The 72,089-nt window shown below is 45.7% G+C and overlaps 1 protein-coding gene and 1 long non-coding RNA gene across 2 annotated transcripts in view; one reads left to right on the top strand and one right to left on the bottom strand.

Annotated features, from left to right (window-relative positions):
• Positions 1-1,975, top strand: part of LOC139056053 (uncharacterized) — an 8,061-nt gene extending 6,086 nt beyond the window's left edge. Inside the window, exon 4 of the long non-coding RNA XR_011512114.1 lies at positions 1,610-1,975. This is a non-coding gene — a long non-coding RNA (uncharacterized lncRNA). The remainder of the gene's footprint in view (positions 1-1,609) is intronic.
• Positions 1,976-31,636: 29,661 nt separating this feature from the next.
• Positions 31,637-65,780, bottom strand: LOC139056052 (nose resistant to fluoxetine protein 6-like). Its single transcript, XM_070533872.1, has 11 exons — positions 65,702-65,780; positions 61,305-61,396; positions 52,773-52,866; positions 49,865-49,951; positions 48,093-48,258; positions 45,586-45,668; positions 44,708-44,830; positions 43,621-43,741; positions 40,898-41,087; positions 35,223-35,365; positions 31,637-32,772 (listed from the first exon to the last, which is right to left on the bottom strand). Exons 3-11 carry the CDS (start codon positions 52,820-52,822, stop codon positions 32,539-32,541), a joined length of 1,197 nt encoding a protein of 398 aa, XP_070389973.1. The 5' UTR covers positions 52,823-52,866; positions 61,305-61,396; positions 65,702-65,780; the 3' UTR covers positions 31,637-32,538.
• Positions 65,781-72,089: the final 6,309 nt, after the last annotated feature.

Raw genomic sequence — 72,089 nt, 5'->3', positions numbered from 1 at the left:
ATCTTTTGTGGTGTGCACATACTCAAAACTTTCGACTTGAATAGTGTCCTATTCAATTTAGTCCTTGAATGGTCACTATTTGTAAATGTGAGTATTATTCTAATATTTCGAAACACCAATAAAACATGAGATTTGCGCCAAAGTACGGTAAATTTTCACCTCCAATAACATAGTATAGACGTAAAACGTAAGAACTTGTAAGAATAGCAGACCAGGCTACGTTACTAAAGTAGCTGTACTTTAGAGGCTGTACAGCAATCATTCATGCTTACTGAAAAGTCCTGTGCATGTGAAGAAACTTTTTGCTGATCCATTTGTGCTTTTAGTAAACAGCTCTTCATAACATAACAATGACAGAAACTTGCTAACTTTAAGAATACTAGTATGTGAACCTCATCTTACATTAATTGTGATATCAGCTGTTCATTATTCAGAAGCTATCCAATATTTGATTTACTTCTGGCATTATTCGGTTCAGTCTCAAAAATCACTTTTCGCGCATCCTTAATATTGTTATTGCAGATTTAAGTTCTTCAGAGCGACTTTCCGAGAAAATAAACTGGTAAATAATTTTTTAAAATAACAATAAAGTGGCAATACCATTTCAGTATTTGCAGTTTTACATGTTTTATTTTTTTATGCAGGATAAAGCAGCATAATTTTTTCTGTAATGAAACTTACGAAAACTTGTGGCAGCACTCCCAAATTAGTGCAATGACAGACACCAAGGAGCTAAGTGAAAAATCAGTTTGGGAGAAGGAGTGACAGCACTATAAGAATATTTTCTAGAAGTCTCAGAAGGTTGCAGCACCTCCAGTGGGAGGCTAGGCAACACTTTGTTCTGAAAAGGCAAATTTTTTCAGAACGTTCCATCACAGCGACAGATGTATGGCAGTGAACCCTAAAAGGGTTAAAGAAGTCAGTCCTATGGCATATGACTCTTAAAAGACAGCATTTCTTCGTATCTGTCACATTCTGCATGTGTCATGCTAAGCAGTTTGGCGCACAACTACACGGAATCCTCATTATAACAGTAATTCAGTCGTTGAGGCAGAAAACATACTTCGCTGTAAGCAGTGTCTTCTTTAATGTAGAAAGTCCTAAGTCATTGTAAGGCGAGAAGTACGTTCCGATTGCATGTGAACTCAGGAAACCTAACATCAAATGAAGCTACACTCAATTCTAGTGACATGACACTATTGTATTTGGAGCATGGAAAAGCACAGTGAAGTGCTGCACATTTTAATTATGAAACTTACAAGAAATAATTTTAGTTGTCAGTTCAGGTTTATTTATGAATGACATGAATTTTTTTCACCATTTTGTTTCTCAGCAAGCAAAGTTCACATCTTTGACATTGAAGATATTCATAAAGTTATATTGCTACAGTGTTTTGTTCCTCTTTGCCCTTTCCTGCATTTGACACTTAGTGGAGTCCTGTGCCACACTAAATAAATTTAAATGGTCATGCTGTAAAGCTGTACCCATGGAAAATTGGAATAAAGCAACAAATACATAAATCAATTTCATTGTAACAAGGGCATATTGCATGCCATTCTTTTGCATGTGGAAGTTGCTTTTTAAAACTTGTTCTGGCTTGTTTTTGCAGGCTTCACGTGTCGCAAATTTCCTGGTACCAACATGCCCTATGTAAAGAACTCTGGCCTCGCTTCTCGCATGGGACCCTGCCCATGAAGCAACTGCCCTTGCCCCTTCACCTCTGAAGAGCCCAAGTTGGACAGCTCAAACCAAAACACAAGTGTTGTGCTTTTGTAACTCTCGACATTTTTATGTTTTATGTTAGTCTCCTGAAGGGCCCAATTTGGATTTCTCAAATGAGCATACAAATGTTGTGCCTTCCTATGCCTTGACATTTTTATGTTAATTTTATTTATGTTAATTATGCTAGTCTCCTGAGAAGCCCACATTGGATTGCTCAATCCAGAATACAAGTGCTGTGCTTTGTTATAGTTCATTACATTTTTATGTTAGTTTTTGATATGGTTCCAGTAAGGATAGTGTTTCCTTATTAATATATTTTTTAAGTAGCTTAAGTCATTTCATGCCAAACCACCCAACAATTTTCTCAAGAACTGTTCCATTATGGCAAACCATTTCAAGTTTGCTTGATTTTGAGTAGGTACAACGAGAAAATTTTTGAGAAAATTTGCTTTCATACATACCCTTAAGTGATTCCAGGGCAACCAACCAGCGTTTTTTTGGCCATCACAGATATAGTTGAAGCTCCGAACTCTTGCTCCCCATTTATTTTCCTTCACAAAAATTTTTTTGAATTTTGCCAAAAATTTATTGTTCTTGCCCAGCTAAGCTAGAAGCCAGATACACGTTTCTTCTGAAAGGGAAATTGTATGATCCAGATATTCAGGTGGTGTTCATGTCAAGAGACTGAAGTGGTGTGACTGCCAAAATTTGCAAAGTTTGAATTTTCTTCTAACGTAGGGAAATACAGAAGGCACAAAATGAATATAAAATCAGACTGGTTGACTTGGGATAGCAGCAAAATATTTCAAGCCTTGGAGGTTCAGTTGATCAGCTAAAAAAACTAACGTTGAAATTTTTTGCAGGCTTCGTGTTGAAGGTAAAAAATTAGCTTTGGTGGTTGGCACAAAAGTATGTCACCCATCATTACACAGCCGTACATGTCTGCTATGCATGTGACAAGTAACAAAAAGTGATTATTCTTTAAGTGCGATAAGGTATTTTTTATAATGTTCCTTTGTGGATCACACATACAGCATAAATATAGCATAAATATATGAAGCCATGTCATCTAGCAAGGAAAGGTTGTTAATATAGTAGCCACAAGAACTACTCAACAAACTGACTTGCCTTTTTTATCATTACGAAGGCAGGTGACGTCAAGTGCTGCTGCTGCAGTCTCAGCTCGTATTTTTTTAACATTAAACGCAAAAAGTGGTCGCCAATGGTGTCTGATCACATCAGACTTAACATGGCACATATGACTTTTATAGATGAGCATGTTCCAGCTCTGAAACAGTGGTAGCAAACAACACCACAAGAATTTGTTCATACTCATGCAGGTTTTCAGTCTTAATTATGAAGGTGTTTTCTACTTGCATCATCATTGGGCTTCAGGGAGCAGGGCTCAAAGTGTCCTGCTCCCTCTATGTTGCATTGCAATGCGACATGCCCTTTAGGATGCTTTGTATGAACAATATCAGTGCTCTTTATAGATTTACTGTCTACATAATAGCTGATATTTCTTTTTCGAAACTGCATGAAACATATCTTTTAGCACTGCAGGATTCCCTCACATATTTATTACGTACGAGGTCTGTTAGAAAAGTATTCAACCTTCTTTTGCGAACACCTGATGAATATGAAACAAGCGCGTTTTCATCAGCCGCCCTTGAACCTTTGTGCGCATGCATGAATTTTTTCCCACCCGCCAATAGCGTGAATTGCTGGGACGCAGCGTTTGAATGAGGTAGTACAGTGCTCTCGTCGGTTTTTTATTGCAAGGAAAATGGCAGAGCGACTGGAGCAGTGCTACTGCATCAAATTTTGACAGAAACTGGGCGACAGCCAAGTGGAAACCATCTGGAAGATTCAGAGTGCTTTCGGTGACTGTGCTATGAGCAGCACACAGATTAAGGAGTGGTACAACCAGTTTAAAGACGGCCACACATCGGTGGAGAGCGAGCCACGCTCCAGTCGGCCATCAACATGCCGAAATGACCAGGTCATTGCCGAAGTGAACCCCGTGGTGATGCGGGACCGTCGTGTAACTATCCAAGAAATTGCGGAAGAGGTGGGCATCAGCACATTTTATCCACATTCCATTATCACCGAAGATTTGGCCATGAAGAGAGTTGCGCCAAAATTCGTTCACAAGCTGCTCATGGTGGAGCAAAAGCAACTTCATGTTGAAGTCTCACAGACATGCTGGATTCCACAAACAGTGACCCCAACTTCATGAACACCATAATCACTTGTGACAAGTCTTGGGTGTATGTTTACGACCTGGAAACCAAATCCCAGTCGTTACAGTGGAAGCATTCCACGTCGCCAACCAAAGACCGCTAAGTGTGCAGCAACGTCAAAGTGTTGCTGACTGCTTTCTTTGACTTCCGCAGTGTGGTACACCACGGATACACACCACAGGGTCAAACAATCACTAAAGACTACTACAGGGATGTCCTCCATGGCCTATGTGATGCTGTATGGAGCAAGATACCGAAGTTGTCAACAGGAAATTGGCACATCCATCACAACAATGCTTTTCTCGCGCTTGATTCAGACTTTTTTGGCGAAAAACCAGACTCCTGTAGTTCGACATGCTCCTTGCTCTCCAGATATGGCGGCCTGCAACTTCTGGCTGTTTCCCAAAATCAAGGGGCCATTGAAACAAGCGTGATTTCAGACAAGAGAAGACATTATGGCTGCAACGACAGCTGAGCTAAAGTCCATTCGGAAAGAGGCCTTCTCGGAATGCTTCTAACAATGGCAGCACCGCTGGGAGAAGTGGCTGGATTCCCAAGGAGACTACTTTGAGGGTGATTAGGTTTCCAACACTTCAGTTAGGCCAGTTTTTTTTCTTCAGCCAAAGGTCGGATACTCTTCTAACAGACCTCGTATTGATATTTTATGTGCAATGGCTGTATGGTTTACCTGGCCCACACCAAACACAAGCCTCGTTGCGTTAGAGCATGTGTCCCTTAGCAATAAAATGCAGACCCTAACACCGCTTCTCTGTCATCTGTGCATACGAAGCCAGCTTTGTCGTCTGCATTCCCGGCCAGCAAGCTGTGCGCACATCAGAGAAAAGTTGGTGCTGACAAAATTTCAAAAAAGAATTTCTCGCATTTAAAAATGCCTTTTTTAACTTCACACATGCATAGCAGACATGTAGAGCCATCCAATAATGTATCACATTTTTTCGCCAACTACGAAGGCTGTTGTTTCCTTGAACATGAAGCTTCTTGCAAAAGATTAGAATTTTTTTTTTTACAGGCGATCAGCTGAACCTTCAGAGCTTCATATATTTTTCTGCTATACTATGTCACCTGGGCTACCATTCTGTATTTAATTTCTGTCCTGTGAATTTTTTCGTACGAAAAAAAAAAACTAACGGATTGCAATTTGACTCATTTTTGCCGGTGCCAAAAGCAATTGAAGTATTCAAATATTTGAAAAATTGGCTATTTTGGCAGTTGCATCACTTCACCGTATTTCCACGCACACCATTTGAAGGCCTCGATCAATACAATGTGCATTTGAAAAAAAAGTATTTGAAGCATTTGAAAAAAAAAAGAAAAGCTAGAGGACATTTGATGCCTCTAGCTCATCTGAACAGGAAAACTAAACTGTCACCTAAAATGCTACAAAATATCTTGCAAAAATAAATAAAAGTGGGTAACGAGTTTGAACTCTAGTAAACATATGGCAATGTTTCAGATATATGTGCGGTCTCAAAAAAATGCTTGTCGATTCGGCATGGAATTGCATACCTGCAAGTCCATCTGTGCCATTTCCAGAGTTCAGTAAGAACGGCATTTTACATAACTTTGTAAAAATGGTTTATTGCTATCTAAAATACATGAGTAAAATTAATAGGTATAAGTCGGCTTAAATTTAATATGCAACGAAACATCTCCAGTAATGGCAATGATGTGCCTTTCATGTTTGCATAAAACCATATCTTCTGAATTCTTTCGTTATTTTTTGTGGCAGCAAATAAAATTGAAATGGAACTCGCACAAGGAGTAACTTTGCTGTATTCCAGCACATCACTAATACCTGTCTTTGTTTCATATGAAAATCTGAAGCAGTTAATATGAATAAGTCGCTTGATATGGAATTACCTGTGCAGGAACGTTATCATGGCAGAAAACACAACTGGATCATGCAACAGCAATGCGGCATAATAAACTGCTCCCATAGGCATCACTTATTTTGATTGCCATGTTTCAAAAGTATGTAAGGTTTACTGAAATTGGCACACACCATTCAACCAACAAATAAGGATTGTACAGTGATCCTTTTTTAGTTTTACAGATATTTAAGTTGTCTGCCAGGTAGCATAATTCTTGTTCTTGAGCTGGATTATTCAGAGGTGGACATTACTAGCACAAGAAATGGAAACATTAAACTGATTGTCATAAATTTATTAATTCACTTATAGCATCACAGCACATATTTCAGTTTGCAAATTGTAGCCAGTGAGTTTGCAAGACATTCACTTGAAATTAATTTCCAGGATGACAGCAGTTTCGATATTTTTCCATAAATGTGAGAGAAATACATGGGCATTCCGGTTACTTTTGTGCTTCGATGCATAGCAGTGCATTTCTACAGCCAGTTTGATGGCATGTGTCTCGTTACTAGTGTCATTCTGGAAATTCATTCTAAGTGCATACACCTTGTAAAATTACCGGCTACAATGTGTAAAAATTTTATTAGGAACTGAGTTTTTGTTAATCAGCTGATTATGGTGTCTTGTTTCTCATGCAAGTAATGTTTGGCACTCTGTATCTAGAATTATGTTAGCTGCAACAGTCAGTCTTCAATAAGTTCCATGAAACTTAAAGATAACCACCCTGCATATCAGGTCTCAGTTGAGTGCTGTGGGCACAAGCAAATTGTTCCATGGTTATAGTACCACTGGCTACCTAATAGAGAAAGCAAGTACCTTTTTTGAGTTTTCTTATTTACAGTCATGTCAGTCTGCTTGTACATTTATTTATTTAGGCATTTATTTTTTAAAATTTATTTCTTTTGGGAAATGTGTTTTACTTGAGAGCCACACTGACTACATCTTCAGTATTCAATTTTGTTATGGTGTCAAGCTGCAGGAAGTTTGTACTGTGCGATAGTTTTTAAGAAGTTTCTGATCTCAAACTACAAATGGTTGTACATTTACACAGATGTTTACAAATAAACAGTTCACCTAGAAAAATGGTTTTTGTCTGCATCAGTTCAGCACTCTTGATTTTTCGGAGGACCGTGCACTCTGACAATTGAAAAAAGTGGCATAACAGTACTGCTAGCAGTTTTACAATATGGTTTATTACAGGCAATCTAGGAGCATGCTTTTGAGCCCAGGGTGACAGAGGTCTGCGGTACAAAATGCCTGTATTTAAATTTTATCCTTATCCTCTCACAGCAGACATACCACCGTGACATCAAAGGTAATTATATGCAACATAGCTCAGCAGTATTTTAAGGTAAGTGCAGGTTTAAACTGCTAAATACCCAGTGGGGCATAAAGGGCTTTCAACGTAATTTGTGTTGATGTTCAACAGATCTGCAACAATGCTTCCATGGGCTTTCAATATTGACGAACTACACATTTCAACAATACCTCCATGGGCTTTCAATTTTGAGGCTCAACACATCTGCAACAATGCTTCAATGGGCTGTCAACACTGACAAACAACTCATTTCAATAATACCTCAATGGGCTTTCAATTTTGAGGCTCAACACATTTGCAACAATGCTTCAATGGGCTGTCAACATTGACAAACAACACATTTCAAGAATACCTCAATGGGCTTTCAATTTTGAGCTTCAACAATGCTTCAATGGGCTTTCAACATTGACAAACAACACATTTCAACAATACCTCAATGGGCTTTCAGCATTGACAAACAACACATCTTCAACACTGCTTCAATGGGCTTTCAAGAGTGAAATACACCATAGTTTCAACGATATGCCAACGATCTTTCAAATTGAGAGGCCACAATGATGTTTCGACAAAATGTCGCGGGCCAATTATCAACACTTGTCAACAATTTCCTCAATGATGTTTCAACAATTCGCCAATGATCTTTCAAGGTCATTTGTTGACGTTGACCAATGATATTTCAATAACCTTTCAACAATTTTTTTTGTAAGGGTATGTACAAGTATAAACCTGAAGTGATCTTGCACGCAACAGCGACAGCGCTACAAGCGAGGCGGTGGCTGTCGCGTTCACTCGTCGTCTGCAAGCCGAACTCCACGCGAGCGACGGCTTTGAGCGAAGACTTCCCGGTATGAGGGCAGCAATATACGCGCCGAACCTAGCGTCACGCATGCTTTATCAATTTAAGTTGATGTATTTTACTGAAGAGGGAGCACAATATATTTCTGAAGGTCTTACACTACGTTATTATTCTTGCACGTGTAAAATTCATAGTTTGCTCGTTCCATGCGACAAACAGTAGCATTTGAGTTATGTACATCCAGTTTCGGCTTCGCACAACTGGCTAGCCACTCATAGCAGTTCCGGGCGACGAGCGACGAGTTCTATATTTCTAGAAACGAGCAATCGAGAGACAACACCGAGCGATTTGTTCAAGCGATGGCCCGTTTTGTCGCTCGATGCCGTCGCCCGTCACCGTCGCGCGCAAAATCGCTCTCTTAGAGTTTATACTTAACGCCGAACTCCCCAGAGAAACGCAAGCTCTCGAAAATTTCCATGACCGTCTCAGCAAAACACCACCAAACTACTTTGCACCGTGCTTCGTGTGTAGCGGCAGCAGTCGTTCCGGACGAACACCATTGTTGACGTCACGAGGCGCCCGAGCAATCACTGGCGGAAAGGAGGCGCGTGAGCTGGGCGTGTCTGCTGCTGCACTTTTCATCGAAATAAAATATGTTTGCGCTTTCTTTCGCTCAATTTCGATGCGATATTCGAATTCAGAGGGTTGAAAACCACGGCGGACTGCTCTTCACTCATTTTTTCTGGAAAAGCTTTCAGCTTCCCTTTAAGAACACCACAGTGCCAAGATTAATATGGAGTGAGCCCCTACCACCTGCCTCGTAATCCGATTGTGGTTTTTGCATGTACAGCCCCATTATCGAATTCAAGTTTAATGCTTTTGCCACGATGCGGTGTGCCACGTGAAGCAAGCACAATGCTCAACCCTCTCAGAGGTTACGGAATATGGCGCACAACAACGCCTCAAGCAAACACCTCTCCATTTGCGTTTTGTGTACTACGCGGACAAACAGCAGTGGTGCACACAAAGTAACGTTTAACATCAACTCACCGCATTTGTGATGGCCAAAACGCTGAAGACGGTAAAGATTCGCTTTCAACCTCGCCGCTAATTACCTTCAAACAAACCAAACAGCACAGGAAGCTTCACTTTCATCGATTCCTACAGTGCGTGTGAACAGCATATTGTGAATAGCAAGGCACTGCTATTTGTGTTGTCGTACAGATCATCCCTTCTAATTTCTTTGTTCTCATATTTGTTAATCTCTATGGTCCTTCCTGTTTCCATTTCTTGCATCCAATTAACTGTCTCTGTTTCTCTCACTTTAGTTCTGATGACTCTGGTTGTTTAGTTACTGTTTCAATTACCTTGTACTTGCTTGCTAACTTTCTTGACCTCTACCTCCATTCTCTAACCACGCTTTTCAGATTCTTGTGTGCTTTAGCTGCGCATAAGAATTTGCAGAACTGATTAACTTGCGGATAATGAATACCTTCTTCCCCAAGCGTGATAACCGAAAGTGGACGTGGAGGAGCTCGAATGGCGAGACTAGAAATTAAATAGACTTCATACTCTGTGCTAACCCTGTAATCATACAAGATGTGGACGTGTTCGGCAAGGTGCCCTGCAGTGACCATAGGCTGGTAATATCTCGAATTAGCCAAGACTTGAGGAGGGAATGGAAGACACTGGTACATAAGAAGCCAATCAACGAGTTAGCGCTAAGAGGGCAAATAGAGGAATTCCGGATCAAGCTACAGAACAGGCTTTAATTCAGGAAGCGGACCTTAGTGTTAAAGCAATGAACGACGATCTTATGGGCATCATTAAGCAGTGCACAATAGAAGTCGGTGGTAACTTCGTTAGACAGGATACCGCTAAGCTATCGCAGGAGACGAAAGATCTGATTAGGAAACGCCAATGTATGAACAATGAAATCTACAGCTAGAATAGAAGTGGCAGAACTTTCCAAGTTAAAGAACGGAGGGGATTCCTGATGAATATCGGAAAACATTCACTGTTAGCCCCCTACCCAAAAACATGGACCCAAACCTCCACACGGCGCGAAGGGACGCAAGGGCGAAATACGTCGAAAAGTACCTGGCCACAAAAAACACAACAGTATACACAGATGCTGCAGTATACGCCAAGCAAAGAGGCACAGACATAGTAAAGACAGCTGCGATAGTAATAAGCCAGGACTACAAAGAGATCAGCAGCGCGTCAATGAAGGACTGCTCGGTAACGGAAGCTGAGGAAATAGCCGTAGCTCTAGCGGCAGTTGTGGGCTACCGATCCGAACGGTCTTTAACAATACTCACCGACTCGCAAACTGCATGTCGGAATTACATGAACGGCAGAATAGGACGCAGAGTGCTTCACATCCTCCGCTCCTGAAGGGCTAACAACAAAATCAGGCATACAATTTTCTGGGTACCGGGACACGCTGGAATAGAAGGGAACCAAAGGGCGGACAAGGCAGCTCGAGAGCACACAAACCGAGCGGCCACAAGCACCGACCCAGAGGAACCCATACCAGTCAACCCAAGCTACTCAGACATATTGAATTACTATAAGGGGGTCCGAATCAAATACTCTCCACCCCACAACAGCCTAAATCAGCATGAAGCAACCTCTTGGAGGAGGCTGCAAACAGGAACATATCCAAACCTAAACACACTAAGCAAGATGTTTCCCACCCAGTATAGAGACATTTGCCACTGGTGCGGCGCCAAGCCCACCTTATATCACGTTACATGGGAATGCGTACAGAATCAGCAATTCCTTCAAATAAAAGACCCGAGTGCGGAGCAGTGGGAGAAGGTGCTCTCCAGCAGCGACCCGAAAGTCCAGCGTGGACTAGTAAGGCACGCTCGCCGAGTAGCCACCCTCAGTGGTGCCCTGGAATAGGGGCGTCGACCCTGCGCAGATGGGGAAGAAGACCGTGAAGATGGCCGACCACATCTGCCACCGCTAATTTCTACACCATTAGTGCAAATAAAGTTTTTCCTCCTCCTCCTCCTCCAAGTTAATCAACAAGCGCAAGATAGCTGACATAAGGAAGTAAAATATAGATATAATTGAGCAACCTCTCAGGAACGACGGCAGCCTAAAAGCAGTGAAGAACAAACTAGGAATAGGCAAGAATCAGATATATGCCTTAAGAGACAAGGCCGGCAATATTATTACTAATATGGATAAGTTAGTTCAAGTAGCTGAGGAGTTCTATAGAGATTTATACAGTACCAGTATTGCCCACGAGGATAGTGGAAGAGGGAATAGTCTAGAGGAATTTGACATCCCGCAAGTAACGCCGGAAGAAGCAAAGAAAGCCTTCGAAGCTATGCAAACGACGAAGGCAGCTGGGGAGGATCAGGATGATGGGATGGTTCAAGTATGGTGGGTAGGTTGCTCTGGAAAAGCTGGTGACCCTGTATACGCAATGCCTCATGACCTAGAGCGTACCGGAATCTCGGGAGAACGTCAACATAATCTTAATCCATCAAAAAAGGACGCCAAAGACTTGAAAAATTATAGACCGATCAGCTTACTGTACGTTCCCTACAAAGTAGCTACTAAGGTAATCGAAAATAGTATCAGGAACACCTTAGGCTTCTGTCAACCAAAGGGCCAGGCAGGATTACGTAAAGGGTACTCAACAATGGACCATATTCATACTATCAATCAGGTGATAGAGAAATGTGCGGAATATAACAAAAGCTTATATATAGTCGATATATATTCATATATCTTGATGATATATTGAATCAATATATATATTGATTAGGAGAAAGCATTTCATTCAATCGAAACCTCAGCAGTCATGCCAGCATTACGGAATCAGGCTGTAGACGAGCCGTAAAAATACTGAAAGATATCTACAGCGGTTCCACAGGCGCCGTTGTCTTCGTAAAGAAAGCAACAAAATCCCAAAAAAGAAAGGCGTCAGGCAGGGAGATACGATCGCTCCAATGCTATTCACAGCGTGTTTACAGGAGGCATTCAGAAGAATTGGGGATAAGAGTTAATGGAGAATACCTTAGTAACTTGAGATTCGCTGGTGACATTGCCTTGCTAAGTAACTCAGGGGACCAATTACAAGACATACTTACATGGAGAGGCAAAGCAGAAGGGTGGGTCTAAAATTAATCTGCAGAAAACTAAAGTAATGTTTCAGTCTCGGAAGAGAACAGCAATTTACGATAGGTAGTGAGGCACTGGAAGTTGTAAGGAAATACATCTACTTGTGGCAGTTAGTGACCGCGGATCCGGATCATGAGACTGAAGTAATCGGAAGAATAAGAATGCGCTGGGGTGCGTTTGGCAGGCATTCTCAGATCTTGAACAGCGGGTTGCCCTTATCCCTCAAGAGAAAAATGTATAACAGCTGTGTCTTACCAGTACTCACGTATGGGGAAGAAAATGGAGGCTTACGAAAAGGGTTATACTTAAATTAAGGACGACGCAACGAGCTATGGAAAGAAGAATGATAGGTGTAACGTGAAGCGATAAGAAAAGAGCAGATTGGGTGAGGGAACAAACGCGAGTCAATAACATCTTAGTTGAAATCAAGAAAAAGGAATGGACATTGGCAGGACATGTAATGAGGGGGAAAGATAACCAATGGTCATTAAGGGTTATGGATTGAATTCCAAGAAAAGGGAAGGGTAGCAGGGGGCGGCAAAAAATTAGGTGGGGAGATGAGATTAAGGCATTTGCAGGGACGATATAGCCACAATTAGCGCATGACCGTGGTAGTTGGAGAAGTATGGGCGAGGCCTTTTCCCTGCAGTGGGCGTAGCCAGGCTGCTGATGATGGCGATGACACCCATTGGCCCATACCCAGTGGTGTAACTCAGTAGCCCCAGGGGTGCATATATTTAGGCAGCACTATCTCCGGCATCCGGCAAGGAAAGAAGTTAGAAACAGGTATACCCCATACGGAAAAGCGGGGGTAGATTGTCAAGAAAGACTGCGTTTTTAAAATTTCCATCCACACGAGTGAAGTCATCATCATCATCATCAGCCTAGTTACGCCCACTGCAGGGCAAAGGCCTCTCCCATACTTCTCCAACTACCCCGGTTATGTACTAATTGTGGCCATGTTGTCTCTGCAAACGTCTTAATGTCATCCGCCCACCTAACTTTCTGCCGCCCCCTGCTACGCTTCCCTTCCCTTGGAATCCAGTCCCTAACCCTTAATGACCATCGGTTATCTCCCCTCCTCATTACATGTCCGGCCCATGTCCATTTCTTTTTCTTTATTTCAACTAAGATGTCATTTACCCGCGTTTGTTGCCTCACCCAATCTACTCTTTTCTTATCCCTTAACGTTACACCGATCATTCTTCTTTCCATAGCTCGTTGCGTCGTCCTCAGTTTCAGCAGAACCCTTTTCGTAAGCCTCCAGGTTTCTGCCCCATATGTGAGTACTGGTAACACACAGCTGTTATACACTTTCCTTTTGAGGCATAGTGGCAACCTGCTGTTCATGATTTGAGAATGCCTGCCAAACGCACCCCAGCCCATTCTTATTCTTGTGGTTATTTCAGTCTCATGATCTGGATCCGTGGTCACTACCTGCCCTAAGTAGATGTATTCCCTTACCACTTCCAGTGCCTCGCTATCTATCGTAAACTGCTGTTCTCTTCCGAGACTGTTAAACATTACTTTAGTTTTCTGCAGATTAATTTTCAGACCCACCCTTCTGCTTTGCCTCTCCAGGTCAGTGAGCATGCATTGCAACTGGTCTCCTGAGTTACTAAGCAAGGCACTATCATCAGCGAATCGCAAGTTGCTAAGGTATTCTCCATCAACTTTTATCCCCCATTCTTCCCACTCCAGGTCTCTGAATACCTCCTGTAAACATGCGGTGAATAGCATTGGAGAGATCGTATCTCCCTGTCTGACGCCTTTCTTTATTGGGATTTTGTTTCTTTCTTTGTGGAGGACTACGGTGGCTGTCGAGCCGCTATAGATATCTTCCAGTATTTTTACGTATGGCTCATCTACACCCTGATTCCGTAACGCCTCCATGACTGCTGAGGTTTGGACTGAATCAAACGCTTTCTCGTAATCAATGAAAGCTATATATAAGGGTTGGTTATATTCTGCACATTTTTCTATCTCCTGATTGATAGTGTGAATATGGTCTATTGTTGAGTAGCCTTTACGGAATCCTGCCTGGTCCTTTGGTTGACAGTAGTCTAAGGTGTTCCTGATTCTATTTGCGATTACCTTAGTAAATACTTTGTAGGCGACGGACAGTAAGCTGATCGGTCTATAATTTTTCAAGTCTTTGGCGTCCCCTTTCTTATGGATTAGGATTATGTTAGCGTTCTTCCAAGATTCCGGTACGCTCGAGGTTATGAGGCATTGCGTATGCAGGGTGGCCAGTTTCTCTAGAAGAATCTGACCACCATCCTTCAACAAATATGCTGTTACCTGATCCTCCCCAGCTGCCTTCCCCCTTTGCATAGCTCCTAAGGCTTTCTCTACTTCTTCTGGCGTTACCTGCGGGATTTCGAATCCCTCTAGGCTATTTTCGCCTCCACGATCGTCGTGGGTGCCACTGGTATTAAATAAATCTCTGTAGAACTCCTCAGCCACTTGAACTATCTCATCCATATTAGTAACGATATTGCCGGCTTTGTCTCTCAACGCACACATCTGATTCTTGCCTATTCCTAGTTTCTTCTTCACTGTTTTTAGGCTTTCTCCGTTCCTGAGAGCCTGTTCAATTCTATCCATGTCATAGTTCCTGATGTTCGCTGTCTTACGCTTGTTGATTAACTTAGAAAGTTCTGCCAGTTCTATTCTAGCTGTAGGGTTAGAGGCTTTTATACATTGGCGTTTCTTGATCAGATCTTTTGTCTCCTGCGATAGCTTACTGGTTTCCTGTCTAACGGCTTTACCACCGACTTCTATTGCGCACTGCTTAATGATGCCAATGAGATTGTCATTCATTGCTTCAACTCTAAGGTCCTCTTCCTGAGTTAAAGCCGAATACCTGTTCTGTTGCTTGATGCGGAATTCCTCTAGTTTTCCTCTTACCGCTAACTCATTGATTGGCTTCTTGTGTACCAGTTTCTTCCGTTGCCTCCTCAAGTCTAGGCTAATACGAGTTCTTACCATCCTATGGTCACTGCAGCGTACCTTGCCGAGCACGTCTACATCTTGTATGATGCCAGGGTTCGCGCAGAGTATGAAGTCGATTTCATTTCTTGTCTCACCATTCGGGCTCCTCCACGTCCACTTTCGACTAACCCGGTTGCGGAAAAAGGTATTCATTATCCGCATATTATTCTGTTCTGCAAACTCTACTAATAACTCTCCTCTGCTATTCCTAGAGCCTATGCCATATTCCCCCACTGACTTGTCTCCAGCCTGCTTCTTGCCTACCCTGGCATTGAAGTCGCCCATCAGTATAGTGTATTTTCTTTTGACTTTACCCATCGCCAATTCCACGTCTTCATAAAAGCTTTCGACTTCCTGGTCATCATGACTGCTTGTAGGGGCATAGACTTGTACCACCTTCAATTTGTACCTCTTATTAAGTTTCACAACAAGACCTGCTGCCCTCTCGTTAATGCTATAGAATTCCTGTATGTTACCAGCTATTTCCTTATTAATCAGGAATCCGACTCCTAGTTCTCGTCTCTCAGCTAAGCCCCGGTAGCACAGTACGTGCCCGCTTTTTCGCACTGTATATGCTTCTTTTGTCCTCCTAACCTCACTGAGCCCTATTATATCCCATTTACTACCCTCTAATTCCTCCAATAACACTGCTAGACTCGCCTCACTAGATAACATTCTAACGTTAAACGCTGCCAGGTTCAGATTCCAATGGCGGCCTGTCCGGAGCGAGGTATTCTTAGCACCTTCTGCAGCGTCAGAGATCTGACCGCCGCCGTGGTCAGTTGCTTCGCGGCTGCTGGGGACTGAGGGCAGGGGTTTGATTGTTGTATTCATATGGGAGGTTGTGGCCAAGTACTGCACCAGGGTGGCCAATCCTGCTCTGGTGAGAGAGTGCGTTACCGGTTCTGGTCGCCGGGATCAGGCCGCACTCCAGGCCTGTTTGTGCGATTTTCTCAACACACGGTTTTTTTTTGTATTTTCCGGTGGAGAATAGCGCGGCACCGGGATTTGAACCATGGTCCTTTTGCACGGAAGGCAGATACTCTACCGTCCCCGCAGTAGCTAAATAAAAAAAATTAGGTTATCGGGTTTTACGTGACAAAACCACTTTCTGATTATACGGCACGCCGTAGTGGGGGACTCCGGAAATTTCGACCACCTGGGGTTCTTTAACGGGCACCTAATTCTAAGTACACGGGTGTTTTCGCCTTTCGCCCAAGAAAAAGGGGAAAAAAGGAACATGACAGGTGATTTGAACTCATGACCCTTGGATGTTGCCCGGAAAGATAGCTCAGTCGGTTGGTTTGTCAGGCCCCAGGTTACTTTCAAGCGCCATAGCTCCTGCTCCGAGCCTCATACTTACGTGGAAAGAAACTGATGTCCGCGACAGTCGATTTATAATAATTTCTTAGGAAAAAGTGGGGGGGGGGGGGAAAGATGAGGGCGGAAATATGCGCTCACCGAGAAGGCATCGTCAGCACGGGACCACCTCCAGGCATCTTTCTGAGATGTGGGGAAACTTCGCGGCCGGAACGAAGCCTTCCTTCTCCACCGTCCCAGAGGGGGAAACGCGCTTTCCGATCGCTCAAGGTTGCGAGGGCACAATAGTAAGCTCTAGCGTCTAGGAAAAGCTTAAAAAGGTGCGAGGGCGGCACGCATAGCGTGGGGAGCTAGCGGCCAGAATAGCGATCTCAAGGACTGCTGCTGACGAGGGCGAAATACCTTCGTGTAATAATAATAACCCTAATAGCACTACTTTCGAAAGAACAAAAAAAAAGAAAGGAAACGGCCCAGAGGGCTATACTACGAGAGCTATATGGCTGATAATTTTCTATGTATATATGTATTCATCTCATCTATGCGATCGCATGCGCGCGTTGTTGCTTTGTCTCTAAGAGTCATGGGAAGGAAAGCAAAATTGCAGCGCCGTGGTTTTTTAAAGCGCACCCGTGGTAGAGAAACGGAAGGCGATATAAGCGTGCGTGGCTATGATACGCACACGAAAAACTGCCTCAAAATAGTTGGACTTGAGGGAAATCTTCGTTAACAAACGATAGCACAGCAATCAGCATTCGAATATAATTATAGCCCTAATAATAAATGTAAATATTCATCTCATCTATGGGATCTAATGCGCGCGCTGTTGCTTTGTCTCTGCGTGTAGTAGTTAAAAGAGCCAGTTTAAGGCGATATAAGCGTGCGTGGCCATGATACGCACACGACAAACTGCCTTAAAATATTTAGACTTGAGGGGAAAGCTTCGGTAACAAGCTATAACACGGCAATCAGCACTCGAATACGACGAGAAAAATTATTGAGACATGGAAAATTCCCTTGAAATAAATGTGGTTTGCGAGACAAATGCCTGTAAGTATTGAACCTCTTAAGAGATGAGGGGGGAAATATGCGCTCACCGAGAAGGCATCGTCAGAACGGGACCACCTCCAGGCATCTTTCTGAGATGTGGGGAAACTTCGCGGCCGGAACGAAGCCTCCCTTCTCCACCGGCCCAGAGGGGGAAACGCGCTTTCCGATCGCTCAAGGTTGCGAGGGCACAATAGTAAGCTCTAGCGTCTAGGAAAAGCCTAAAAAGTGAAACAGGATGCTTCAAAGGCGGCCCACGCGGGTTACTCAGAAAGAAAGCTTCTTAGGAAAAGAAATTATCCCAGTCATTAGATCGAACTCAGGACTCTTTCATGTGGACTCTATGTTTGAATCAACAATTATAATAGCAATAAAAATGTGTGTGATCCCTGGGGTCGCCTACAAGGCCGCCATCGTCATGCTTATATGCCAGGCAAGCTGACATCTAAGCTTTTGCCTGTCTATTCTCAATTTTTATTTCACATGTGAATGCGCTCGCGTGTTATACTGCCAATGTAGCCCTCCTTAGAACGTGGAACCTGACATGCCTATGTTTTACCTTTCTTAAAATGTGTAACGTAAGTTGTATAACTCTATAGGCAGCATATACGTTGCTGCAAATCGTCCGAAAATAAGATAACTAAATAGGCACAGCTATCACGCAGAAACAGTTGGCAGTTAATATCAAGGAATTTTATTGTGGCATCACGTCCCTTGTTGAAGCCACGAAATGATGTTTCCGTGGATGCATGCTGCGGTATAACTGGCACTGACAGGGTAGGTGAATCTGCTTGAACAACACGAAGAGAGTCGAAATATCCGAATCGCACAGCATTGAAGGCAAGAGTGACTGTGCAGCCTAAAGAGCCATTTGGCAACTATTACAGTGGGTGACAACCAAGAAGATTAGAAGGGGGGGCGGGGGCTCTTCAGCTGGAGCCCTACGGTGCCATATTACCACAGGCAGAAAAGACGGCGACAGGCAGTGCCCGTGGCGTGTTCACTCACTGAGATCCGAAGAAAATAAGCGTGTAATCTCGAGCGTGACGCAAAGTATCAAGAATGGAAAGGAAAAAACATTCTCTTTTCTATTTTTTCTATTTTTTCTTCAACAGATCTTCGAATAATGGTGAGTTGGAAAGTCAGAGGAAAACAGCTGTTCCTCGAGAAGGCTGGGAGACTGAAGACGGGGAGAAATTGTGCTCCGGCCATTTCACTCAGCAGTGCTTCGATCGAACATGGAAAATAGTTCAGCTGCGACCTGAAAGCTTGCCGACCCTCAGTTTCTCTGAGTTCCCTACGCATCTGTAGAAGCCGGCGAGTGTCGCTGCCTCGTACTGAGCATTAGCGCGGGTATTTCATGAATATTTTGGTAGAGGCATGGGCGAGTAAGTCGTGGTTATTTCATGCATGCTGAGAGTGATCCAACACCAAACGGGCTTGTGTAATGCGCTACCTTCTTATTTTTGGTACTGCTCAACGCCGTGTTTGTTGCTCTAGCTTGAATGTGAGCCTTCGTGGCTGTAAAGTTTTACGTCCCAGAGCTCCGCCATACCTATAGCATTAGTCCCTTTAACGTGCATCGAAATGCTCATGCGCGATCGTTTTCGCTTGCTGCCTCGATCGGTGTAGGGACGCAAAGCGAACGTGTCATTTCCTTAGTGAGGCAGATAGAGAAAATAAAATAAAATAAAGAACTGGCAACCGACCATGTAATATTAAAACAGGAATTACCATTCATCTGTACCTCAATTTCTGTTCTGTGTTTGTTTGAGCTCTGTGCCGCCAGGTGGCAGCACCGTACAAGCCGTTCGCGTTTGCGCCTCCGTTTATCCCCTAAACCGCCAAAGTCCGGTCCGCTTGCGTTTACCCGAATACTGGACACGCGAAACGCTATTGTGGTACATATATTATCGCGAGAAGCCAAGAACGACACCAAGTACTACATAGGAGAAATTACTTGTACTTACTAACTGGATTAAAGAAACAATAAATTAATGGCAACGAAAGTGGATGAAAAAACAACCAATTGCCGCTATTACGAGCAACATTTGTTCACCATGACCTTGGAAAAGCTATCGGTGACGCACACTGGGTGGCCTATCGCATAGCTTACCTACTGGCGTCATATGGTCACCTCACGTCCTTTGGTCAGGGCAGCTAAAATTCAGGCAAGTGGCATGCCGCGATCAGTAGCGATATACACTTTTAAAACCTTATAATCACACGCTTTACGCGGAGCACTCAAATGCGTCACTTAATGATCAGAACGGCCTGCACTAACGACTCAATGCATTTGTACAAGATCATCAAAATTGGTTCAGGGTCCCTTTAATAATTGCAGGTTTAGAAAATATAAAGATAACAGGAAGGCCGCCTCACGTATACACTATGCCCTATGTCTTGACTCTGTGATGTTCGTGCCTATGGAAACTACTAATCTATATTACTACTAATCTCTACTAATCTACTATTCCTACTAATCTCTATTGTGGACATGTTTAGTTTCGCCTTGCTCTCACTGAACCGAAAGGCTTCAAGGAAACCACTGGTGCCTAAATGGACCACTGGGCACATTCACATTCCTCATTCTTCACATTCTAATAAAATAGGCTCTATCGTTTCCCTACCTTTATCAGAGCAAGCACGCGCTTCTTCCTTCGTATACCTCGCTTTATAGGTGCATGTTCATAGGCATCCCGATTTCGCTTCGAAAAGTAATCAGTTTCGCATTAAGTTACCATAAATCGTTTCTTTCCCGATTCCGTGTTTTCCTCTTGTGTAGTTACTCATTTTCGCTTCCATTGCCGCCACCCATTTTCAGCCTCTCTGACTTTCCGCTTGACGTCCTTTGTTGCTATGTTGCTCACACTACAGGCCGCATAATTGCTGGTAAGCTTCCTAGTTCCATTCTACTCCTTCCCATTCCATTCCTTCATTTCAGCATTTATCTTTAAATTTACAACTGCTAAGACAGGAGCAAATCGCCGCTATTTTGAGCGGCTTGACAAAAGCCCCTGCCTCTATCGTAGCTGGCAGCAGAAAGTTTATGAACTCTTCTCATGCAACAATACATCGATACATAAAACATATTTTGAAAAACATTTCGAAGGGCATCATAGCATAAGTTTCTGAAAACGTACACTGTAACCAACATTTTTTTTTATCAGCAATGCACGCCTTCTTCTAAAAGAAATTACATATTTATGTAACGTGGCGAAACAATACATTTTTCGAGGCGCATAAGAATATATAAAAGCAATTTCACATACAAGACAAATACAAGATTATTCCATACTTAAGTTCCAAGCAAGAAAAGGAAAATGCAATATACACTATTCACATGCAGCCGCACGGCTAATGAAATATTCCTTCAGAATTCGACGTGAAACAGTCCTAAGATCCATGTTTTCTTTTTCAAGACTGTTCAGTAATACCGATATTCGGCACGGTAGTCTGTCCTTTCCATGATTAGTTCGTGAAAAAGGCACGTTCCAAGTTTCTCACTCCCGATCGAATCTCGTATTTGAGGTAATGAAGTTTGCTTAGATTACAAAGGTCAGTAAATCGTGTGTGGCCTCGTTTTACGCTTTCTTTATATTTCATAGCAAGATCAAACTGATAACTGTAATGAATTGGGAGAACCTGAAACTTAGAAAAAAAATGTACTTGGGTATGACTGCCGTTAGAAATACAAGCAACATGGCGCAATGTTTTTTTTTTGTAAAAGCGATAACGTCTGAATATATTTTGTGACGTTGTCCCCCATGCAAGACTACAATAACTTGTATGAGAAATAAATGTGGTGTTATACAGCAATAACCGTAGTTTTAACGGAAGACCATCACGAAGCCTACAAAGCGTACCGCACGCTTTTGCCATACTTGTTGCCACGCGTTCTACGCGTTTGCCCACCTTAAATGCTGATCAAAAATCACTCCCAGTGTTTTCATGTCCGCGGTGACATCAATTTGTTCTGATCGATAGAATTTTTTTAGGATAGGATAGGATAGGGATAACTTTAATGAAGTGCCGGCAAACGACGATGTAACGTGTCGTGACGCTGGCCAAGCGTCGACCCGGGGTTATACCCTATTCTGCACTAGCCCAGTTGGGCCCGTTTGTAGTGGGTCATGAGGCTTGTGCTTTTCGAGCGCACCCCGGGCCTGCTGGACGGCCCATAGTTGTGATTCCTTGTCTGCAGACTGCAGTGCACCTTGAAGTTCTGGCGGGTAAGTCCTGGAGGTAGATGGAGGTAGATGCCGTCGGGAACCTGGCACAGTCCCACATGATATGCCATTGGTCCGCCGGACCCGCTGCACAAACACCGCACAGCCCACTTGGATAGAGCTCTGGGTGAAGCACGTGCAGCATTGCGGGGGCGAGGAGTGACGCGGTCTGTATTTGTCTTAGGATTACGGCCTCCTCCCGACTGAGTGCCGGGTGGGGAGGCGGCATTGTCCGTCGAGCTAAGCGGTAACACTTGGTTACTTCGGCATAACTAGTCAATCTGTCCTTGGTTTCGAACCACCACACGGAACGGTCACTCTCGGGGGCACGGAAAGTAAGCGCTCGTGCCTCCGAATGAGCCGTCTCGTTGTGGTTCGGTGAGGATGCACACTCGCCGGCGTGCGCCGGGAACCACTTGATACGGACGGTGCTGCCGCGGTCTTGAAGTTGGAGCTTGCCGAGGATGGCGGCCGCCGGCGCGCATATTCGCCCCTTGGCAAAGTTGCGCACGGCATTCCTCGAGTCGCTGAGCACGGTGCGACACTCGGCCTCGGTGATCGCCAGAGCGATGGCAACCTCCTCAGCGTCTGTGGCGTTCGTGCACCGCACGCTCGCCGCCGTTGTCTTGGTGCCGGTAGCCGCCGCAACGACCACCACCGCGAAGCCTTCCCGCTTGTATTCCGCGGCGTCCACATACCGGGCGTGCGGGTCTTGGGCGTGTTGTTCAGTGAGGGCTTTGGCCCGCGCCTGCCGCCGTTCTTGGTTGTATTCTGAGTGCATGTTCTTCGGGATGGGGTCCACGTAAATATGGGCCCGCGCCTCATCTGTGATCTCGCACGGTTGCCGGTTGGGAGCTTGGGGGCTGTAACCCAGGGACGTCAGTATACTGCGGCCCGTCTTGGTGGTAGAGAGGCGCTCGAATTGCGCGCTGAGCTGCGCCTCGGCTATTTCTTCTAGGGTGTTATGGACGCCGAGCTGCAAGAGCCGAGCCGTACTCGTGGTCTCCATTAAACCCAATGCCACCTTGTAAGCCCGTCTGATCAGCGTGTTGATCTTGGTCCTGTCAGTGACGTGCCAGTTAAGGTAGGCCGCAACGTAGGCGATTTGACTGATCACGAACGACTGGACAAGGCGCACGAGACTGTCTTCACGCATGCCCGCCCGTCGTGCAGAGACTCGATGTATGAGCCGGATGGCGTCCATTGCCTTGGTGGTAAGCTTGTTGATGGTCTCGTCGTTGCGGCCGCTCTTGTTGAGCAGCAGGCCAAGGACCCTGATCTCGGGAACTTAGGGGATGCGTTGCCCCGATGCAGTCACAATTTTGATGTGATCACACTCGCGAAGAGGAGCGCGCTTCCGTCCCGGTCGAAGCGGTGTGAGGACGAACAGCTCGGATTTGGCGGGCGAGCACATGAGGCCTGTGCCATCAAGGTGCTGCTCGATGGCGGTAACCGCCGCTTGCAGCTGTTGCTCGATGCTGGCGTCGGTGCCGCCGGCCGCCCACAGGGTAATGTCGTCGGCGTAGATCGTATGCCGGACGCCGGTCCCCGCTACTGCCCTCGCTACCCCGATCATGACGAGGTTAAAGAGCAACGGCGATATAACCGAACCCTATGGAGTACCCGTAATGCCGAGCTTGTGTTCGGGGAGCTTGAGGTCTCCGGCGTGCAGTTCCACCGTGCGGTTTACGATTTACGATTTACATGTTTTAGGGCGGGTACAAAGAGAACAGCTTTGGTTTTTAGAGTTCATCTGTAAAGAATTCGCTTTGCTTCACCAACATATTTTATCAAGGACGGTTTTGCTAGTTGTGATAAGTTATCAGCATTACATGATTGTAAGAAAAGACTGTGGCGTCTGCCTATATTATATAGTGTGGTAAGTTACTGATGTTTGCTAAATCATTTATATAGACGTTGAACAGTATAGGTCGTAATAGGCTACCTTGGGGAACACCAGCTTCTAAATTCAGGGGGTCTGAGTATTCTCCTGAGATATAAACGCATTGTTTCCTATGGGTTAAGTATGACTTTAGAATATCCAGGGCTAATCCACGGAATCCGTAAGGTTCGAGCTTTTTTTAGTAAATATGATTAATCCTGTCAAAGGCTTTGGAAAAATCGATAAATACGCCTAATGTAATTTTTTTTTCATAGCCGTTCAAGATTAATTCCTTCTGTGCTAATAGAGCAAATTCAGTCGATCGGCCCTTACGAAACCGAAATTGATGTGGAGATAATTTATATTTGTCACAAAATGACATAACCCTTTTACTGATAACCTTCTCTGAGCCGTTTGGTATGACAGGGAGCACTGACACCGACCGATAATTTGGCATGTCATTTCTGTCCCCTGATTTGAGCAGAGCAGTAACCTTTCCCGGTTGTGTTTTTGTAGGGAGAGTGCCAGTATACAAGAAAACATTGAATACGTAGGTGAAAGTGGGCACTAACAAGTCTATTGCAAATTTTATTGGTTTAATCTGGAGACCATCGATGTCAGGTGCCTTACTGTTCTTTCAGGATATAAAAGTAGAGTAAACCTCGGCAGGGGTCGTAGGCTCAAAAAATGCTCTATTTACACTCGGCGCACTCAAAAAATTTAGGGCATCTATATTGTGAGCGCTAATCATTAAATCTGTAAAGTGTTCATTCAGACGATTTGCTAATTCTACACCTTTAGCTGCTTCCCGTTCTTTGTAATCTCGAGCTCTTCATAACGACTCCCGTTGTGATTTAGGAGCTTGTTAAACGCGCGTCAAACTAAGTCGCCTTTGGTATCCGCATCACTAAATAGTTTGTCCAGATACTCTTTTTTTTATCTCGAAGAAACTTATTTACAAAGTTTGTGTATTTCTTAAATGCAACAAGATCATCCGGGCTTCAAACCGTACAAAGTGAGAATATAATTGTTGGCCGGATCAGCATCGGTACACTCAAATACGGGTGTCCAGTTTTCCCTGCGAAATTGGTTTCGAAAGTCAGTCGTTGTTCTTGGATCAATACCCGCCGTGGTTGCTCAATGGCTATGGTGTTAGGCTGCTGAGCACGAGGTCGCGGGATCGAATCCCGGCCACGGCGGCCGCATTTCGATGGGGGCAAAATGTGAAAACACCCGTGTACTTAGATTTAGGTGCACGTTAAAGAACCCCAGGTGGTCGAAATTTCCGGAGTTCTCTACTACGGCGTGCCTCATACTCAGAAAGTGCTTTTGGCACGTAAAACCCCACCATTTAATTTCTTTCCTTGGAATAATTGCCTGCATGACGGAAGATTTCCATTGGTTTCGTCTCGCTTTAAGTGTGGTATTTCGTTTGCAAAACACGTATATGGGCAAATGATCACGTCGATCGGCAACAATGATACCAGCATTGATATCTTGCATTGGGCTGTTCGTAATAACTAAATCGATAAGGTATTCAGAAAGGCATGTGACTTGAGTCCGGGCTTTTATCATGTTCGCACAACCGGAAGAATGAAGGAGTAAGATCAGATTGCGGAACACTGTATTCAATTGCAGTAAGCTTATGTCACAGTCACCGCCTATGATTCTGCAGTCTATTCTGGTGAGCATAACATAGTATTTGTTCTAAAAAGACTAGAAAGCTTTCGCTATTACCATCAGGTGGTCAATACCAAACAGTGAAAACGTAGGATCCACATTGCACTGTAAGGGCTTCGTAGTCTTGTCTGGTTTTTGAGAGACCTGCAATCATGTCATATGAAAGCCTTTCTGACACCATCTGCATCACACCTCCGCCACCGCGGTTTGCCCTATTTAGAAAAAAAGCTTTGGTATCCGGGCAAGGAAATTACATCATCTTCTCACTTGTACCATGTCTCACTTATCATTATTATGTCAAACGTGAACGTGAAATTGTTAAAAAATGCTTCTATCTGATCGTATTTATTACGGGCAGACTGAACACTAAACAGCAAAAGGGTGAGAGAGTCGGGGTAACCAGGGCGAACAAGGTTGCGTGGCATGATCATAGCAAAATGAGATACAAAAAGTGTTCGTTGCCAATCGCCACAAGCAGATTTTTGCTCGGTCTGTCTCGCATGTAATTTCGACATCACCAGACTCTTCCGTTTTTCGCGCGAACACTTTTCCGTCCTTCATTTATGCAAAGCGCTATTTCATTTTCTCTTTCTTTGCCACCGTCATGCCAAGCAGTTGCTTTAGTTGAGGGCACAAATGCTCGTTCACGAAGACAAACTGTTTGGAAGAAAAACCGATGCCTTCTGCGGTGATCCTTGCTTTTCGTGCTTTTTTGATCACAGCCTCACGTTTCGACCGACGATTGAAAGACACTACTATCTTTTTATCAGTATCAGAATTCCGCGCAGGGACGCGATGACAAGCATCAATATCTTCCTCAGTTATCGGCACGCCAAGCACTTCCCCGACATTCTGCAGAACGCTCCTAAGGTTCTCACTCTGCAAGCAAGGAACACCTTTCACCTCAATGTTCCTATTTCTCGAATATTGATCCTGTGTCACTATCTTTAGTCAGTTCTGACACACCTGCTCTCTCAGCTTATCAACTTCTTGCAGAAGAGGCTCTTGTGCCGCCTTTAGGTCGGCATTTTCCTTTCTAAGTGCTTGACATTCTACTTTCAGAGACTCATACTGTTCACTAGTGAATTCTACACTTTTCCTGAACTCTCGAAGTTCCTTACGGAACTCACGTTTGAGATCCGCAATTTCCCGTTTAAATTCATCATTTCCCATATTGAGCAACAGCATAAACACACGGCAAACACGCAAAAGTGCGAGCAGCTCAGACAAAAGTTGGCAGCAGGACAGCAGAGCAGAAAAGCAGACTACAAGCAATGCAAAAAAAAATAATTTCCAACCTGAAGAATAGATAGAACGTAAGTGTCGGCTCCTGCTCCTACCTCTTCTGCCAAATGACGGCGAAGGGCCAGCAATGCTCCTTATAAAGGGCTTGCAGAGCAACCGACGTGATGTAGATCCATGTGGTTCCCACAATCAGTCGTAGGCAGTCCAGGCAGGCAGCGATGCAGCCGCTGGGTCATCACAGTGCACAGCTTATCATCACATATCATCATCATCATCATCATCATATCATCACCGTGCACAGCTACATTTGTAGACTTCTCGGGAGCACCCAATGCCAGGCGAACTCTATCAAGAAGTGCTTCAAGGAAGCCAGCGCGCCGATCCGTGGACTCTGAGATACTTACGCACCGGCGTGCGCAAATGGCGGACGCCGTCTCCGGTCTGTGCATTCTAGAAAGGCTGGAAAAGGGATTTGAGTTTCGCATGACAGAATTATGTTTTGGTTTCTATTAATATTTCAATCCGAGAGCTATCATGTCTGTACGTTGTGTGTAAGTCATAGTTTACGATTTTTCACGTATTTTAGCTTTAGAAATTGAATTATTCCAATAAATTCCCCAGGTTCGTAAATCTTTTTGCCGAAACGACCTCCGATGCCGGATGTTGGAAGCCTACGCGGGACGTCGGATTTTTTGCGACACCCGCTCCTGAGGCTCCTTAACGCTAGCACGTTAAAATTTGTTCCATTGAAATTTCGCCTGCGTGCATACATGCTTGTACTTAAAGGTATATGCCGTAGAGAAAATCAAAGTACTTTTGCTTGTGTTTTTGTTGTTGTCCAGCATGTAAGACTTGTGGTAGTTGTTACGCCCCATTTCATATTTCCCCCCACCAAATGTAGTGTGTTTCATGACCTTAATTAGCTCAACCTCATTTATTGGCGCCTTAATAAACACCAAACATCCCATATCAGCAAGTCGGTACGACTTCCATGAAAGTAGTGGGTACGAATGTCTGAACGCTATGCTAATTACGTGGCCCTTAAATAAACATGCCTTAATTAACCCCACAGGTAGTGCTGACGCTTCTTCTTTGCCTTGGCTGCACGCTTTTATAAAAAAATGATGCTCTAAATCGCCCTAATCCACCGAAGCTCGTGGGTCTTAATTAAATTAACTTTAACGCTAGGGCACTGGGTTCGACTCGCAGCCAAGGTCGAAGGTTCGAATGAATTTTCGTGTCGTAATACCAGACGTCGGATTTTATGTCGCATGAGCCGCCTAAGGCATTCTCTTTCGAGATTTGCTTTACTTGTAGGTATTAGCGTACACGGTTTCCCAGGTTATGGTCACCTGTGCTGTTATTAAGGCGAAAGCCTTAAGTGCCTCATGGGTCGAAAAATCCGTGTCCCGGCTTTATCGAAATATTGACTATCCGGCGTTATGGCACCAAAAATTCCATGGCACCGAAATCGATGGTGCCGCCCATGCCCTTTGGTTTGACCAAAATTCAGTGACACCAAAATTGATGGCATCACCATTGAACCCACAAGCTTTGGTGTTAAGGCGAAGTCATTTCAGGCACCGGTACTTAACGTAAAGGCAATAATGGCACTCGAACCCACGACCTTTGGTGGGAGCCCTACCCAGGACATTTGGTGCTAATTAGGGAAGCTGATTAAGGCACCGTTAAGATAGCGATGAATAAGGCACTCCAACCCACGACACTTAGCGGGAGATAACAAGTAATAGAAAGTAACAACGCATTTGAATGAGAATGTCAGGTAATTTAATTATTGTCTAGTCAGCGCGCAGGCTCTTCTTCATCCGTTTTAGCACGTGTTAAAACGACTCTCAACTTTTTATTGCATTTATATATGTAACAATTTGTTTATTTGCAAATGCATTTGTGTTCTTCATTGATCGAACTTGCAATGCATAGCAAAACTGTGTGTACCGGGATATTTACGTTAAGATTTGTCTTGTACATGGGGCACTGTCAAATATATAGGCATTCGCCTAAGGTTAAAAAGGAAATAAAACATGTAAAGACATTACGAGACCGCTACTGGCCCCTTATTCACAATGTTTGTGAGCATGAGACCCGCGGGGGTCTCAAAACATCATTATTAGTCTCCTTTTCTTTTAAACCTTAGGTGATTGCGAGTTGCGGGTGTCTCATCCTTACCTGATGAGATTTCGTCCAACGTTTGAACATGGTGCAATGCTGCTGGTATGCTATCATCTTGGTAGTATTGCGCAGTGATCGTGACTTGCTGTATGCGTATGCTTAGTTATAGGGATAAAGTATTCTAAACTAAACAGATAAATGCGAGGAAGCTGGAAAAGACAGTGAGCCCTTGTTGACATCCCTGCCTGTTGCACATCTGAGATAGCAGATCGGATAGCAGACAAGCATGCGACCAAACAACGCCTTGCCGCCTACCACACAGCAGTGGGCAATGCACTCTCTATACCGTGGCGTCCCTTTAAGCTGTTCACACGGTGAGAGATAGCATTGCTTCTATGAATTCAGACAGGCACCCTCCTTACTCCTGTCTTTCTGAATTGTTTCCACAGAGGAGGCACACCACCACCCGTAACTGGCTTCTCTTCCACGTGCAAATGTCGTGCTGATTTCAACCTCCTGCGCTGAGAGTGCCCTCTTTACATTCCACGTAGGCTTCGTGCCCTGGCCCCCATAAAGCGGGGACCCTGGCCTTCTTCTCTCGGGACTTGGGTCTGCCCGGATCCCACGCTTCCGGACCATCCCATTGAGCTCTGGCGAGCCCTGCTCTTGTTCCTCCAGGAGCCGGCGGCACCACCGGTCGGCGATTGGTTTCGTGAAAGCCGCAACAGTCATGCGGCCCGACTTTGTTGCCTCCAGGACGTTCGTTAATTATTAAAATGGAGGCAGCCTCACCCTTTCCCTTTAGCAATAATGCCCCTCCCGTTCCGCTGCAGTGCCCTCGGCGCATTCTAATGTGGAATAAACGTGGTTTCATTCACTCATTTGCCAAGGACGTCCACCTCTTTACGCCATGCAGGCGGTTGCAGCGTTGTGGATCCCTACAATGTCCAAGTATTTTATTGATTTTTGTTTATTTACTTACAAACCTACAGCGCCCGATGTTGAGCGTTAGAGTAGAGGGAAGGAATATTATACATATGCTCAAATACAGTTGAGTGATGGTACAAAAGGATACATCTAATACATAATACAACACAACATTGATGTTCAAAAATACAGTACTTAATACAACATTACAGCTAAGGTTAATATGAAATACAATATAAGTACTATTTAGTGCATGGTACGACACAATGATATTAATTATGATATTACTGTTAAATATATAATAAATATTGTAATGGCGAAAAAACAGCGATTAAGGCAAAAAACCGTGGATAGGAAAGGTTAATCTCCTGTTCTGTCTGAAGCAAAACAGATTTTTTAACTAAACATACAATTGTTTCGACAAAAAATTTTCAAACACAGATGGCCTTGCTGTGACAATTTCAGGCGGCAGTTTATTCCAATCATGTAATGTTTTTGAAAAGAAGGAATGCTTATATAGATTGATACCGCATTTGTACTTTTATACTTTTTGCGGATTATCTGTTTTGTGTGATATGTGACTTGAGTTCTTCATGTATGTGTCCCTGCGCAAACCTGTCTTGCCTGTGTAAATATTGAAAGGTTAAGGTGTAAATATTTCCGTCGGTTCTCGACAAGTGGCGATCCCAAATTAACACGTTCTTGTGATGAGCTCTGAGTGAAATCATAGTTGGCGGCAACGAAGCGGGCGGCGCGTTTTTGTATTCGTTCCAGTTCACTCTCAGACAAAGGTACACCCTTTGGGATTTATTTAGGCCACACAACGATAATCGCCATCTGCCTTGCTTGCCTTTTCTTTCTTGAAACGCCACGGTCACTACTTTCCTGTCAGGAATGCTGTGTAATGCTGATAACGCGCATTGCCGTTCGTTACTGGGAAGTACCGGGCTCACAGCGCTAAAGAAAGGAAATGCGTGCAAGGCAGATGACGTCTATTGTTGTGTGGCAAGATACAACCCAAAGGGTGTAATTTTGTTTTAGAGTGCTGATTAATACATTGCTTTCTCTACCAGGTGTGGTCCCGAGACCTTCGCTGAATCGGCAGCGTGAATAGTAGGCCTTCTTGACGTATACTGCGCTCAGCAAATGCGTGCCCTGAACTTCCAAGTAACCGCAAAGAGCATGGCTTCTGCGACCTCAAACTCTCATGCTTTTCATCTTGTGACAGGTGGCGAGCGTGTTACTATCAGTCCCGTCGTCCCACAGGTGACTAAAGTTGCCTGTCTTTTCTTAGTCTTTTTTAAAGCAAAGACCCCTTCCAGGCCATCTGACCGTGCAGCAAGGTTCTCTCCCGGAACTGTGGCCTCATTAGCGGAAGACGTGGGGTGCTCGCACAGCCACCTGCTTCTTTTGAATGGAGATGAGCCCAGTTGCCTGTGATATCTGGTCACCGGCCGGCATTTTACTGCCGTGACTTGTATAGCGGGTGTTGTAGATGCGATTTCAGTGGCCACTAGTGAACGGTCCGTAAGCGTTGTAACTTCCACGGTTACAAAAGCGTAGGGTGTACGATTAACTAATTTGGACATGTCAGCAGGCACACCCTGCATATTCGTAGTAAATTGCCAGCAATAGTCTACAGAGGAGTAAACGTCTGAATTGTAAACTCCGGTATCGTCCATACAGACAGCGTCTGTGGAAGGAAATGTGCACGCATATCGCGGAAAGTAAGGCAGTCTCCATACATGGACATGTGTGACTATGACACGTCTCGCAGCAGTGTTCCAACGCTGGCACTTGCAATGGAAAAAGCGCCCTACGAGTCATTTCTTGAGGGATCCCGAGAGGTTACCTAAAGGAAAAAAGGTGCTCTTCCTGATTACTTGCAGAGAGCACGGCTCTTCGCCCAGCGCTTAGTACAGTGCGTCTTAACATTTACTAAACATGGGTACTAAAGACCATGTAGAAGGGCAAAAATATCTGCACTTCCGAAACATTGCATTCCGGGAGTATGCGGAAACCGTAGACAAGCAAACAATCAGAGAGATTTATATGCTTTTTTATTGATTTATATATTGCTCTATATTCATTCATTTATTTCTTTGTTTGCTTATATATACACAATACTGGTAACTGCCCTTTGGCAGCCGAAGGGAGAGTGGTTAACAGTGAAACGAGAACATGAGGTACAGATGTCGGATTAATATAGCGGAAAAAGGTAGAGGTCAGAAAAACATCAATCACTCTCAATCGCGTCGTAAAATATTACTCGAGATAAAATGAAACCACTACACTTAAGGGCGAGCAAGAACAGTGTGAACAAATATCAGCACATACCAATCGATGAAATGGTAAAAAGGTTGATGATCGTCAACTAGCAAACGCCAAAAGTGTAGAGAACGAAAAAAGAAATAAGGAGACACACGTTATAGTGGAAGGCGGTGCATTAATTTTCACTACCTCTGCTTGCTTAACGTTCTGGTTAAGGACTGCAGCACTTGAGCATCTCAATATCACCCAAACCACCAGCACTTTGTTCTACCACTTCTAAATAAGGAAAGATGCTGCCAAATATATAGTTAATTAGGTCGGAAACATTGGTCCGGAGTCTTCACTGCGTTGCTTGAATTTCAGCAACAGTTACAGTGAACACGGCCAAGACACGCAGCTTGGATTCCCTCCCCTAAAAACGAGACAAAAGAAGTACACTCAAATATTCCTCCTCAACTCTTCCTCCTTCGTCGTAGCTACCGACCGTCGCGTCACAAGGTGCCAGTACGACCCGTAACATTGGCCTCACCAGTATTCGGGCCAAAGTCACCAGCTCAATGGCGCTATTAAATGGCCAATTTCGAGGAATATCTGCACTGTTTCGCTTGGTGCCACTTAGGCCATCACTTGCTTCCTATGCCACAATATTCCGCACATGAATAGAGGCTCACAGTGATGGGAAAAGCTGACGTTGCTGTCCGCTTAGCATCGAGAGAAGACGCTGTCTTCTGCATTCTCCGGTTTCTTCATGTCGCTACCACCGCAAGTGCTTTCAGGTTGCGCCTTTTCCGAGTTTCCTCCTTCTCTTCGTCCTCCTCCTCTAGTTAGCCTGGCAAACAACAACTTGTCGAGAGCAGCTGTCGGTGCCTCGCAAATGAGAAAGCATAAATAGGAGAGCAAGAAGCTCCAGACGAGCAGAAGAAACAGCAGCGATAGCTGAAAGGGAAGAGAGAAAAAACAGGCTGTTCAATATTTTCGGCAAAAACATCCGAAGGGAAAATATCTGGGAGAAATTCGCACTCTAATAAGCCTATGGAAATTGGCGTATTATTGTAAAGCCTGATGACGCATCAGTTTCAAATGTTATCGTACGCTGCTCTAACGCACCTTAACGATTTTTAGAGACCATGATTGTATAGTACGGCTATTGCAAAGCTGTTACTCCTTGTTGTCCTAGTTATGTCGCCGGTAATTTTCCGGCGACCAAAATCACTCCTTGCGCGTGTGTCAGTAGTAGACCAACAATATCTGCGTACCAATGTCACTAATCTTGCCAGTATAGTACCTTTTTTAAGCCGTTACACTTGTCATTTTTTACGATGCGCATCTCCTCATTCAGCTAGTGCTCCTTCTCCCATCCCTTCTTTCAGTGCGCCTTTGTTCCTTTACCTTAGCATAAGTTATCGCAACGGGACATATGGCTCCCTCTTTTCTGCTCACTCTCTCCACTGTTGCGGCTGCTACAACCACTTGTGTGGCCGCTCATACAAACAGCAGTCGGGACTCGTATGATCCTTTCTTTCTTTGTCTCCAGCGTGTCGTGCTGTCTTGGAACAATTAACCGCTAACAACAATCAACACAGCACAGCTTACTCATCTCGTAGCCATTGCTGCTACTCCTTGTGTTAGTCACACTGAGCAATCACCATGCGTTACCATCATCGCCTTTGTCGTCCAGTACTTATGTCCAGTACCCGCCGCGGTAATTCAGTAACCATGACGCAGCGCCGCTCACCACGACGTCACCTATTTGCTTACTCAGCCACGTGATCGGAGCCAATCTGATGGGAGCGGACTGCGAAAAACGCTCACGTACCGTATATTGGGGGCGTGTTAAAGAACCGCAGTTGGTCAAAAGTAATCGGGAGCTCCACACTTAAGCATTCTTTATGACCAACTGAGTAGTTCAGGAGGGACGTTCTACTCCACAATTAAATTCATAAAGGCCCAGAGATGGACAAAAGTCTCACCAAGCGATTTCTATAACTCCACTTCATGAAATAACCTCTAACTTTCCATGTCTCATCCCAACACTTCGCTGCACTACCCTTCTCTCGGCATCCAGTTTTCTGAGTGGCGACGAAGTTTGCGCTCAGCGCATTACATGCTAATGCGCGTTAGACTGCATGCTTTTGCTCACTGAACAGCCATTTTACGTTAAATATAGGCAATTGTGCCTGTGGCTAAAACAGTGCTATAAGATGTCTCAAGGTAAACCGTGTTGATAAGTAGCTCTTGCTTTTGCCCGAAACAATAAGCATCATTCTGGTCGCACATAACTATAATGTTCTATGGATGGTGACAGCACTGAAACGTGCAGACCTATTCTTATTTATACCTGCAATAGATTTTTGGTTCTTCTCTTTATTTTTTATATGACCAATTATGCTGCGTTGAGCAGCTTGTTATACTGGGTCCTTCCAACATATATTTGTTGCAAGTACAATCACAACAAAAGTGAATATAAACAAATGTATTTCACTAATATTTGTGTCATGGTGATTTAGGAGCTCACCTTGAAATTATATTTCTCCCGTACCTTTGACAACATGACTACTGAATACCTAATCCATAAGTTTCTTGGATACGGTTATTTTTCAAAATGTTGATTAATTTTATATTGCCGCTATTCCTTATTTACTCATAATGCACTCGATGACCGCGTTTTCTTCCAAACCTTTCCGCATGAGCAGTTTTCGTTTTCAGCTTTATTACATGCACTTATGTCCCAATGCAGGTCGCACTGAACATTTATAAATTTCCTTGAACGATTACATGTTATCATCCTTATTCGCCTTCTTAAAGCTCGAGGAACTGCTCGAACTGTCCCTTCACCCGAACTGACTTCTAGATGTACTTGCGCAGAACATGCACCAAGCGCTTAGGGATCATGTGCGCGAGGGGAATTTTTGACGCAAGAATTAGCACTATGAGTAGCGGTGCTGTGCATCATGGGTTAACAAGCCTTGCGGTCAGAAGTCTAACCCAGAGAAAAACTTCACAGGGAGATGGACAAAAAATTGACTTCTGGGATTTTACGTGTCAGAACCACAGTCTGGTTACAAGGCACGCCGTAGAGGGCAACCGCTGATAAATTTTCAACACCTGGTCTTCTTTACTCTGCACCAAATGCACGGAACACTAGTTTTTTTTTTTGCATTTCGCTCCCTACGAAATGCGGCTGCCGCGACCGATATTCACAGCCGCGCCCACGTGCTGTGCAGCGCAACGTCATAGCCACTGAACTACGGCGACGAGTTCCGAGAGGTGCGGACTTGAGTCATTGACAATGCCCCAAAAAAAAAGCCTCAGGCCAAAACTCGTGTTTCGACATCTTGAGTGTAAATTATTCCAGTAAGCGAGTTTTCTTTTTTTTTATGGCTTACCTGATTGAAGATCGACCAGAACATTCGCTCCCTGGACGCGCGATACAAGAGGTGGAAGAAAGGCACGTGGATGAGGTAGACGCCGAAGGAGAGCTTACTCAGTGGCACGTAAGCGTTCCAAGATAGAAGCTTCGATAGAGCCCCTGCGGAGACAAACAACGAGGAAGTTGCCTCTTCCTTCAATATGCCCTCAGCCTATGAGCTTATCCAAACTTCGGACAGACATAAATGAACGCCATAAGTCTTTTGGAAAGTCCTATTTATCTTATCCGGGCACACATGAGCGCCTATACCCGCTGATTTGAATTTTGAATTCATGTACTCCAACAGCAAAAGTTATGACAGACAGCGAGGGGGGATTGTAGAGAAGAAGTTCTGCTCTTTTCTGCACCCATTTTGGGAGCATGGCTCAGTGCCTTGATGAAGGGTTGGAGGACATAAAGAAGAAAGAAGAGAAAAATACGATCGTCCTGTTCGCAGCAGGCCTTGCGAAGGAGTATCACAAGTAGCGATACTATGAATCGGTCCTTACAGAGCGGCAGCAAGAAGACGACAAAAAGTGGGTGGTGTATTCATCCTCCGGAGAAGATTAGCGACGGCAATACGATTAGCATCCTTTCCTATGCTAATTGCTTTATTATTGATTTTACGTGATGATCTCTAGTGATGATAAAACGAACAAGACATAATCAGGATTGTGCGACATTTTCAAGTGCAGATTGTTTATTTTTACGTGTTCAAGTTACCTTCTACCTAAATTTTCTCTACATTTGCACATATACACCTGGTATGTATGTTGTATACATCTGTCCAATTTACGTCGATGTGTCAATCAGTTCAGCAGCACTAGTGAATGCTAGAGCCTCATCTCGCACGGATCCCATAGCCGCATTCATCAATGTCCAACTAGGGACCCAAGTGACCCAAGTTATGCAGTGACACATCCAGGGACCGAAGTTAATGTCAATGAGGTTCGCTGAAGAACGGAGCACACTGATTGACCCAAGTTTGTGGTAAAGATGTTGACTGAAGAGTGCCTCATACCCAAATTCGCATACCCATTCACCAAAACTGAGACCAAAGAGGTTCAATGAAGTGTGGCGGAAAGCTAGTTTCACTTATATACGCGGTGATCTAAGCTACGGAGAATGAGGTTCATTTAACAGCGCCAGATAATAAGTACCACGTACCGTTAACACAAGTTGGTGTGAAATGAATTACCTCACGAGGGGCTTATGCGCATTTTCCCATATCCGTGACCCAACTTCACCCAACAGCTGGCTTCGAATTCGATTCCCTCGTCGCAGTAGCGCAATGATCCAACCATTACACTACGGACTATCCAAAAACAAGAAAGGGGTTGACAGATGGAATAGCACACTGTGGTATAAAGTTTGTAAACAGGGATAAGGTGCCTCAGAAAGGCTAGCCAACGTTTCGATAGGAGGACCTATCTTCGTCAAAGGCGGCCTCGTCATCTTCGGCGTGTTAGTTTTAAAGGGTTAGTGCAGTGACGTCACGTGCGGGTGTTGTCGCTGGCGGCTGCTTTTAAAGAGAGAGACTACCAGAGGAAACAAGCGCTGTCGTCCGGCGTCTGTGACCTTCGTTCCCAAAACGAGGGGACAAGACCGTGAAAGTGGGCACGCGGGGAGAAGAGAAAAGAAACAAAAGCAGAAAAAAAAGAAAAAAGGAAAAAAAGGAGGGGGGCCAGGGTGGCACCAAGACAGAAAAAGAGGGGGGGAGAGAGAAAGAGCAAGAAAGAAAAACCAAAATTTTTAAGAAAGACGGGGGGGGGGTGCTAGGGAGCGTGTTGGGGATGCGAGAGGTTAGGAAGCATTCAGGGGGAGTCGTTGGCGGCGTGTTTTTGTGGCATTAGAAGGGCCGGTCAGGCGCTCTGTGCGCGAGTTACTAGTTGGGCGATATTTTTCCTTTTTTTCCAAAATTGCACTCACATTACTGTAAATGGCTATGCATCAGACTTGGATTTTTGGGTTTTGGGAGCCTGGTTGCCGCATTTCGCGTTTCTCAGCATACGCGTGCACCGGTGCGTCATGCATTTCGGACGCCATGCGAAGCATTCGCGGCGGCCGCGCTAGACGGCTGCGACTGTTCTTAGGGAAGCTCGAAAGAGGAGGCTCGTCGTAGGACACTCCTCATGCATAGGTCGTTTCGACGGTGGCAATACGCTGTGTCGCTATAATAATTCACTGATTATGCACCGCCGTCGACAGCAATCGTGAGAGGGTTTCCGCCAAATATATTTTTAATGCGATCAGCTTTTTTGGGGAACATATCCATCTTTTCCGGACACGTACCAACAGCGCGTGAAGCAGCCGTGGCGCGAGGCTAGCGCGTTTTCAATGGAACCAGCGGGTTTTTCGCGAATAATTTAGGCTGCAGATCAATTACTGAAAAAGGCAGGAGACAGACATGTTCTAGAAGACAATCGGCACGAGACAAATGCAGTGACCACGCTGTGGAAATCTAGAATCTCTTCCCCAGATCAATTAAAGATTCAGCAATACAAGCCTATCAAGCCTATGGAAACGACGAAACATTGCACTCGATTTTTGAGGCAAAATTGATGGCTGTGATAAAACAACTGCTCCTATTCGAATAGACGCTACAGCATATGTACTCCAGAGACTCAGTTTTCGATTGATGCCTATCTCGACTCCCTACGCATGGCGTAACACTGTTCTCAAAAGCAATTTATGAAACAGAGTCGTGCAAATTCACGCGGCATACATAAAAACCCGAGTGTATACCACTTGCGCAATCGTTGGAAGCCGTGACTGATCGCTCGCACCAAAACTCCTACACTCTTCACTCTAACAAATGTTAACACCCTTTGGGGTGTATATGTGCCACTCAACAATGATCGTCATCTGCCCTGCACGCATGGCCTTTCTTGAAAGCGCTGCACTCGTACCTTTCCTGTCGAGATTGATCTAGAATAGCAGCTTGGGCTTGTTGGTTTTCCATCCTGCTAGTAACAGCGCAAAATATAGACAAGAGACGAGACAAGACACCACAAGACACCACCGCAACGGCATGCACGTTATCAGTGTGACGCAGCATTCTCGGCAGGAAAGTAGTGAGCGCCGAGTTTTCAAAAAAGGAAACGCAAGCAAGGCAGATGACGATTGTTGTTGTGGGACAAATATACACCCCAAAGGGTGCAACCGTTTTAAGAGTGTAGAGTGTATTGTTGTGGGACAGGATGAGCCCCAAAGGGTGTAAATTTTTTAAAAGTGTAAGAATGGTTTAAACCTTTTGGGGCGTATATTTGCCACAAAACAATACTCGTCATATATCTAGCCCGCATTTCGTTTCTTGAAAACACTGCGCTCGTTACTTTCTTGTCGAGAATGCATTGTCATCCTGATAACGCGCATGCCGGTCTTAACTTGGAAGTACCATAATCGCAGCGTTAAAGAAAGGAAATGTGGTCAAGACATATGACGATTATTGCTGTGTGGCAAATATACACCCCAAAGGGTGTAACTGTTTTTAGTGTCTAAGAGTGTAGACAAAATTACTCCCTTTTGGTCGTATCTTGCCACACAACGATAACCGTCATCTGTGTTGCCCAAATTTCCTTTCTTTCGCGCTGCGAGCCCTATGCTCCCAAGTCACGAACGGCATGCGCGTTATCAGCATGGCAGAGCATTCTCGACATGAAAATCGCGGGTGCGGCATTTTCAAGAAAGGATACGCAAGCAAGGCAGATGACTATTATTATTATTGTGTGGTTAATTTACACCCCGAAAGGTGTACATTTGCCTAAGAGTGTATCGTTCGACGTCAAACTGCTCTCTTAAGCAAATAAATTGAGACCCAAATTGTGTAGAAACACCGCAAGTCAGGCGGTAGAGAAGTAGGGTCGAGAGACCAAAACACGGCGCCTGTGCGCTTTCTCTGTCTAATTTTCTACGAGGCGATTTCTTCCTTTCAATCTTTCGTCTCTTTTTACACGTGCCGCATGGTAGGTAACAGAACGTCCATGTGGTTAAACTTCCTGTCTTTCCTTGTTTTTGCTGTCTCTCTCCCTTTCTCTAAGCAGCGATAAAGCACGCTCTAACTGTTGTAAGCCAATTGTGGCTATATACACGACTGCCCAAGCGTGTCAAAGCACTGACTTCCATGAGGGAACGATCACTAAGGGTGTTATACTGCCGTGCCCTACATGCGCACGTGGCCTCATGGACAGAACGTCACGCTACTGCGCTAGGACACCCCTGCGCAAATAACACCACCGGCCATGTAGCCCTTGCTTTTCGTCTAAAACCGCTTGCCAAACTGTAAAGGGTCAGAGGCCTTTGTCACGCATATTAATCCTTTAGCCTCTGCCCCTCCAGCAGGCTCTGTATTAGGTCTGTTGAAAAGAAAGCATTCATTCACACTACCAAACCTCAAGGAGCCCAGCAAAGAACCTGATTACCTACCAACCGATCGCAAAGCGCCTGTTGAGGGCAAAGAATATTTGCCATTCAAGCACGTGATGTGGCGTAGGAGGCGCGAAAATTAGGCTGTCCAACAACATTAATTTAGACGGGCCACCTTGGAGTTTACAAGTGAAGAGACCACGTGATTTCCTGGCGAATGAACTGCTCACAACCAGACCGGTTGTAACGCGTATGCAGGTGGATCCCGAAGGACACCGCCGCTGCTGACGACGACGCGAAAAAAGGCATGGGGAGGCAGCTAAAGAATGTTTCAAATTCAAATATCGTAATATAACACTGTCACAGAGTTGCATGCCCGCGCTCCTCTCAAGATGGCCGCCATTGCCACAGCAGCAGCAACGCCGCTTGAACGGCGCTGAGGGAGAGCGATCCCCATTGTCCCCGAACCCGCCCGACGGGTTGATCACGTGGGCCGCCCGAGCGCGACGGAGGGACGACGCGGCTCGGCGAGCTGCAGAGCAGCGTGGAAGACGAAGGAACGGGGTCGTGCACCGGGAGACAGCTGAAGATGTGGTCGGCAGGCTGAGATCTCCAGGCCGAAGTCTTCGCCGTTCGACCGACAGACGGTGCAAATCCGTCAGGATCTTCGGCAGCGAGGTACCAGCAGCCCGACGCTCTTCAGACCGGGATCTCGGCGAGCACGCCCCAGATAAGCCTCGTGTTCCAGGCCGCTCTCAAACTTTCCGCCGGACTGTATTTTCTCAATTGCGTTTAATCTTTCGTTTATTTAGCCATCGAGTGTTGATTCTTATATGTTCTGTTAGTGTAGTGCTTGCCGTATTTATTGTCGCGTGTATTTTTCATTTGTGTCGCGTATTTTGTTTGTTATTTCGCGAGTGTTAACAGTTCCCACGTGGTGGGCTTAGTGTCGCGCGAGTGGCGTCAGGGCGTGTGTTGTGTGACCCGCACGCTCTCCGCGAGCTAGGACCCACTACTGGAAGTTGTATGTTCTTTCCCTTTCATTATGTCTCGCGCATGATTCCACTTTATTAAATTGAGTGTGTGTTGTACGAAGTCGCCTCCCGTCTCATGCCTCTGGTTCACGGTCGATCAGGCGTGGACCTTATCGCCGGTCAGCAGTCGAACCATCACTAAACGCACGCGGGGTGGGTTTGTTGTCGCCCCATCCCCTCCTGTTCGGAGAGTGCGAATTACCCCACCATCAATCTTTGACAAACACAAAAAAACTAAATTTCGCCGCCTTACCACCCCGTCCCGTGGAGCATGCGAGCGTGATCCACACTAGGAAGAGCGTCCAGAGGATGCGGTCCAAGAATGCCGCGAGGAGTGCCACGCCCGTTGACACGGGGCTCAGGCTTCTGTACCAGGCGAGCTTCACAAATACGCAGATCAGACAGCAGGCCACGGACCCGTGCCAGCAAACCTGCTGGAACCACTGGACAAATCAACGCGAAACACACATCACTCAGACACTCAGTGCGGAATCGTACAAATGTGCACGCCACGAGGACAGCAGTAATAAACTTGCTTGTAACACACGGTCCTCTCTGTCAGGAGTATGTGTCACACGATGTCCCTTTCGTAAACAAAACGGGAAGGAACCATAGGCTGGTGCTGCGGCAGCACAACGTGCGCGAAAACGCGCAACTTCTGATTCATCATTATTGTAATTTAGTTTTCCCTTGAGGGCGTTTGACAGCTCATTACTTCGAGAAATGCCCAAAAAGGGCATGTGATAAAACGAATACAATAATTATCGGAAAGGCAGCCATTTGCCAAAGAACTAAACACGCAGCGAGTACAACCAAGAAGATTTTTGTTGTGAATATTGGGTACAGTAACAACAATAGTGGCAAATCAAGGAATGCAGAAGCTGCCGATACATTACGGAGGAGGAACAACGCAGAAACACAAACAAAACACAAACACAAAGGTGGAGTGAGTATTAGTACCTTACAGGTGCTGAGAGATACGATACTATCATCAACTAACACGGACCACCGTCTCTCGATTCCTACGTCGTTTTTCTTGTGAACATGAGATCGGGGGCTCAATTCGCGGCCCGGCTGCGTTCAGGAGGGCGCGCAATGCGAAAAAGGCTGATTTCGCAACACCTTGAGTGATCATAAGTATAATGTCCCGAATGCTTTCAGTATTTGGTAAAATATTCACCAAGACAATTTCCAATAGAATCAAAGCAACACTTGACGTCAAGCAACCAAGAGGACAAGTTCGCTTCAAGAAGAGATATTCTAAATCGCACACATGTCATCACTCAGGTAATTGACCCATTCGCTGACTACAGCAAACCTCTCCATGTTGACTTTCATCGACTATGAAAATGCATTTGATTCATTTGAGGCACCAGCAGTCATAGAGACATTGCGTAATCAAGGAATGGAGGCGGCACACGTGCATACTTTATGATATATCTATGAATATCCCACAGCTTCCTCGATTCTCCACAAGAATGGTAGAAAGTTACTTATCAAGAAAGAGGTCAGGCAAGGAGACACAGTCTATCCAATATTATTCAAAGCATGCTTAAAGAAAATATTCAAGCTATTAGTCTGGAAAGGCTTAGGGGGCAGGCTCAATGGTGAATACCTCAGAAACCATCGGCTTGCAGATGACTTTGTCCTCTTCAGCAACACTGTGCACTTGTTACACTAAATTAATTAGGACCTTGAGAACCTGTCACAGTGGGGTTGCATATTAATATGCAGAAGAGAAACATATTGTTCAATAGTCTGGCAATGGAACAAGAATCAAGGATAGCTAGTCAGCCTTTAGAGTCTGTACAGGAGTATGTTTATCTAGGCCAATTACTCACAAGGGTCCCAGATTCTTAATGTAAATTACAAAAAAAGGGCTAGAGTACGTACGGAAGGCATTACCAAAGCCTCTGTGGGAGCTTACCACTGCCATTAAAGAGAAGCGCACAGTTATTTCATTCTACCGGTGCTAATTAATATACGGGGCAGAAACTTGGAGATCAACAAAGAAGCTGGAGAATCATTAAGCTTAGGACTGTGGAAAGAGCGGTGGAACGAAAAAGGTGTAATGTTAAGAGACAGGAAGAGAGCGGTTCGGATCGGAGAGCAAACGGGAATAGCCGATATTCCTGTTGTCATTAGGAGAAAAAAAGTTGAGAGAAAAGAGCCAGTAGAATTACACAGAATGGGTGCCAAGAAAACGGAATCGCAGTCGGCAGAAAACTAGGTGGTGTGATGAAATTAGGAAATTTGCAGGTGCAAGTTGTAATCAGCAAGCGCAAAACAGGGGTAATTGGAGATCGCAGGAAAAGGCCTTCGTCGTGCAGTGGACTTCAAAATAAGCGGCTGCTGCTGCTGCTGCTGCTGCTGCTGCTGCTGATTATTATTATTATTATTATTATTATTATTATTATTATTATTATTATTATTATTATTATTATTATTATTATTATTATTATTATTATGTCCGGAAATGCAGAACATAGCGGGCGCGAGTCGCATAGCGCCCTCTCTCAGCAGGCTTAACTGGACGGCCAACGGAGCTTAAAAATATCGTATATTTCAAAAAGCGAATTTATCAATTAGGAAATTTTTCACCTTCCAAAAAATAACTCATTTGGGAAAACCTTTGAAAGTGTGTAAATCTGTAGGTACCTGAGCAGCTTCAATAATTGAGTGGGTCCTACCTTGTTTTGTTCAAGAGCCAACGACTACACTTGGCAAGTTTCGAAGATTTTTACTCAACCAGAAGGGCCCGATAGCAAAAAAAAAAAAACGCTTATATCCGTGACGTCACGCTGATGTACTAGAGCTGGGAATTTCGATCCACAATTCACGCAATGAAACTAGTAATTGGCCTTCAGGTACTTTTACTATATTTTAATAACTAAACCATTACACCTGAATTATCAAGAAATATCTTTTCTTAAGCGTGCGTCGCGTCTTGGTATGTGACGGTTGTTTAAGCGATACCTTGGATATCTTCCTCTCCTTGAAGTCGTCTAAGACGAGGTACGTCATGCAGCCGCCGAAGTAGCACACGGCGTGGTAGTAGGGCCGGATGTAGTATTCGTTGAGAGTTCGCAACATGAGGCTGAAACGATTGAAAGCAAATAAAAAAATTAGGAAAGGATAGAAGTGCAACGCTACAGCAAGGGGAAGACAGTTACGGCGATTATTGAAGGAGTATAGGCCCTGGACGGTTTCCGGTTCTGCTCACTGACGTAGCCCGCTAAATGTAGAGAGCAAGAAAGGCACTCGCGGTTATGTCGCGCAGCAGGACTGCGTTGAAATCTAAGCTCGCAGATTGTCGACCCTTTTCCAGCGTACATCGACAGAATTATCGACGTCAAGGTTGCCGTAACTTGCACGAAAAATCTTGCATCTTAGCCTTGAGGCGTGGAGTGCATGTCTATCATCTAAAAACATAAAAATATAATTTCCGCACATCAATTTACTTAAAAACACGCGTTTTGTGTTCTGGCGCAGTAGGTTGATGAGGTCCGTGGCCGGAAGTTTCTCGGGGCCGCACTTTCGCAGCTGCTTTCCAGCCCAGTGATCAACTTTCTGTGGCTATGAAGGGAAAGCTACGGAAGCAAAGCGCGGAACAAGTAAGTCCCGCGCTTTTATCCACGTTAGTTTAAGCGGCGGTAGAGAAAACATACACACCGTATTAGCGACAGGAAAGTAAGACAAAACACACGGCTCAATGTATAGGTTTGCTTTTATTGCGGCGTTTTCCTTCCGCGTCTGGGGAAACGTGAAACCGTCGCACGTCGAAGCAACGTCGATTCAACGTCTGTTCCGAGAAACCAAAAGCACTGTGAAACGCTGCCGGACTGCTTGTGCAGTCACACAAGTGCACGAACCACGTGACCGCAGCTTTCCCTTCATAGCCACAGAAAGTTGTCCACGAGTATAACCTTCCGAAAAAAAAGAAGGGTTTTAGGATGCTTATAGACCGTTTGGCGAATGTTCCCCGCACTGGGTGCAGTGATCGCATGTACTTTTAATTGGCAGTAATCTTCTTACTAATAATAGTAATAGTAATAATACTTACTCCCCACTCGGCCCCGGGAAGATCATAAATGGCGGCAGCTGAAAGGCTGCAACGACGCACGTTGCAGCAACGCAACCCAGAAGAGATAGAAGGGCGAATGCTCCGACTGTAAGTGTCCTGCGACTGTGCATCAAGTGCCCTTGTCAAACAAAATCGGCAGGATTGTTCGAATTGTGGAACTTTCCTGGCAAACAGTAAACGATTATTTGAAAGAACCGTTGGGCGTTGAGTATCTAATCCGGTATCTAATCATTTAAAAAGATTGCCCATCGTGTCAGCACGTTAAATAAACCTATTTTACGTGAAGCTTATCAATCAATCAATCAATCAATCAATCAAAAGCTATCTATCTCACTGCCTTACTCGTAATCTTGTGCGTTGTATTAATAACTAACTGACATTTAGTTTGTGTAAGATCCTTTGTAGGTGTGCTTATATTTCCATCCTTCTTATGGAAGTAAACTAATCGTGAATAACGCTACGATTATACTTTTCATTATCCAAATACGCCATGAATAAACTCTTCAAGCTGCAAGTAATGGCACTCATTTGGGCAAAACACTGGTGTACAAGATTTATGCGGGCCAGAATTGTATTTCTGTATGAGCATTTAGTGCAGCTGTATAAGCAATAATTTCAAATAAAAAAAAGAATTAGTGGCGTGCTTGAGTAATGTCGCTTTCATATGAATCTACTAACATTGAGAACAGATGCTGTACAGCTTTCAGGCCACTTTGTTAATTTGTGCACGTAACAAGCAGCTGTACTATACATTTTAATAAATATTTATATGAACTCTAACAAGTAACGTATATCGAATGCTTGTTTTCTGTATGCGGTCATTCTGATTATGATGTTCCTTCTTTGAATGAGCTCACCGTTTGAATATCAGCAGTGTGACAAGAGAGACGACGAACAGCTGGAAATCCGTCGACAGGTACCAAACGTGCGGTATGACATCCTGGCACGAGGAAAAAAGGGATATTGACCATAAACAAAGTTCACTGGTATTAGCGCAGAGAGATGGAGAGAGACAGAGAGAAAACGCTTGGCTTGTGTCTACTTCTTTGTCCCGTCTAAGGTGCGCGCTTGTTACACCAGCCGATAAAAACCCCTTAAACCAGCAATAGCTTTCATTAGGAGACAGAAAGAGTTCTAGCGAAACACCAAGATTTATGCTGGTGTTTGTGCATAGTCACCTACATGCTACTAAATTGATTGAAGGGCATCAAGAGAAAGATGGGGGTGTGGTAGCGGTACATTGAATATAACCGGATACGAAAAAGCTAAGATCGGTATTCACATTCGAAATAAAGTTCGATGGATTACATGGGAAATGAAGGTGATGTAAAAATGAAGTTCGGTCATTCTAATGTGCTTAATGCCAGTGCCTGGCAAATCAGTTTAGCAGAAATCCGAAAAGTGGAGGGCAGTTCCTGAAAAAGAAAAATTCTCACCCACCGGACTGTACATGACAACTATATTATTCTGGTGCCTGATATTTATTCTGGATCGTATTTTTTCAGCATATACATACATTGACGGGCATTTTTAGTGTCCAGATTGAGGAATTTGAGACAGCACAAGATTTTCTAGTTGTTAGCACTTTCTTCACACAGCCGAGCCTCCTCTTACTGCCACAAATCCCCAGTATTAAACATTTACACTTTCGTTACCCTACTCTCGCCCTACTCTTTTTGAAACTGTCTCTTCTCCAGCTAGTATGTACAGTACACTTTGCCACCACTGAATGAGGAACACCCTACTGCAACAACATTTTAACTAGTACGCATTGCTGCGTGGAAAATCTACATTTTTATAAAAACATTTTAGGAAGGCCATGTGGACAAAATAATTCGGGCCCCACTGATGCTCACAAGCACATTACGTCCCATGCCTTGTCCTTTCATAATAGGGGGCGTCAGCTTTTGGGCTTGTTTCGTTAAATTCAAGAGATTAGCCTGCTTGGCAATGTTTAGAAAATGCTGTTGAAAAGGGAGAAATTGTAATCCACTCAACTATAGCCCAATGCTACAAATGAAACCCACATGATTTCTTTTTCACAAACAGGATGTCGCCGCTGAAAAAAAAATATTCGTCCTTGTACGTGATTCTAACCCGGGGCCAACGCCTTACCGGCGGGGCATTGATAACTCCACAAGAAGAGTTGTCAAATATTTCACCGTCTGTCTGCCATCTTCTAGGCTCCTGGTTTGCTCAGATGATGGAGAGGCCGTCCCGGTAAGGCTTTGGCTTCGGTAAAGCTGCCCGAGACGAAGACGAACTCTGTTTCAATTTAAACGCTTTCTTTCTGAGAAACTCGTATGTGGCGTCGTGCTAAGTACCAAAATCTATACAGTGATGGTCAGTCACCGAGCTTTAGGCAACCCTCAAGGTGCACTTCCAGGAGTAGCAGGACGCAATACAATCAGGTTACGGAAACGCACGCACAAGACGTTCAATTTAATGAATCTAGAAGGTTGAAATTGATTGCATTCCATGAACCCATACAGGATATATTTAAAACTTCATAATGTGCATGAATCCATGCGCAGTCATTTTGGTCATTTCTGAACAGTTTAACATAAAAAATAGTTACACCAACACGTATAATAATTACGATTTATATCACTATTATTTATTAGTTAATTAAGCCGGGTTTGTTGAGCATGAGTGAATAAATAAATAATATTAGAGTGCAACAACATGGGCCGAGAGAATATGTATGGGCAACGCAACTCCTTGGCCTAACAGAACAAACATTCTTTGCGCCATTTTATGAGCACTCGTCATTTTGAACAATAAGAGTGCGTCTGTCGAAAGCAACGCCATTTTCGTGTTCACTGGGCTTATTTTGGTCGACTTAACTTAGCAGAAATTTGCAACTGCCTATTCATTGTTCAAGCAGATCGCAATGTTCTCGCAAAATCACACAAGCTGCACACAGTTCGCATCAACCTTCTTACACACCCTTTCGGCTTTTAACAGCTACCGCCCTTTCTCGTCGGACGTCATGAATTTGTCCGTAGTACCATAATGATTGCGGAAGTTTTAAAGCGTTATTATCCTTACTTGCTTGTCCCAACCGGTGTCACGTATATGGGAAACATTGTAATCGCGGGCAAACATGAAAGATTGGCAAGAGACATTGCAAGATTGTGCAATTAACCGCCGGCACCTACTCGTAGAAAGGTACCCATTCCTTTTGTGGAGATCTGATGCACTCACATGTCTGGAACGTGTATTTGAATAAAACGCATGTTAACGTAACGCTGAAGTGTAGGCCTCTAACATTTGTAGTGAAACTAATATGCAACGACGAAATGCACCATACAGTCCATAGATGCCTTTCGTGAAAACGTTTTCATAAAGAGTTTACACTTACACCTTCGCTGATTCTATCGAAATTTCGGATCTGCAGAAGCAAGTGCCACCAATGAGAGGCGACCTCGTTGTGCAGGTCTTGGAAGAACGCCTTCGTGTTGGGACCCGTGACGAAGGGCTGAAGGGCGTACAGGCACATGATGATGAAAAACAGTGGAATGCAAGTCCTGCAGAGAGAATGATATAGTTACTCTCTGCAACGTGAAAACAGGAGAATGTCGTCAGCTCTCATCGAATTTGACCTCTTCCGCTGGGATGTGCGTTTACGTGTAGAGAACTCCCTCTTCCTAATACAGTTCAGTAGTGCTATGAAAAACGAGAACACGGGTATTAAAGCTGAGGGTTAACTGAACCCTCTGCATAACGAATATGTATCATATTCACATCCATGCGGTGAGTGTTGCTGAACGGAGTCACTTTTCTTGTAGGCGCAGTCATGTCTGTGCGACGTGCCATTTTTAATCAGCAGCGTTGAAGGCATAGTTCCTTCCTTTATTTTCCTCTTTTCCTTTTTTTGTTCTGATTTTGCGTGAAGTAGCTGACAGTAAACTAAAGGAAGATTTAATTACTACAAAACTGCAAGGTAGTAACATAGAAGAACTCAAAAGATCGTCCTGCCACGTTCACATTTCCTTCCTTCGTAATTTACAACGCCTTGTAATAAGATAACATTGACACGTTTATTAGGAATCCATCATAGTTCATGACGAAAGGGATTAAACAGTGTCCGTTCATCTCAACCTCTTTCTCATTGCTTTTCGCTAAGATCACTCGATGCGAAATGAGTAACCATTATACATATATCAGTGCGATGGAAGCTTGGGAGTGTCGAATTAGAATTCGTGGTGATTAGCAGAGTTTAGGCCATGGTGCAAAAACTCAGAGCTAAATAAAGTTAGTTAGTTAGTTAGTTAGTTAGTTTGTATGTTTGTTTGTTTGTTTGCTTGTTTGTTTGTTTGTTTTCTTGTTTGTTTGTTTGTCCAAAACTCCCTTCTCTCTTTTTAACCCCCCCCCCCGAACTATTCCCAGCAACTTTTTTAACAACCCATTTCTCTGAAGACTAGGCTGTCTCTTTTTTACAGCCGCAAGTTACAAACATCTACAAAAATGGGAATGCTACGAGCACTATAATAATTCTTCTAACTTGACCAAGCACATCTGGTAAGTATGGAAGACTTAGACAAGATTTGCTGTCATGCAAAAGGCGGAAGTTTTGTGTAGTTTGCGCGTGATTTGTATGTGTGTGTCGTTTGTATGAACTCTCCTGCGAAGTTGATTGTAACTTCCCTTTTATTATGACTATTCGAAGGATGCATGATAAATTTGCATATCATGGTTAAACACCAAAATACATTCACGGGCGAGTTCGTGCACATTCATGATAAAATTCAGCTCAAACAGGACGACACAATAAGGCGAAAGGGCAAGGCGCTGTTCTTGACTGATATATTTATTACATCACACCCCTACTTATAAGAAAGCAGGCCTAAGGTAAATACGTATATTCCTCTGTGCAACATTCAGTTTTGTCTTTTGTAATCCTTTCTCATTCGCTCTCTCCATATCTCTCGCATGAAGGCTTTTCTCTGCATATGCTCCTCAGGTCTGTTTTTTTTTTTCTAACAAGCGGAGGAATGGCGTAATAAATATTTCCGATGATAGTATTGTTTCGTCCTGTCTTCTCGTAGTGTGGTCCTGCTCGCACTAAATTTTATTTAATGGCTATACATACTTTCCTCCTCAAAACGCAGAACAATGAAAAGCGCTTCATACCTAATCAGCCGTCTTGTAACGCCGATTATGAAGACAATTGGTCCATTTCTCCTCTGCCTTGTTACAGTAAAGCATAGAAAGAATCCGCTGCAAAAAAAAAGTTTGTCTTAGAGAATTCGGACACACAAATGGAACATGCGCAGGAACACGAACAAATAACCATGTCAATAATATTGATAAAGCGGCCAATTCACGAAAGTGTTCCGTCTTAGTGCACAGTTCCCAAGAAAGAGGGATCTAGATTGAAGGATGTTTTACAAAAAATTCTGGAGTGCCAACTCCCCGCAGATTCTTACCAGCAAAGATGAAGGCAGCCCTTACTTCATGGTTAAAATCGTGCTGATTAGCAGAAGACAGTGGACGTATAGCTGCCCTTTCTCTGTGATAATAAATTTTGGAGTGACTGAAAATAAAAGCTCGTTGTTTCGGGCAGGAATAGTGCCATTAGATTAGTTGTCATATCGCGATCTCCCATAACAAGTTGTCAAGACGTTCAATTTTGGTCCTAAAATGAGTGACACAGACAGACACATCAAGAATAATTTGCATGGAACAATTGGCCGTTTCGACACCAGTGAAAGCGAAAAGAAACGCTGCCTCTACTCCGCCACATCCTAACTTTAATCGATTAACTTAGTATGATGGCGGCGGCAGGCTTCAATTTCAGGGCACCATCCCCCCTCCAGAATTACTTTTTGAAACCTCCTTTCTAGATACCACAACCAACCCTAGAAGTAAAAACAATAGAATAATTTTAAGCGCCCTCCTTTCCTTACCGATTTCGTACATGCCGTATGCTTGAAGTAGTTATGATCTCTTTTTTCTTTAGGAATAGTAACAAAAAACGGAAACCCCGACCCCTGAAGAATATGTACGCTTCTGTCCCTTGATAGCCTTCACATTAAGTTACTGGGACATTTAAGTAGTCTTCACTACAGTGCATACTCGAAAATTGTAACAGCGCTAACACATGCAACCGCAAAATAACAAGAACAGGACAGAAGCGCTGACTGTCAAGTAAATTTTATTGATGGAAGCCAGACACGTTATATAAGGTGAAGGGCACAGGTGAAGTGGAAGCGAGCGAGAAAATCGGGGAATAAATTACATTGCGCATCGATGAACGTACGTGCCGGCAATCAACAGAAACACAGAACAAAAAAAAACTAGGAAAGGGCAAGAGATACTAAGAGACAGTCAATTCAGTAAGCGCTCGCTTTTAAAAATTCAAGCTCTGCAGCACATAGCGATGCTGACGGGGTGCTTCGGACTTGCTGCCATATTTCTTTATGTGGAATGCTTCCAAACTGGCGCGCGCCATCGAGCCGGTACTCTACATGGTACGGCCTTTATATTACTTACTGGCGCATTTAGGTAGTCTTCCCTATAGCTAAAGTGAAGCTCGGCTGTGTTGTTCGCATTGTACTGAAGGCACTGGGCAGTCGGCGTTGTGCTGATGTGCTGGTGCAAAAGAAGACGACGAGAAGTGCTTGCTTCCCCGTTACGATATAGCGCGACCTGTTTAAGCCTAGCGCTACAACCTACAACTAGTGACCCTTCTGCTAGGCGAACACCCCCATTGCATTTGGTGGAGCTGCTGGGTTTCATTTTCGACATTCTGGAACTGCGCAGTCGAACGCTACCACCAGCTGTTGCAAAGGATGAACCGGGACTGTCCTAGGCAGCTGCTCCCGTGCCCCCCGCCATCGTCTGTTCCGGCGTCATCCGGCAGCGCGATCCGGCTGTATTTAGCGGCACAGACTACCACGACGTGCAAGACTTGCTCGCCCAATAAGACCGTGTAAGTGCCTTTAGTAAGTGGGAAAAAAATTGGAGGACGCTTAAGCTTCGCCTTCAAGAGTGGAACGTGACAGCGTTCCCGTCGACACGCAAAAAGGTGTAAGACAATGGGCCATGGCGCAGCGATCCCTTACGAGGCGCCCCGCATTGGACGCGGTGAGCGTCGAGCAACGCAGCGTTCGGCGCGGCAACGGAACATGCGCCTGAGCAAGCGGAACGAACCAAATAACTCGGTGTCTCGGAGGGGGAAACGATGCACGCCAGCCAAACGCCGTGATCGGCACGGGCAGAGAGATAGACAGATAGTGATCTAAAGAAAGGAAGGATGCTTGATTCTGCAACCCGTGAGGGAGCAAGGCGAAGCTTCGTCAGGGGAGAGGGAGTTCGGGCCGCGACGCGCCTCGCACCGGTCCCCGCACAGCCCCAATGCGCGCGTGGTGTGCCACCTGTCGTGGCAGCGCCGTACATTGAGAGTAGGGGGTCTTCTGTGTTTGCCGCAAGATGGCTCTGCGTGAGCGGAAAGCGCAGAAGAAATGTAGCGGAAACGCACTTCGCTACGCGTTTAACTGCGACTTCTGTAATTTACATGTTCCTAATTACTGATATACACCGCAGTATAACTTTCTACGGCTCGTTTCTAAGGCAACACCGCATTCACTAGTGGCGCCTTTGTACCACTTTGAAGCATCGAATTCATGGCTCAGTGGTAGCGTCTCCGTCTCACACTCCGGAGACCCTGGTTCGACTCCCACCCAGCCCATGTTGCAAGTGGTTTGTTATTCGTGAAGTGCCTCCCGGGATTTATCGCTCACGGCCAACGCCGACGACACCGGCTCTTCTGCGACACGAGCTCCTTAACGCTGTCGCGTTAATAAGTGGACTCTGGCGAACAGCACACCCGAGCCGTCGACAACCTTGGCTCCTTCGCTTCGCCACGTCATTCAGACGCAAGTTGCCGCGGCGCTGCCGTCTGCCCCTGAAGACGTCTTCGCTCGTGCCGTCGACGCAGAACTCACACCTGTGCAGCGCACGAGCACAATGCCCACTGCCCAGTGCTCGTGCAGTACAGCATATTCAATATAAGTCGCATTATACATGCCGTACTTGCCTCAGAAAAAAGAATGGGTCGACGCTGCTGAACCCTGAGGATACGGTCATAAATGACCACTTGTCTGATTCGAGGAACAAGTTGAGCAACCCGGCTGAAAAGAGTAGAAACAGTTTGCATGGCGTCACTGGACGAGTACTGATCAATAGCTTCATATGTAGAACAAGCGATGTGGCCCACAATAGAAACGGCCACTGCATCCTCAAGACGATGGACTAACACAGCTACTGTAGGTTACGATTTCGGTACCGAATCTAATAAATTGGTTTACGTGGATCATGAGAAATAACATTGCACAGCTATAGTTAATTCCGAAAACACTTGGCACTCTATTCTCGCGCCATGCGGCACTTAAGTGCTGTGAGCCAAATCACGTTCGAAAACGAATCAGACGCAGGCATGGCAAGAAGGCACTAGATTTACTTTTTTTTGCTGTCGACGTACTCCTCGAAGCCTTGACACTGTAGCATTGATGTTTAGTTTAGTTCAATGCATATCAGCGTCATCATCCTTTCATCTCAAGCCCGCGCATAATTTGTACAGGAAGAATATTGGTTCAGCGTACAGATGGAGCACCAAGGAAATATATTTTCTCTTCTTTTACCTGCATTATTGAGCAAGGCCAATTTAACTTGGAAGTCTCGTAAGGTTGATTTAAATAACTGGGATGGCTGAACTGCAACTTTTACAAGCTCGCAACTTGCCCACGGTAACATTTGTTTTCGAAAGAACGACCTTCTTACTTCCTGTCGAGCATCACCCAATTGTCTTTGGCTGCAGAACGAACTTAAATAAAGGAAGTTGCAGTTCTGCCTACAGGCGAAGCATCGACTGTAATAGCACATTAGTAGACAGCCACAGGAAGTAACGATAGCAGTTTTATCAGCCGTATATAAACTTGTAAACGTTCATTTACGAACCAAGACAACAAGCATGAAGTCACACGCGCACAAGCAAATACGAATACATCTCACTCGACGACCGCGCACACTCGCTGTCAGAACGCTGCAGTGAGGAATACGGCATAATTTTTAGAGCCGGTTTAGCAGTTCGTTTCAGCAAGCAAAGCTGTCTAAATTGAGGTCTTTGAATGCAGCTTCTTTTGTGCACTTGTCGGCTTGCTTGGAACGTGAGAACACTGACCTCCGCTGTGCGCGAACAAGCCCAAACTTGTTTCGTCTTCTGACGTTCAAATTCTGGCGCGCAAGAAAAATCTTACTTTAAATGTGAGCGCTGGTATTCATAAACCCTAATAAAACCAAAGAAATCGTTATACTTGTTCGGAATGATCGACTACTCCACCAAATTGCGTGGATTATTCCAGTAATTGATAGTGCAATACAACGCGCCAAGCCACGTAACACGCTGGGTCACAGGCGATAATTTCTGTTCTGCCAACTAAGGCATGCGCCAGAGGCCTAATGGTAAGAACATCGGACTGCTATGATAGGGGCCGTCTGTTTTATTCCTACGGTCTGACAACTTTATTCAGGTTGGCTTACTGAGTGCGTATATATATATCACAAACACAAACAAACACAAAAGAATCCTATTTCATATGTATTTTACTGACGCTTCGGCCGGAGGACCGCCATTCGTCGGAGCGTATGTCTATATTAAGAAAACATCATAGCAGTCAGGGGCAGGTACCGGGTGATATATATGGTTCCACATTTTCACTCTCCACAAATTCCGGAATCGGCCCACGAAAGCCGCTAGAGACACATCCGATGCGGTAAAGTTGTGGTAATTCGCTAAAAAAGCTGTCTTTAGACAGCGAAACTTCCGGCCTTTATATATTCCCCTGCCCTCGTTTACTACTGCCAACTACGCGTTCCCGCTGTTTCAGCACTTGATAACTTTCGTCTAGCTCGTTTACGAAGAGCACTATCATCAGCGGTAAAGTCCTGAAAATGAGTTCCTCCTAACAATGCGCCTATTACGGCATTAGCCGCATATATCTAAATATATATATATATATATATATATATATATATATATATATATATATATATATATTGTTACGTAGGAAGACACCGACGAAAAGCTATTTACAACTATATTTACAAGGCAATACGCCGCAGTTGACCAAGAGGCAACAGCCCGCCCTAGCTTCCAATCGTCGTCTTCGTCTTCTTCCTGCGCGGCTCTTTGTCATTGGGAATACTACCCCGTAGCACTACCCCCGGCGGCAAAAGCACCGTCCCGGAGCGGCTAAATGCTGGACTCTGAAGCAGTGTAGTAGCTCTTGAGCCTACTGACATGCACGACATCACTAGACGCCAGAGTAGATGACGAGGTTGAGCTTACAGGAGCAATTTCATAAGTCACAGGCGTCACCTGGCGCAGCACGCGGCAGGGCCCTGTGTACCGCGAAAGGAGCTTTTCGGAAAGTCCAACGTGACGACAGGGCGACCACAGGAGCACGAGTGCACCAGGCGAAAACTGTACGTCACGGTGGCGGGCGTTGTACCGACGCTGCTGCGTGGTTTGCGAGTCCGTCAGTCGAGCACGGGCAAGCTGGCGTGCATGATCGGCGAGGGCGATGGCGTCGCGCGCATACTCGGTTGTTGAGGTCGCAGCAGGAGGAAGTACCGTGTCAAGGGGCAAGGTCGGTTCGCGACCGTAGAGTAGATAAAATGGAGAAAATCCGGCGGTGTCGTGCCGGGAAGAATTGTAAGCAAAGGTGACGTAAGGAAGGGCAACGTCCCAGTCGTGGTGGTCCTTCGAAATGTACTTGGACAGCATGTCGGTAAGAGTACGGTTTAAGCGCTCTGTCAGGCCATTGGTTTGAGGATGGTATGAGGTAGTCAGCTTGTGTTGAATAGAGCAGGAACGCACAATGTCGGCGATAACTTTCGAGAGGAAGTTACGACCACGGTCAGTAAGCAGCTGTCGCGGGGTGCCATGCACTAAGATAATGTCACGCAAGAGAAAGTCGGCGACGTCAGTGGCGCAACTGGTAGGTAGAGCCCGCGTGATAGCGTATCGGGTGGCGTAATCAGTTGCGACGGCTACCCATTTGTTCTCAGAGGATGACGTGGGAAAGGGACCGAGGAGGTCTAATCCAACACGAAAAAACGGTTCCACAGGGACGGTGATCGGCTGGAGATGACCGGAAGGTAGCACCTGAGGTGTTTTCCGACGCTGGCAGGGATCACAGGCAGCAACATAGCGTCGGACGGAGCGAGCAAGACCAGGCCAATAGAAGCGGCGGCGGACGCGGTCGTACGTGCGGGTTACGCCAAGATGTCCTGCAGTGGGTGCGTCATGCATCTGAAAGAGCACAGTTTGTCGTAGATGTTTTGGTACGACAAGAAGAAGATCAGGGCCATCAGGGAGGAAGCTCCTTCGGTACAGAATGCCGCCCTGGAGGACATATCGGCGAACGGATGCGTCGGTAGGTGTAGAGCGCAGACGCTCGATGAGTACTCGCAGCGATAGGTCTCGGTACTGCTCATCGGCGATGTTATCGAAGGCAGACACAGAGAAAATGCCGTCGGTGGTACTACTGTCGGCGTCGTCAGGCTCGTCTACCGGGTAGCGAGACAGGCAGTCAGCGTCCTTGTGTAGTCGGCCAGATTTGTAGGTGACAGAGAACGAATATTCTTGGAGGCGTAATGCCCAGCGACCAAGTCTTCCTGAAGGGTCTTTCAAGGAGCATAACCAACAAAGCGCGTGATGGTCTGTGATAACGGAAAAGGGTCGGCCATATAAGTATGGGCGGAACTTCGCAACCGCCCAAACTAGGGCCAGACACTCACGCTCAGTGATGGAATAGTTGCGCTCCGCGGGCGAGAGGAGCCTGCTGGCGTAAGCGATAACACGGTCGTGGCCACGCTGGCGTTGTGCCAGTACTGCGCCAATTCCGTGACCGCTGGCATCAGTACGGACTTCGGTAGGCGCAGAAGGATCGAAATGGGCCAGAACGGGAGGCGTTGTGAGAAGATCGATGAGAAGCGAGAATGCAGAGGCCTCGTTATCGCCCCACTGGAAAGGGGCGTCTTTTTTCAAAAGCTCGGTTAGTGGTCGTGCTATGGCCGCGAAATTTTTGACGAAACGGCGGAAGTACGAGCAAAGGCCGATGAAGCTGCGCACATCCTTGACACACTTCGGAACAGGGAAGTGCGTAACAGCATGGATCTTGCCAGTGTCCTGTTGCACTCCGTTCGCGTCAACGAGATGTCCAAGGACGGTAATCTGGCGACGGCCGAATTGGCACTTCGATGCGTTGAGTTGCAGACCGGCTCGCCGAAAAACGTCCAGGACTGCTGAGAGGCGCTCGAGGTGCGTAGCGAATGTTGGGGAGAATACGATAACGTCGTCCAAGTAGCACAGGCACGTGGACCATTTGAAACCGTGAAGAAGGGAGTCCATCATGCGTTCAAAAGTGGCAGGAGCGTTACATAGGCCGAACGGCATCACCTTGAATTGATAAAGACCGTCGGGTGTGACAAAGGCAGTCTTCTCGCGGTCGAGATCGTCCACGGCAATCTGCCAATAGCCGGAGCGAAGGTCAATAGAGGAGAAATAGCGAGCACCGTGGAGGCAGTCAAGGGCGTCATCAATCCGAGGTAGGGGATACACGTCCTTTTTGGTAACCCTGTTAAGGTGCCGACAATCCACGCAAGAGCGCCATGAGCCATCCTTCTTTTTTACCAGCACCACCGGTGACGCCCATGGACTACATGACGGTTGAATAATGTTCTTGGCAAGCATTTTGCGAACTTCGGTGTGAATCACTTGACGCTCAGCCGGTGATACTCGATACGGGCGGCGATGAATAGGAGGGGCATCGCCGGTATTAATGCGATGTTTAACAGCTGTTGTTTGGGCCAAAGGACGATCGTTAAAGTCAAAAATATCTTGGTAGGAAATCAGAACGCGGTAGAGCGCACGAGCGTGCTCGGAGGGCATGTCGGGTGCAATCATTTTCTGTAAGTTGGCGATGGTACAAGTTGCCGACTGCGATGGTAGGGGAGGATCGGTTGAATTGTCGTCTACTGAAATCGATGCTACAGAGTGATCCTCGAATGAGCAAAGTTGGGCCAGAGACATCCCGCGTGGCAGCACTTGTGTAGTCAAGGCAAAATTGACCACTGGCAGGCAGACGCAATTCGCCGTAATAGATAAAATAGTATGAGGTAGTGTGATCCCATGTTTAAGGAGGACGTCTTGCATAGGAGCCGCGATGTAGTGACCGTCGGGCACTGGTGGGGATGACACGAAGTCAACGTAAGTCAGTGCCGAAGGTGGCAAGCGAACGAAGTCGACGGAACTGAGGCGAGGAAGGAGTTCTTCAGCGGGATCCAGAACAGGCAGGTCGAGGCGGAGAGTACTGGCGGAGCAATCGATGAGAGCAGAATGTGCGGAGAGGAAGTCGAGGCCGAGGATGATGTCGTGGGGACAGTGAGCGATGACTGTGAATAGCACGGTAGTGGAGCGATCGGCGAAGGAGACGCGGGCGGCACACATACCAATTACGGGGGCTGTTCCGCCATCGGCGACACGGACAACAGGCGTCGTGGCGGGCGTGATTATTTTCCTCAGTCGGTTACGAAGATCCGCGCTCATTACCGACAAATGCGCCCCAGTGTCTATGAGAGCTGATACAGGAACACCGTCGACTTGCACGTCAAGAAGGTTCAGATGAGTGGGCAACGTCAGGAGAGGATTTGGCGGCGTAGGGAGCAATGCAGCGTCACCTCGAGGCGCTGCATCGTCTAGTTTTCCGGCTGGGAGCGGCGTCCGAAGGGAGTCGGCGAATAGGAACGACGGGGCTGGGGAGAGCGAGATTGTCGTCGTTGGGGCGAAGGCGAACGAGAATAGGGGCGGTTCGGCGCAGGAGAATCGGTGGCGGCATTATCTGAGCGTGCAGCATAGGGACGAGAAAGGCCACCTGGGGGGCGAGAGTAGGCAGTATATGTAGACTGGTTCAGGGAACTCCAGCGACTGCGGCAGTGCCGAGAAATGTGCCCAATTCGACGGCAGTGAAAACAAATTGGCTTGTCGTCTGCAGTGCGCCATTCAGAGGGGTTGCGGAAACGTGGTGGGTAAGAAGGTGCGGGACGGGGTGGAATCGAAGATGCCGGGTGGGGATCAGGGCGATGGGCCGAGCAGATGGAGTGAATACCCATGTTGGCGAACTCCTGGCGGACAACTGCCTGGATCAGGGAAACAGTGACTGCGGGTGCATTGGAGGGGCTGGAGTCGAACGCAGCCGGATAGGCGGCCTCGATCTCACGCCGGACAATCCTGGTAACATCGCCAGTGTTGTTGGGACGAGGAGCGTCGGCACAGGAAGATGTCGCTGGGGTGTTGGGCAGACGGGCAAACTGTTGGTCGATACGTCGGCTTTTAGCGAATTCCAGGCGGCGGCACTCTTTTATAACTGCATCCAGCGTCGCGACGTTGTTAAATACGAGCAAGTTGAAGGCGTCATCGGCAATGCCTTTGAGGATGTGGGAGACCTTGTCGGACTCAGTCATGTGTGCGTCAACTTTGCGGCAGAGAGCCAAGACGTCCTGAATGTACGTGACGTAGGGCTCCGTTGACGTCTGCACACGACCGGAAAGCGCCTTCTGCGCGGCAAGTTGGTGACCGTAGGGGTTGCCGAACAAGTCTCGAAGCTTTTGCTTAAGCGAATCCCAACTGGTCAGCTCATCTTCGTGCGTCCGATACCAAACTCTAGGTGTGCCACCGAGGTAAAAGACGACGTTGGCGAGCATGATAGTTGGGTCCCACCGGTTATTGCGGCTGACGTGTTCGTAAGGGCTGATCCAGTCCTCGACGTCTTCCCCATCTTTTGCCGAGAATACGCCGGGATCACGGGGAGCGGAGAGGGTGATGTAGGTCGTCGAAGGGGCAGCAGGTGTCGGAGCCGGTGAAGTCGGGTTGGCGTCGCCGGGAGCCATGAAGGTAGGCTCGACGTACCGTCCACTGCGAAGCTCCGTGACGAGGTACAGGGAACGTCCACCTCCACCAAATATGTTACGTAGGAAGACACCGACGAAAAGCTATTTACAAGTATATTTACAAGGCAATACGCCGCAGTTGACCAAGAGGCAACAGCCCGCGCTAGCTTCCAATCGTCGTCTTCGTCTTCTTCCTGCGCGGCTCTTTGTCATTGGGAATACTACCCCGTAGCAATATATATATATATATATATATATCGCGCGATAGTTTCCATAACAACGCGCTTGCTTGCTTCCTTGCTTGCTTGCTTGATTGCTTGCTTGATTGCTTGCGGGCTTGCGTGCTTGCTTGCTTGCTTGCTTGCTTGCTTGCTTGCTCGCTCGCTCTGCAGATACGCTGGCCCGCTCGTACTTTCATAGTCATCAGGAGCACGGGTGTATCTTCAGAGAGGGTTCAGTCGCGTTACGATCAACAACCAACCTCAACAGCAGCCGACTGTCTGACTGGCGCTGGTAGGAGTGCAAACTGAGCAAACACGACAGAAGGGAGAAAAACAAAAAACATAAGCGAGACGCGCATCACCTATACTCACACGATGTGTCTGTCATTACCGAGCCGCAGTGGCCGATGATAATGTGAAGGATGCCGTAAAAGCGCATGCCGTGCAGAAACTGCAGGGCGCAGTGGTCTGGCTTATTCTTATCGGCAACCTTGAGCAGCATGCGGGTGTTGGACGTCGCCGAAAAGGCCGCGATGAATTCGAACAGAGCACCTGAAAAGTATGTAGCGCGCGCACGTTTCCGTCAGGGTCGGTAACGAAATGCATTTGTAACTGCAAGATCAGATCGCTGCGATGTAATCTTGCGCCAGCCCTTGATTTGCGGCTGTAAAAGAGGATTCGCGAGGCCGGGGCAGCTCGCCCGGTGAGCCCGCAGAATCGTACACAACGAGCGGCGACGAATCGCGATTAGGCGGCAGTGAGGTACACATACTGCTCGTTCACTGAATAATCCATGTCGTGTGAACCCCACTTAGTAGCAAAATATGAATGAATGGACGAATGCATTTACTCACAGCCCCTATAGAACCATCCTGTATGTTAGATTCACTAACCCTTTCAGTGTCACTGACGTACCGGCACGTTTGCGGGTATCGGTCCCGCCATATTCTTTTTGACATTCCTTTTGTCAGATAATAAGGTGAGGACAACACAAAGTAAGCACATGCTAATTTCCGTATCATTCTTTTCTTAATTTCTGCACAAGCAAATGCCAACCATTGTGTTTGTTATACAGTATCCGAGACAGAAACGACGCTGGGGGCGAGCCACGTCTGGAATACAACCGACTCTGAAAGGGGTAACATTGATCATTTCGCTTATTACGGCTCTCCTTCCTTCAAGGCGTTGCCTGCAGCGCGACTAGGTCAATAACAATCGATCGTTGCACCGATACAAACCGCCTTCGAATTGTACGGTACTATAATAACCTTCTGTCCAGCAAAGGAAACAGTGCGCATGTAGACAGCATCAGGTCGAGCAACATCGTTGTCTAAACTTGTTTCTAAGTGCTCGCGCACTACGGTATCGTGAAATATGCAATACTATATCGTACGTACTGCGGCTTTTCTTGCTCTTTGCCTCTCGGTTCACGAAGCAGTCGACATAGGTACCAGCTGCGACGGCGATGAATAGGGCACATAAGAGCACCCTGTAAATATAAGTATCCTATATTTAGCAAAATGCTTCAAAAGCGACAGCTTGATTCTTAAAGCGCGATGTCAGCAAAAAAGATGAAGCATTGATGCCGTGATAATGTATTATAGTTCGACGAAAGGAACTAAATAAACTGGCAATAGCAGCAAAATCGTCGAGTACCCTGCCAAGACGAACATGTATGCCAACACATTTTTTGTTCGAACAATTAAACTGTGGAATAGGCTGACTGAAAAGCAAGTGCATTGTGTGAATGAAGATGTATTTTATTCTATGTTGTAACTCCCCTGCTGTAAGGTGTTCGGGCGCTGCGGGGTAATCGATGAATAAAGAATAAAAGAAACGTTATGGCCGCTTCAATAGAAAGCAATAATTATTTGAGTCAGATTGCTTATTGGAAACAATGGCCAGCACGTATGTGTAATTCATGTCATAAAAAATGTAATATTTTGCTAGATGTGCTATGCGATATGGCCTCAACATTTGAGTGGTGAAACACAATATTTGAAGGATGGACAGCTGTAAATTTCTTTATTCAAAGAAGATAAATAAATGAAATTAGATTACCGGCACTCATTCACTGCGTAAACTGTTTTGAGGCAAACCCGTTAGCTTCTCCTAAGGTGATAGCAAAAGCCCCCTGACACTTTCACAGTCTCTAAGCTACACTGTGAACTACAAAATTGTTCTCGGCAAACTATACCTCTCAATAGCTGTTCAAGAACATAAATACATTTACCTGTCCCTGCATCTCAATGTCAATGCGCACGATGCGTATAAACAACTATGAAGAGTGTCCACCTCATTTGGCTATATAAGTGTCTTAATGTGGCTACTTCTGACACACTGGGAATTTGAAATTCTCCAAAGACGGGGGTATCACAATGGTAGCGATGTGTTTGCGACCCCATAAATCTACCAGTCACACGCATTATGAGCGGAAATTTCCCAAGAATGCAAAAGTATTCGTTGCCCAAATTACAAGTAGGTGCGTGTTCTCCATACCCGCCGTTATAAGAAACGCCCTCGTGCGCCGAGCTCATGTGTGTAGCTGCCATTCACATTTTCAAAACAAGTTCATTTGTCTTTCTACGTTTTCATCTGGAATTAAGTCTAGTGCGAAGTAAAGGGTCATACGTTTTTGCAGACGACGGCCGCTCGCTATTTAATTTGGGAAAGATAAATTTAACGAAATGTTTAACTAATGACAAAAAGCGTTCACTTGTTTGAGAAAAACATCAAACCCGATGAAAAATATGCTCTCGTTCACTGTTGTTTTAACGTTGGTAGCATTATTGGTACTCTCCAAGATGTAGAGAAATTGTAACGTAGGTCTCTTTAGGGGCAGCTATTCCAAAATCCCAGGTGCACTGCTAAGGCAAGAATATTAAAGGGGAAAAAAGGAAGACATGAAGAATATAGATGTGTCACAAATGACGCTGCCATATTAAGCCGCTGCGGAACCACACGCTTAGTGTGACATGTCGGTTGCTGGGGAGCATCTTTCTCTACGTGTACACTCAATAGTTGGCATTTTAGGATAATAGCTTGCTTGCGATTGGCCCGCCAATGGCTGAGCTGGGGGCACTGTGCTCAGAAAAACATGTAGGTATCTCACTGCTCTCTGGTGTAGCACAGTGCTCACCTTTCCTGATGTAAGGTACTTCGTGGCATCAAAACCTTCTTCCCACAACACTTCTCTCCATCGACAACTGAGAAGGCAGAAAAATGTTCTGGTACATCTTTATTTGAGCACTGCGCCACCAGACGTCCCGCAGGCATGGCAATTCGCGTTTCCGCCCCGATGTATTGCTTTAATGCTGACGTTGATTGTTTACACCGAATCTGTTAGCCTCTAGTTGGTCGTGATTTTTGCGTGGGCTCGTTCTGCACTCACCCAAAAAAACAGTACCGCCTCCTAGCGGCCATGGCCAATCAGACAGACATCAAACGGTTGCTGGAAAAGGGTGTTTTCTTTGAGCTACCGCGTGATATAAATATGTGTTAACATACATTCGAATTCCAATCCGAAGCTAGCATGTTTGCTGGTTGTGTGTGAGTCGTACATCACGAATTTGCTTATGCAATTTACTTTGAAAAATTCAGTTCGTTGAACAAGGCCCTCGCGCTTGGCGGATGCCCTAGAAGAATGAGGTCGTATGCTGCGCGCGTGGCGTACACCCATGATCCAAAGTATATTTACCAGGGATTCCGCAATAAAGCCAATTTTTCCGACTGCCTGTGAATGCAACCTGAAATTAGGGACCGCAGTCCAAACTTGGCAATACGAACTTGCAGTGTACTCGTCAATTTCACTTTATGCACGTTAAGTACGACGACATTTAGTTCTTTTCGGCGACCCTGTGGTCCGTATACTTTCGCCCATGGGTGTAGGTAACCCGTGGTGGTAGCGCTTGTCTAACGTTGTCTAATGTCGGCATGAGCTTCACTATACATCCACCTTGACAGATTGGGATGGAGGCTCGCTTTCTTATTTTTACGCAGTCACTCTGTCAACGATTGCTGGCTAACTTACGGCACCCTCCAAACCGGGGGGGGTGGAGGGGGGGGGGGGTGACAAGAAACTCACTCGCGTGCGTTTACGGCTGGTTCGACTGGCTGACCGGCGATAATGTCGACACCTGTTAACCGTGAAGCCGAGGCTCCACACGATAGATAGCCGGTCGACCAGGCATGAGCGTTACGGCAGGTCAGATAGTCGAACCACTAGTAAAGGCACGCGAGGCGGGTTTCTTGTCAGCCCGTCCCCTCCGTAACGGAAAGTGTGGTCAGTTAACCACCAATCTTTGACAACTGGCGTCCGCGACAGGAATTACTGACCTCCGATATATGTGCCGCTCGCCTCGCCGCTTAAACAAACTGTGCCCACTTGGTTAAAACACGCTGGCGGGCTAGTTGGTTAGAAGCGCTGTGTCTGTGTATCTGTTTCTTTCTTCGTCCTCGTCCAGCCGCGCTTATACACTCTACCATGGATGTGCCCACTTGCCACGTTTCACCAGATATACCCACTCTCTCTCTCCCTCGCCGCGCCGGCTACCGCGTGAGGAACCGGTCTGGTGGCCCGCGGGATCTAAGCGATGCGCCCTCCACAGATGCGCTCGCCGCGGCGGATCTCTTCGCGGTGGTGCGGTGACGCCGAGGAGTACACGCACTTCGTGGCACACTCAAAGCCACTACTTGCTGCATGGCAAGCTGCCAGTGATCGGATTACCGACATAGACCACCGTTAAAATGATGTGGTAGCTATGCGGGTGTTGTCCTATTGACAAGGTACGTTACTGCTATTTCTTGACTTGCGTCAAAATTCAGAGCTGTCGGCCACCAAACATGTTCCTGTTAATTATTATGAACGAGAGAAAGGGTGGTTAAACGAGGGGCCCGATTTTTAGTAATGATATCATAAGAAGCCGAGAAACAAGGACGCCAAAAACAACATAGGGGATTAAACTTGTACTTACTTATTGAATTAAAAATATAGATAAATTACTGGCAATGAAAGTGGATGAAAAAACTTGCCGCAGGTGGGGAAAGATGCCTCGTCTTCACGTTACGTATGCGATGCTCCTGCCATTCGAGCTACCGCGGAGCCGTTTCCCCATCCACTTTATTGGGTATTTGCGATTTTACTACTAGAACTAACTTTGGGAGTGTTAGCCAGTGCCACCACTACAAACCTTGCTGGTGGATGTGGGACATTGTTTCTTCCGCAGGCGTCACGAGTACGTGATCTTTTTCGCGGAATGCAACGGGTCTATAAACCCACACATGCTACCTCAAGGCATCAATGTTGCCGGTTTCGACATCCTCATTATGTAATAAACGAGAGGAACGGAGGTTAACCGAGGGGCCCAATTTTTATTAATCATATGATAAATGAACAAAGAAGGGCGCTAAGGACAACATAGGGGAAAAAACTTGCACTTACTAATTGACTTAAAGAAACGATAGATTAATCGTAATGAAAGTAGATGAAGAAACAACTTGCCACAGGCGGGGAATGATTCCACGTCTTCGCATTACGCGGTAGCTCAATTGGTTAGAGCATCGCACGCGTAATTTGGAAGACGTGGGATGGTTCTCCACCTGCGGCAAGTTGCTTTTTCATCCACTTTCTTTGCCATTATTTATCATTTCTTTAATTCCATTAGTAAGTACAAGATTTTTCCCCTTTATTGTCTTTGCTTTCTTTGTTTGTTGGCTTCTTGCGATATATTAATTATTATGTTTGCTATAAACATTTCGACATCACATGAAGTACAATTCAGTGAAAGTGCATTACCAAATTCCTACTTCTCTTCTGCTCCACGGTTCCGGTTCCCCTGTTACGCAATCGGCTACTTCGAGGCGTAGGAAAGGGGGCGTCACTGAAAAGTTTACAGAAACATGAATACCAATCCCACGCACTGTGAGAATTGATGTGCACAGTGGAATATCCCCCTTTTACGGAGAACCACGCAGGTAATACTGCCGTACTCCATCTCAGTAATTATAAAACCTAAGGATTATGAAAACAGACACTTCGTAAAAAGCAAAGTCCGTTAATTTCACGTAGCACCCCGACTTACCCGTGCTGGCTCATTCCGTAATTTTTCAAAGGATACATGCGTACAAGCCACTTTACTGCTTCGAAACTTCATGGTTGCCAAAAATTCGGGTGAAACAGATCATGCAATCGTCGATAACCGCACTCCACGGGAAATGCATTAGAAACGAAGGACACACGGCACTTCCAGATACACACCCAGATTCAACACTTCAAATATACATAGCCATGCTCGGAGTGCTATAAACCCATCCACAAAGCAGGTCTAGATCTTTTTTCTTTTTGCAAAAACTAAAGCTAATTGCCATGCGCATATGAAGTATGTCTGCGTACGCATACATTGGGTTGATGTAGCTACACTCAACTGCTAACTAAGGATAGTTACGAAACAAAATATTCGCCATAGAAGGGTGGCAAATGGAGCTTATTACCAAGAGAACAGTTAACAAGCCTCCATGTAGTGGCTGTTCTAATCAGGCACAAATCGCAACACATTAGCACGCCACTTGCGCTAACGTGCTAGTCCACGTGGTACTCTTCTTCGATAGTCAAGAAACAAACGAAAATAATGCCGCTTCCAATGTTCCCATATATTTCATGCATGTCATCGGGAAACGGGCATGCATGATAGGAAAACTTATTGCGTTTCGATAATAAGGGAGCAAACGTCCCTGAAATGCTTGAAGACATTGCGAGCTACTATGCGCATTGTGCGTTTACTTGCAACTGCCTCGCGAAAATACAGCCATCATTGCGGCATACGATGTAGAAGGAAGCGGGTCATGGTAGGGCTTAAGAGGCTGCACGGGGGCGTGGTGAGGCACATGTCGTCACACGGTGCGTATTCATTTATAGTTGATAGGTCTTGCAAACTCACAGGCTACATTTCGCAAATAGTAACTTGTGCCGGAAAGTAATTATTTAAGAAGTTGATTAGTGTATTTTATTAATTAGTTGCATAGGTGTTTCTATTTCTGCTGCTACTAATGTCCGCCTATTTGAATATTCAACCTCGAGGAGGAAAATTATGCTATCAGCGGCAGCCGATACTTCAACATTCCCGTAAACTTACGCACGGGCATCCGGCATAGGCCATAAGGTGCAATAAATACAGTTTTCTAGCAATCCACAAGAGGAATTGGGGCCTGACAGTTTCGAGAACGCAAAGCTAAGGGCGACATTAAGTGTGCCCCTTGAAAATTTCAAGCGCGTCGTCAATGGGCTGCATAGGGCACACGTATTTGAAGGCTATATCATTTGAACAACAGTAATCGATACTAGACCCGTTTTTCCTGCGGAGAAGAACAGGAAGGAGATGCTCAGGGACTGTGAAATGGTTCAATAACGCCGCCAAAAAAGGGGCATATAGTTCACTCAGTCGTCAATGGCGGAGTGCTGCGCGGCGGAGTTGTGCTACGTTCTTCGACGCAATGTCAGGTGTAAACAGGTGTCAATACGGGCACGCGGCTCAGTTGAGGCTGAGGAACCTCCAATGAGCCTGTAACTTGCGGAAAGGGTGAAGCTCTGAGGCGTTGGCTAAGGCCCCTGCACCAATAGTTACGAGGATTACTAGCGGCGCGATATGGCAGCGAGGCTCCGAATCGGGACGATCAGGTAGCGTGATGAACCATCTAAAAATGTCACCAGCGACTAGAAAGGTGCGCAAAGCGTTGGCCATGCAGCTCTTCTAGTTGCGTCGTAAGAAAATCGGACGCGTCCTCGCGATCTTCGTTGCACGCTCGTCTCCGAAAGAGAATATTTTCTTTGAAGAAATTCTCGCACTGTTACCATGATACCACATATACGTGGCTGGAGTTTTCCTCGCAGTAGCTCGGCGGTGACAACAATGCCGTCAGGGTCGAAGCGAAACAGGATTCACGTCTCTTAGTAATCGATCACGCTCAGTACGGTATCTAAGGACACGTTGCCCAATCAAGCGGATGCTCACAGTCAGAGAATGCCCCTCTGGGAAATTTTTGCCCACTGGGGACGCGAAGATGTATTTTCGCAATTTCTTTTTGTCAACAGGCGAATGAGCAAGCGAGCAGTGCCAGGTCACGTTGAGTGCTCGACGCGCGCTTGCCTTGGGCGGGTTTCGAAACAGCCTTGTGCCAACTTACAGGGGCACTGAGTACGTTTACCTTTTACTGATCGCTAATTATGCCCATGGGGAAAACGCTTCGCGCAAGCGGCCCATGTGCTTCTTTTTCTTGCTTTTATTATAGCGCTCTTTCTCTTTTATTCGCAAACATTCGTTTTGTATGCCCGATACTTTGTGCATGTTAAAACAAATTCAAATGTTTATGAAGTTTGCAAGCTTAAAGAACTGTGCCAGCTGGTTATAATGAACCTAGCGTTGCCATCGTCTAGAGAACAGCAAAATCCCTACGCTCGTAAAAACAAACATCGACCTTGAAGGATTTACCCAAGGGGACTTAGCTGCTCATGTCACAATAATAGGCATATATACTACATTGCCTTTCAAATTTGGCAATGCATTTATGTTTGCACTTTTTTTTATTTCATGCAGTTGCATAACGTGAAAGCGAAGTCTGCGAACGCTGTTGTCAGTACAGGGCATATATGCAGTGCGATGCATTGCTTAAAGAAACACAAGACCGTAGAGCACATATGGATTTTTCACTCCGGCAAGTGTACAATCACCCAACTTTGTAACAGCTAATTGATATGGTGGGTGGTGCTTGAACTTTTCTAGACCCCTTCTACAGTGCATGCACATATCTATGCTGTCTCTGTTTTCAACCATAACTTTCCTGAAAGTATTAGATGCCGCAGACTGCATCTAATTGTGTATACAAAAAACAACGTTAGTTTCTGGCTTCCTTCAACCATGTCTAAGACGTGCTGAAGCAGTTGCTATGGGCACTAAAAGAAATTCTAACGTTAAACAGAACAGTTTCCAGCACACACTTAGTCGACGCTTAGAGGATCGACGCTTAGAGGATTACGTATTGTACGCACCAATGGCCACTAAGGCTTGCATGTCTTGTTCGTTGCAGTCGTTTAAAGAGCACACTGCCAGGCGACCCACAGCAAACTTCGTGTAGGAAAAGTACTTCCTGAAATATTGTAGCTGCAGAAAAGGTAGAAAATTATTGTGCGAAACAAGAGATCATACATGAAGGCAGGACCTTGGTACGGCATGGATGCACACTTCCATATAGCATTGCTGCACAAAGTGAGTGACCCAATAACGACTTCCTCCGAAGCAACGGTAACAGATGAACATGCCACTTTCATGTTTTAGATTGGCTATTTATGCTAATCTAATAATCTTGACTGAGAAGCTAGCTTTGACACTATGTTTATTGGACTTAGCTCGATCAGATAGCACAACATTTTCACTGATGCTACCACCTATCCCACCGCCTATCAAGTAAAAAATGTGGCACGTCCTCTCGATATCTGACATGTCATCTGTAAAGATCCTGCTGACGTTGCTATTTCATGGTTCTGTTTCTGACGTTGCTATCACGTGACCTCTCATGCGATGTTACCTGAACTACGCCTACTACTCTCAGTTTAACGACGCTTCTTAAATACTTCACAATGTGGACCAAGTGGCCACTCAGGAGGGGGGGGGGGGGGGAGGGGAGTGTGCTTGAGCGCAGCTTGGCTGGGAGGAATTTTCACATGAGTCTTCGGTGCATTATCACGCGTGATTACACAACAAAAAATGAAGCATTTCGAACAAGCAACAAAGCACACTGAAATGGTAGGTAATGTACAGCAATTTTCTAGAACCTGACACTTATGTAGCTAAAAAAACTAATTCAGTAATCATAACCGGTAATTATTTCTGTCACATGGAGCATTTCTTAAAAGCATAGCCAACGCAAATATGTGCAAAGAGGGACAATGATCGTATACGACGACGGTGTGAAGATGACTACGTGAGGACCATTGAAATAATGACACTGCAGTGACGACGATGCAATGATAACGATGGTGTGATGATGGCGGCATGACCACTAAGGTATGACTACAATGTTGTGACAACGACGTTATGACAACCATGAGATGACCATGCTTGAGTGACGACGATCGCGTGACGACAACATGAAGCCTATGCTGGAGCTATGACGATGGGATGACAATGTTAAAATGATTACACTGGTACGAGGGCGAAGGCATGGCGGCCATAATATTACCGCATCCAGTATGCGGCACACAGAGGAAGACGGAGATCTCGCGCTTTGCGGAAGAAAAGAAGAGGTCCCTGAACGAGCGTTTTTCAGTTGGCTTACAATTAAAGTGTCCTGCCCTTTTTTTTATCAGTTCCTGCAGCTTGTGAAACGTGACACTCATGGAGGCGCTGCGTAAATGTTTGGAATGCCTGTCAACCACCCTAAGTCGAGCCCAGCACGTTTTCCGCGTGTCGAAACACCCGTTCACCGCGCCAGCAGTCGCCTACTAGGCCTAAGCCACGGAGTAAGACATATAGGAGGTGAAACTCCCGTCAGCACGAGCGAGCGCGGGCGACCAGATAAAGTCACAATTGTTGCATGCGCCGACGCTACCCTATGCAGTGGCGGCACCATGCGGCGCGTCGTAGAAGCAGCAGCGGAAAAAAAAAAAGCAGCGCCCGGCGCTCACTCCGGCGGCACCCGCTCAAAGCAGACGACAAGCAGACGACACGGGTGTTTGCTTCAGCGGGCACGCCGTAACCGAACTGCGTAGGTGCGCGCACTCAAGAAAACTGTTTTGTTGTGTGCCCATCAAAAAAAGCAACACGTGTGGCAAACTTCCGCTAATCTTCCTCTTATCGCCAAGCAGCTAGGGCAACTAGTTTTCGCGAGTCTTATAAAAAAGAAAAGGAACGGAAACACATGCACGGCGGCATCCTTCCTAAGCGCACCCCTGTGAGCACTAGAGCGAGAAAGAAGCGGTCGCCCTTTGAGCGATTAGGAACGAGATAGCCATCAGTTTCGCAAGCGCAAAAAGCCGAAAACCGCCCGCCACGGAGCAAGATAGCCCTGGCTACAACCAGAAGCTACGTATCATCTTATAGCTGTCATGGAAAACGCGTTTTATTTTTTACTGTGCTCAAATGGCTGAAGCGTAGCAGCAGTTGCTTTTCGGGCTAGTCAGGGGCGCGCGGCCGAACGGGAGCAACACTCGACCGGTTGCCCTGGCAACCGAAACAGCGGTAATTTCTTCCCATGCCGCCAGGTGGCGCCAGCATGAAAATATATCCGCGGGCTTGTGACCTTTTCTGGTCGCCGCAAACAGCGGAGTTTCCACTCCTATATTTCTTGCTCCGTGGCCTAAGCCCAGAATTTGGTCCCCTACCAGGAAGTCTGCCTGTTACCACGAGTGCGCAAGCCACCGCAGAGCCAGCCACTGCACAGGTGACTCTTTTGACTCCTGGATCTCCCGTGAGCTTTCACGGCAACGCCTACGAGGATGCAGAAGACTGGCTCGAGGAATACGAGCACGTAGCCAAGTATAATGAGTGGCATACTGGACAGAAGCTATCCCATGTGTATTTCTTTCTTGAAGACGAAGCCCGCACGTGGTTCGTAGACCGCGAGTGAATCTGGCAAAGCTGGGATGAGTTCCACCGCCAGTTCCTCCATACGTTCGGGAGCACAGAAAGGCGAGATCACGCGCAGCATCTTCTCGAATCACGGATTCACAAGCCGAATGAAACTGTTGCCATTTTTGCTGAGGACATGGTTCGTCTTTGTCGTCGTGCAGACCCTGATATGCCAGAGGAAAAAAAAAATTACCGACGATTACGTTACTTCCTAATGCGAAATTTGAGCGCAGCAAATAAGCTGTTTCACCTTTTCGATAGATTGAGGCAAAGAAATCGAGCAACACATGTATGCGCTATCACAGATTTTTTTTTTATTTGTCACACGTATTCCTTTAACAAAGACTCCACTAACAGTTCTTGACAGTCATGAAGGAAGCTTTGTGGTCGGAGAAATAGACTGATATATGTTCGACTTGGTACACCAATGCTTGATTCTCAAAGACGTTCACAAAGACGTTCACAACTGGGCCCTTAATGCCATATTGGCCTCCGCCGTGCATCAGTCGTCGCACTTGCATGAATGGGATTCGCGGAGATACGAGTCTTACACTCACCGCATTA

The sequence above is a fragment of the Dermacentor albipictus genome, chromosome 2, assembly GCF_038994185.2.
Source record: "Dermacentor albipictus isolate Rhodes 1998 colony chromosome 2, USDA_Dalb.pri_finalv2, whole genome shotgun sequence".
Taxonomy (NCBI): Eukaryota; Metazoa; Arthropoda; class Arachnida; order Ixodida; family Ixodidae; genus Dermacentor; species Dermacentor albipictus.
This window is presented reverse-complemented; position numbering and strand designations above follow the sequence as displayed.

Bases quoted from the DNA above. Each gene is read 5' to 3' on its own strand.
- LOC139056052 (XM_070533872.1), bottom strand. From the start codon at position 52,822: ATGACCGTATCCTCAGGGTTCAGCAGCGTCGACCCATTCTTTTTTCTG. The intron at 48,259-49,864 runs GTATGAAGCGCT...TTCTCTCTGCAG, and splicing joins GTTACAAGACGGCTGATTAG to GACTTGCATTCCACTGTTTT. The intron at 44,831-45,585 runs GTGAGCTCATTC...CTTGATGCACAG, and splicing joins ACACTGCTGATATTCAAACG to TCGCAGGACACTTACAGTCG.